At 46.6% G+C, this 71,669-nt stretch overlaps 1 protein-coding gene and 1 long non-coding RNA gene across 2 annotated transcripts; both read left to right on the plus strand.

Moving 5' to 3' along the window:
• Positions 1-3,924: 3,924 nt before the first annotated feature.
• Positions 3,925-11,064, plus strand: OSR1 (odd-skipped related transcription factor 1). The gene is given in 5 exon segments (XM_024552998.3): positions 3,925-4,189; positions 8,654-9,353; positions 10,134-10,245; positions 10,247-10,333; positions 10,335-11,064. Coding segments are annotated over 4 exon segments (981 nt in total). The 5' UTR covers positions 3,925-4,189; positions 8,654-8,685; the 3' UTR covers positions 10,449-11,064.
• Positions 11,065-14,497: 3,433 nt separating this feature from the next.
• On the plus strand, positions 14,498-57,718 carry LOC123478980 (uncharacterized). Its single transcript, XR_006654415.2, has 3 exons — positions 14,498-15,515; positions 18,245-18,345; positions 57,663-57,718. It is a non-coding gene; the product is annotated as an uncharacterized lncRNA (long non-coding RNA).
• The last annotated feature ends 13,951 nt before the right edge of the window (positions 57,719-71,669 follow it).

Consider the following 71,669-nt stretch of genomic DNA (forward strand, 5'->3'; position numbering starts at 1 on the left):
AAAAGTAAAAAACTCGCCACGCCTTTTACACACATTTTACATTTGCTCCTCACAGCATAAGCCTTTATCTTTTCATTTTACTGAGTGTATGCTCAGAGTTCACGCAATTCCACATGTGTATTCGTGCTTCATACCTATTCTTCTTACAAGCCGAGGGTAGATGCACTCGTGTGTGTATGGTTACATTTATTAAGGTGACAAATAGTTACAAGATGCCTATGTGCTCATAAAGAAACTTACGAAACGGGAACTGCTTGGAGAAAACAGTTCACTTTCCCTTTCAGTTTTGATACTGTAACTTGTCTCTCGCTGTCACAATAAACACCGGCTCCGGCGTTCGCCTGGGATTTACTCTAAGACCCTGGAGTTGCTTGGGCGTTATCTGAGCGTGTTATCTGCACAAGTGTGTGTGGATGGCATGTTACCTACCTCTCGTGCTTAAAACCCTCCCCCTAAAGCTGGATTTTTGACCTGATTGATCGTAATGGTTCCAGAGGAACTATTGAGCCATTACAATCCATCATCTAAATGATTACAGAGGGATACCTAAATCTCCCGGTCATTTGAAACCTCTGTACATGTATAAGGGGATGGGGGCGTCTAAAGAGGAGACCCCCCCTCTCCAACTTTCCGCATTGCAGTTACAGGAAAATTTGCGCTGAAAGAAAAAACTCGCAAGGGCTAGGTAAATTCCATTTTTAAAACATGAGATCATTTTCGTGTGGCTAGAAAGTGGGGAGAGGTGGAGTTCATTTTTAATCTGCAAGACCTCAAAGCAATATAAGCCACATTCTAGTTCATTTTCTGGAAGCTGCTCAGTTTTCACTCCGAAGACAGGCTGGGGCACTTTTCCTTCCCAGCCAACAGGAGTCAGTAGAGGGGCTGGGGTTGGGGTGGGGAGACCAGCAGAAGCTGTCAGCACCCCACGTGTGCCCAGAAAAAGGCAGCAGCTAGGGCTGGCTTCTGGGCTGGGCGCAGGGTGGTTGATGACCCGGAGGCTCGCGCCGGCCGGGCGATCACTCCCTGCCAGAACCCGGGCGCGGTGGGTGGGGAGGGAGAATCCAGAACTGGAGGCCTGGTCGCTACTGTGGGGACCCTTGGCGAAGGCTGCTTGGTGCCCGCCAGGTCTGAGACGCCCCCGGGCGCCGCAGGTTCCGCCCCATGGGCGGTAAGCGGGAGTGCCAGAAAGAGCCCCCGTGGGAGTTTGCGCCGGGTCTGGCCGCTGGCTGCAGCCGTGCGGGTGGCGGAGTGCGCAGAACGCCCAGGGCTGAGACGGACAGACTCGAGTCGCGCCACCTTCTTGGGGTTCCGGTGACGTAGGGCAGTTGGGTCCTGGTTGCTGAGGATGTTAACCATATTCAAAACCTGACGTTCTTGCGAGTCCTAAACGCATAAGATTTCACGGAAAATTACCCTCCTGGCCCCTAACGTGTCCTGGGTCCTGTCCTCTTAAATCTATCCACGCTGCAGTCCAGGCGCGCGTTGCGACCTCAATCCTGCTAACTAAGGCCCGATTAATGTCTCAAATAGGCGGGGTGGGTTTCCCGCTGTGGGGCAGAGAGGTTCTCAGGGTCCCGGACTTCCTCAGCACCCCAGGTACCAGAACCTGGATGGCCTCCAGTGGACACTGGGGCCACCGTTTGCGGGTCACCCCCTTGGGAACTTGGATTGGGATGGAGAACACCTCAGCAACTAGCAAATCTTGAATTTCGTTATCCCAGACTTGTGAGCACCTATAAGGAGGGAGGTGGAAGCCAGGTGTCAGAAACAGGCTCACCTGGTCCTGACTCCCCTGCTGGGAGGTAAAGCCAGAGCGGCTGGGCCATGAGGGGCCATCCCTGACCTTGCTTCCCCATCCTCCTGCACAAGAGCTAAGTTCCTTGATTTGGCCTGAATCAGTATCAACTTTCCAGACAACCTGGCAAAAGCCGTATTAAATGACCAGGTGGCGTGGTCTTTTCATTCGAATTCCTAAAGACTCTCTCTACAAGGGCTCTTTAAGGACCCCTACTTGGAGTTTTCTGACTGACTCTGGAGTGTGTTGGCCACTAGTCCTGACTCAGAAGAAAAAGACAAGTGGAAAGATGAAGGAAGTGCAGTTGCCCTGTGTGGAGTTTTAAGCAGAGGATGGAATTCGTCCCACCCCAGAAGGCACCACCCCAGCTGAATATCCTCTTCCTAGGGGACTTCTCACCTGTCTGGGCAGCTGGGTGCCCTACTGGGGAGACCTCCCTGTGATGATTTCACCACTGCTGATGGAGGTTCCCAGAGCTTTGTCTCCTGGGAGGGCCTGAGACCAGTACAAGCAATTTCCCTTGCCCAAGATGGAAGCCAGTACCGTCCAGGAATGCCCTGCTGAGTCCAGGCCCTCCCCTGCCTTTGGAACTTGCTGCTTTGCAGTCTCAGGGAAGGGAGTGATCTCAGCCCCCTTCTGCTCTCAAGGGCCCTTGCCTTGGCCAGAATGTCGCCCCTTACCGGCAGCTCCTGGGATTCCGGCTGCAAACTTCGTGGGTCCCTCACTCCAGCGTTCACGTGTGGCAGGAGGTGAATGCAATCTCTTGGCGCAAATACTTCGTCCTCCTCCTGCTCCAGCCACAGGTTCCTAGGGACTGGAGGACACATTCTGTTCTAAAGTCCTGCTGAGAAGACAAGGGTCTGCTCCCACTATGTCTCTGGGGGGCGTTGCCACGACCATTTTCCTAGGTCAGGGAGAGGCGCCCTACACATGTCAAAGACTTGCAGACCGACGCTCCACACAGCGGCAGCTCCTCTTCAGAGGCACAACACCGCCTGCTACAGGCCCGGGACGCCAGGACCCAGCCCCAAGGGCCGGGAAGCGCCACCCAGCACAGCCTTGTGACAGACTCCAGAAGAGCCGTGTGTGAATATGGACCCCTCCCCCCCTACCCCCTGGGAAACCGGCACCTTCTTCCAAACCCAAGGCTGGGTGTCCCAGGGAGGTAGCGGGGAGGGATGGGGGCCGGGGTCAGCTGAAGTTCAGCTCCCACAACTGAGCTGTCAGGAGAGTGGGTAGTACTGGTCCTTTCCCTAAAGCATAAGCAATGAGAACAGAATATCTGGCAGCCAGGACCCTGACCCCTCTGAGACCCAAACTCCACCTGAACCAGCTCCTTGGACTCTGAGGTCCTGTAGCTGGCAAACTTTGCCGCCCGTCTCCCGTGCCTGAGCCGCTTTCCCAACTCCCATCCATCCTTCCAAAACACATGCATGCGTGATTAGAGGGCTCGGCTGCTCGTTAGGGCTGAATCCCAAAGTCCTGGGTCCCAGGAAAATAACTTTCTTTACCTTCTTTCCGCCACCCTTCGCTTCTGGCGACCGAACGAACTCTATAGCCCAGGGTCTGAGTTACCGCTCTGGGACTGAGCATTCTTGGATGGCCAAGAGCTGCACCACACCCAGGACCCTCGGGCTCTGGGAAGGGATTCTAGGAGAAGAGGCGACTCTGGCAGGGGCCCAACTGTGCTGAGCCCAAGCTACTGCGGCTGGGTCCCGGTGCAACCCCCATCTCCACGCAGCACAGGCTGTGGGCACAGGCTGTCTCAGGCGCACAGGAGTAAGGACCTCAACATGCGAGGAGACCCATGCTCTCATCTGCTATGGGTTGTTTCTTCTAACTCGATAGGGGTGCCCTCTGGGGCCTAACAACACCGAAGCGGTTCTCATGGGATTTAAGAGCTGGGAATGCAGGTCCCGGGAGGCCCCGGCTAAGCGAGCGCAGTTGCCAAAGTCGGCTGCCCGGGTCAGCAAAACTTTTTTCTCAGTGCGCAGGCGCAGGGCAAGGTTGGGGGGCAGGGGAGGGAGGGGTGGAATCCCAAGGCAAAGGGAGGAGGGAGGGAGGAGGAGGGAGGGTGGTGGATTAAAATAAGTAGGCGGCTCGGTGCTAAGGGATGAGTGAGTCTGAGTTCGGTCTCTTCCCAGCACGTTCTCAGCCGCTCGGGTTCAGACCCAACCAGGGGGCCGCGAACGAGGCTCACCATCCCCGGCTGGCAAGACTCCGGGGTCGCTGAGCACTCCCTGCCTGTCGGGCGCTCGGAGTTCCAGCAGCCGGAGAGGGGCCGGGACTCTAGAGGTCCGGGGGTGCCTGTGGAATCCAGTGCCTCTGGCTTCCCGGGTCCCCCGCAGCGAGAGCCCCAGAGGCGCGCTCAGCCGCGGACCGCCGTGGAACAAGGTAACTGCAGCCCTGGGCGTCCCGGCTCTGCTCTGCGAGGGGAAAGCGGGCAGGACTCCCGGGCTCCTTATCACAGCGCAGCGGGTGTCTCCTCTCTCTCCATATCCCAGAAGGAAACCCCTTTCGCCAAACGGAGGCTGCAGGACCTTTGGGAAAGTGAGAGCTGCTACAGCCCAGGGTGGTTGGGGGTGCTGGCTCAGGGACTTCCCGCGCGGGGTCCCCTGGCCTCTGACCTGCGGGGAATGAGAGGGCGGGCTTCCACTACTGCCCCCAGCGGGGCCAGACTCGGCAGAATCCGGGGCGAGATGCCCACGGACTTGGGAAGCAGCCTGTGGGCCCCCTCTGAGAAAATGAAGCAAATTCAGCGGGCACAAACTTTCCTGAGACCCACGCCTAGCTCAGCCTGACCTTAGCTGACGAAGAAGGAAGAGAGTGGATGGATGGCCACGGCCGCAGCTGATCGCGCCAGGGACAGGTGCATGCATGCCCCTCCTGGGTCGCGCTTTCGTGCGAGTTTTTCTTTTGCGGAGTTGCGCTCAGGTACGACCCGGGAGCGCAGGGCCGCGTGCCTGACGCCGCCTCGCACTTGGGCTTTGACTTTGGTTGTTTTCTATGGTTTGATCGCTCTGAGTGATCCAGATCCGCAGTGTAACCTGCAACTGTCCGGGTGCGCGCAGGGGTATGAGCACTGCTTCCCAGTTCGGGACTGCACGCCCGTTCCGAAGCACTGCGGAGCAGCGGGTGCCTCCAGGTTGGGGCTTGGGAGCGAAAGATGTGTTTGCTCCTCTGACTATCCCCAAACCCAGCCTTCAGGAGAGGTGGGAGCCAGGAGGCGAGAGGAAAGGAGATTAGGGGTGGCATGCTAAGCTAATTTCTCCCCAGAAGTGTCTCTGAGAAGAATGAAAACCAACATCCAGCACCTTTTCAGCAGTTCCGGCAGTAGCGGGGTAGGCTCTCAGAATGTAAAGTAGCTACGAGGGTTTCTTTGTTACCACAATTTGGTAAATTCACTCGGGCTAAGAGCTGTGTGCGGGCTCTTGAGAAGAGAAACCACGTGCAAGGTTAGTTTCCCAGGTTCACAGCCTCGCAGAGAATCGAAGTGTTGGTAGGGATGGGGGGGGGTAGAGAGACCAGTGGGTACATGTTACATCCGAGGATCCTCATAGTGACTGTGATTTCATTAAGACTGGGGAGCAAATCGCTAAGGACGCCACGGGCGTTTAAATGCTGCTGGGTGGCCACCTAGCTGAAGGATTTGTTCGAGCTCGTTCGTTGGAAAAATTCAACAAAAGTAGCCGGGGCTGGTCAATCCTCCCGCCTGGGGTTCAGACGCCTGTCACTTGCATTGGGGATTCAATGTCAAGGATGATTTTCTGGGGCTACTGCTGGGCTCCTCCAGGCACAAGCTTGTGGAGCTCGCTCCGTCCTCATTAATGCAAGTAGTTAACTCGCACACGCTCAATTAGCCCCGAATAAACCACTTTAATAGACTCGGCACACTTCATTAATGCCCGGCGTAGGGCTGGCTGCAGACCGGGGACTGGCGCTCCACCGCGCGGGGACTCGGGCTTCCAAGCGCGAATTGCATTTGCTACGTGTAGTCAGAACCCTTAACCGCACCTCCGCGGTTCGGAGGCCCAAGCTGTTCGAGGAGTGGATGCCTGGCCTGGGGAGAGGGGTTTTCTCTCATATTTAAAGATCTGAAGGGTTCATACTGGGGTTCCGGGGTAAGGGCAACCAGAGCTCGTCCTCTCCGGCTGGTGAGCGAGTATGAGGTTGTGTTTTTCTCTTAGCTGACCTCCAGAAACCAGATGGTGCATTCGGCCCGTTCTTGGTGCTAGTGTAAAGAGCCACGTTTCTAACGAATCTCGTCCCCGGGAAAGTCGTTGGCAAGAGTCTGAGGAGCCCTGGCCTCGGAGTGCAGCAGAAAATAAGGAGCTGGCTGCGCGCTGAGGAAAATACATTGCGTGTCGGGGGACAGGAGATCAGGCAGATGGCCCGGAAGGCTTGGCTCCCACGAGCAGGGGGAGCTGCAAGCGCCCCTCCTCCCGCCGAGCCCCAGGTCTTTGCTCCTGGGATGGGAGAGGAATGGCCAGGTTAGTACGCCAGGTTGGTGGGTTCTCCCGCCTGGGCACGCAGCGGGCTGGGGCCCGCGTGCAGGGCTCGGCTGCGGGTAGGCCCAGCATGGAGAGGCGGGAGCGGAGGGTCGGGCCGCGCTCCGCCGGTGACCGGGAGCCAGCGATTAGGATCTGATTTCCAGCGCCAGGGGGGCCAGATGAGCGGACAGCAAATCAAAGAGCGCTCACCTCGTCTAAGCCTGGGCCGACCTTTGAAGTTGGGGAGTTTTTTCCACCTTCTCTTCCCTCCTTTCCCGCCCCCAAACGACCCCTGCTTTCTCTCTTGCCCAATTTATTTTGCTCCAGCGTGGCCCCAGCGTTCTAGGGTGGGCTCAGTTTGTCCCCGGCGCGACCCTAGCCGGGGGCACTGGAGAAGATTGGTGCGGAGGCCACGGCTCTGCCCGCCCCCGGGCACTCCTGCTCCGAGGGCGCGCTGGCCGCAGATGTCTGCCTCCCCTCGCTCCAAGGCTGAATTAATTGCCGCGGTCCGACTAGGTTTTCATTGGATTGCTAATTTAACCCACGCACGCAAATCGTTGCTGGTTCTTGGAGTTTTGCAGCCCCCGCCCCCAGCAGAGCCTCTTTTTGTTTTTTTTCGGCCCAACACACTTCGAGTGACCTTCCTGCCAGCCTCCAGAGGAACATGTTCCTGGGTTAAGATGGTCCTCAGTCCTCTCACCTACGAAGTGCGGCGCTTCCTTGTGATTAAAGGCTTTGCTGCAGTGGAAGGCAGCTGAGTGTGGGCCTGGACTGGGGGCCTGGACTGAGGGAAAGCTAGGCTGGGGAAGCTGCCTGGGTAGGTGTCAGCGTGAGCAGTGAACGAGGAAGCAGAGCCGTGTCCTGCACACCCCAGGGAAGGGGACTTACTGAAATCTGAGGGAGAGAAGAGGAAGAAGAAGGGGTAGAGGAAGTAGGCGGCAGAACACTGAGAGGGGCGAAGGGAGAGGGTGTCCTAAGCACCCTGCTCCCACAGTGACTTCTTGAGTAGCCCTCAGCTCAGAGTCTAAGGGAGATGGTGTTCAGCGTCTGAGTGGCCCGAAGCTCCCTGTGTTCCTTTGGCTTCTGTTCCTGTTTTTGCCTCCCCTGGACAGACCTAAGTGTCTGGGAAGAACAGAGATAAAGGCCTTTCTGCAGGGCACAGACCATGCAGGCTGGAGACCTTGCCCAAAAAGGCCGGGAGGGGCCAGCCTGCTGGTCGCTTCAGCACAGCTTCCCCCTAGCCTTGCTCAAGCTTCCTGACACTGCATTTGGAGGGGGGCTAGACCGCCGCAGAAGCTGAGGCAGGCCTCAGTGCTCTTTCTTGCCCACAGGCACACCCACCTGCCCAGGGCTCACCACAGACACACAAACAGCCTGAGGCCCCCAAAGACCCTCCCCCCCTCTTTTATAGGGTAGGGAGGGCACTGAAGCCCCCTTGTATGCAGCTGCAGATGTTTGACTGAGTGGGTTAATGAAGACGGTGTCAGTGTTCTTCCTAAAATGAAGGTGATCCCCAAAGGCATCTGTCCACGAGCAGCTTCAGAGACGGTGCTGTCAACAGGGCTCAGTAATAGTGAGGCAGAAAAGCAAATTTGCAGCCCAAGTTGAGAGTTTTAAGGAGAAAGATGACGTGGCTGCTAGAGGCCAAATGGAAGGTCAGCTGGTAGATCCTGATGGACAGGAGCTGGGACATGTATGGATTTGGGTGTTTGTGTATGTGCTGTCTGTCTGGAAGGCTCTTCGTGGGTGCCACGTGATCCCGTGTATATGGGTGTGTTCTGTTCCCTGCATTTTGTTTTGTGTAGCAGAAAACACTGGTCGTCCCGTCTCACTTGATCTTTGCACCTTGTTGTCAACGCTGCTTCAGAATGTGTGGGTCTGTCAGTGTGCATTTCTGTGTTTATCTGCAGGCGGATACATAAGCATGCTTCCGAGTTCCTGTTGCCTTTGCAGGAGAGCGTAGTTGTGCGTTGACTCAGGCTTGCACGGACGAGAGTTTCTGCGTCATGCCAGTTGCCCCGTGTTTCTGCCTTTCTCTGTGTCAGGCACCCCACAGTGCTTCATTTAAGTTGGTTGCATTGCCTTGGCTTTCGTTTCCTGCTGGTTTCTGTATCAAGTTGTGTGTCCCTGCCAAAGGTCATTTGGAGGAAGCCCTCAGATCAGAGAGGGTTCCCATCTTTTTTTTTTTTTTTTTTTTGAGGTCAGTGGGTTCCATGGGGTGGGGTCTTAGACTTCCAGCTCCTACCCAGGGGGACCGGAAGGGTGTGGCTAGGCTGGAATTCAGAAGAAAACCGATCTACCCTGAACTTTTCCTCTCTCTACTCCCTTCTTCTTTTCTTCTTCTTCTTCTTTTTTTTTTTTTTTGCAGATTCCTATTGAGAACCCACCGCAATTACCACAATGGGCAGCAAAACCTTGCCAGCGCCAGTGCCCATCCACCCCTCCCTACAGCTCACCAACTACTCCTTCCTTCAGGCAGTAAACGGCCTGCCCACGGTGCCCTCGGACCACCTGCCCAACCTGTATGGTTTCAGTGCTCTGCACGCGGTACACCTGCACCAGTGGACGCTGGGCTACCCCGCCATGCACTTGCCACGATCCTCTTTCTCCAAAGTGCCCGGAGCCGTGTCCAACCTGGTGGACGCGCGCTTCCAGCTGCCTGCATTCCCCTGGTTCCCCCATGTTATCCAGCCTAAGCCTGAGATCACCGCTGGAGGCGGCGGCCCCGCGGCACTCAAGACCAAGCCGCGCTTCGATTTTGCCAACCTGGCCTTGGCTGCCACGCAAGAAGATCCGTCCAAGCTTGGCCGGGGGGAGGGTCCTGGCTCCCCCACAGGTGGGCTGGGCGCCCTCCTGGATGTGACCAAGCTCTCCCCAGAGAAGAAGCCCACGAGAGGACGCCTGCCTTCCAAAACTAAGAAGGAGTTCGTCTGCAAGTTCTGTGGTCGCCACTTCACCAAGTCCTACAACCTACTTATCCATGAGCGGACGCACACGGATGAGCGGCCCTACACCTGTGACATCTGCCACAAAGCCTTCCGGAGGCAAGACCACCTACGGGATCACAGGTGTGGTACTGCAGGTGGCCCTAGAGAGAGTTGCCTTTGGGCCTCTGTCCTCCCCATCCTCCTCCCCAATGGGAAGTCTCTTGAGACCCCCTACCGGCTCCAAGCTCCCTAACTTCTGGGAGTTAACCTAAAATCGTGAAAACCATACGAAGCTCAGGGATCAATTCTTGGTGGATGGGTGGAGAGAACAGGGAATAGATAGGACCTAAGACTAAGTCATGTCTTCTTGAACTCCGGACAAGCACCCATGACTTCCTTACCTCTTCCTTCATCTGCGGCACTGTCCAATAGAAATTCCTGGGATAATGGACGGTAACAGGTGACACATATGACAATTCATCACTGGAAGTGTGAAACGAGTGTGATTGACAAACTAACTTTTAAGTTCTATTTCATTTTCATTTTAATGACCACATGTGGCCAGTGGCTACCATCCCGGACAGTGCATCTTCAGCAAATTGTCCACCCCAGGCACCCTCACTCACCACCACCCCCCCTTGTTGACCCAGGCCTTATAAGGAGGCCGTGCTGGCTGCTCCTCAGGGAGGCAGGCCCTTTGCATGGCCGAACCTGTTATGGATCAGAGATAGCCCAAGCCTGTCCTTCAGCTCCCTGCTCCATCCACAAACTCAGCATTTTGCCAGCTCCACACTGGGTACCCCACAGCCCCCTTTCTTTTGAGGGCAAGTGCCTCGCGGCAGTGGGAGGGGATCTTGGGCAACCGTTTATAACATTGCATCATTTTGCAAGGATTAATTCTCTGTCTGTTTTTGCTCCCAGATACATCCACTCCAAAGAAAAGCCTTTCAAGTGTCAAGAGTGCGGGAAAGGATTCTGCCAGTCCAGGACTCTCGCTGTCCACAAGACGCTACACTCACAGGTGAAGGAGCTCAAAACCTCCAAGATCAAATGCTAAACAGAGCCTCCGGGTCGACAGGACCCTGGGTCACACCGACCCCTCCTCCAGAGGGACCCGAAGCCGGAAGGCGACTCCAGCGGACCGCGGGAAGGGCTCCCGGACCTTCCCTGGTCCCAAACACAGTCCCCAGGGTCCCCGGCGCACGCGGAACTCCGGAGCCCCGCCCGGGGCCATGACTCGGCCATCCGGGCGGCTCCCCCAGGACGAGGCTAAACTCTTGGCCAAAAGGCTGTACTCACGTGGCGGAAGGGAAACTGCATTTTTAAAAAAAAAGAACGAAAGCTCTGCGGAGCCGCAGCGGCGCCTCTCCCAGAAGTATTACTTTTCCTATTGTTATTTTATACGTTTTCTTTATTATTTTTTTCTTTGACCATATAAGCTTGTAACTCTGACTGCAGAGAAAAAGGGGAGAGGCAAAGAAGTTTTGTGCGCTCGCAGCTTCCAGCCGCCCCACCCCCCCATTCCCACCCCCGGGAGCCTGCAAAAGTGTAATCCGTGTATCTGCTTCAGCCGGCCGCCCCCCGGACCGATCGCGGGGTTCCGGCAGCACCCGCTCCCAGTTCCTGCCCCGCAGCCGGTGGAGGGCTCCCGGACTCCGCCGGCAGGGGCGGGGACCTCGGCTCTAGGGCTGGAGGGGGCCTGGCCTCCGGCTCCCCCTGCTCTGTCGCCCGTCACCGTGAGCGAGCTGCTGGCTAGGAGCAGGGTGGTGTATTGAGATTGGCACTTTATGCTGACCATCGGTAACGGACATTTATCACTGGAGTTTTTAAAAATATGAAATAAACGGTTATTTTACAGGCATTGCAGGATGGATAATTTCCTCCCAAGCGCAGGAAACTGCGCGGCGCCTTTCTCTGAGATAAGCAGGTTTCTGTGCAGACTCCAGCCCCCACTGCCCGAATCTCCGCCTTGCTGGGGCGATAGGGGTGGGGTCGGTGGAGAAACGCCCTCTGTCCCAGTGTTGGTCTGCCTCGGACCCCATCCCGTATTCACTTTCTTATTTTTCTCCTCCACTTTGGTCTTAGGGTCTCGATTGCCCCACTCCTTGTCTCCAAAGGGCTTTGACTTTACAAAGAAGCCGAGCCTTCCGCCAGCGTATATTGGCGGTGACATTTCTCAACATCTCCAGGGGCCGGGGTCTCCTAGGGTCCACTAAGGGAACAACAGAATGTCACCCTCCTCCCTAACCACCCCCCATCACTAGCCTCTCGCTACTGCTTTAGGGAAGGATGCGCCCACAAACACAACCTCCGATAAGTACTGTCCTGTCCCCAGGGTCCCAATACTTGGCTACAAATATGTAATCACCGCTGTCTTCCCAAAGACCCAAACCTGCATCCCTCCCCCTTAGGATTCCCCAGACAGAATTCAGTTTTCAAGCCTTGTCCGGAATGGCGGGGGCGGGCGCCCTGGGAGGCCCGGGAAGTTTAGGAGAAATCTGAGTCCGCCCTCTACTCGTTGAACCTTCCCGGGGGTGTCTAGTTTTCCCACAATTAGAGGCCAGGCCGCAGGGGGCTCCTCTACCGGGGCGGGGCAGGGAGGGGCTCCCCCAGCTCTAGCGCCCTGACCGCTGAGCAGCGCCTGCTGCGGCGCCCACAGCCTTTCCCAGGCCGAGCGCAACCTCCCCGGCTACTGTGACCAGCGCTCGGGGACCGCAGGGACGGCGGGGCCGAGTTCTCCAGTAATACGAACCCCAAATCCCAGCCTCCGTCAGGACGAGCGGGCCGGGGCTGTCGGAGTTAAAACGCTCTAGCGTTTCACTGCGCCCTCCCCACCTCTGCAGGGATTGCCTCTTGGCTCTGTGCGGGACAGAACTCTGCGGTTCGGGAGCCCAACTTGTCCCTCTGGCCTCAGCCCAGCCAGAGCGGAGGATCCCTGCCCTCCGCTTTTGGAGCCGCGCTGCCCCCTGCTGGACAGGCCTGGATGGGCGGTCCGGGACTCCGGTGCCCTGCCCACAACCTAGAGTGACTCGCCGCTGCAGCTCCTTTCGGTCACTCCTACAGATCAAAATCTTCTTGACTGGTCCCAGGACCCATTGCGAATGAGGGGTAGGGCGCTGCGGGGTCTGGACCGGCTGTAGGAGCTCAGCTAGTCGGGCAAGTTCCCAATCCCTCTTCCACCCGGTCCACAAGGACTCGTCCCAGAAGAGAATGGAGCCCAGGTCCCAGAAAACCGTGACCTCGGGGTGCATGGAGGGGGTTAGTCAGTGAGTTTGGGTTTCCAGGGCTTGGGCGCAGCCAGCGAAGGCAGTGGTATGGTCTGCTCTTGGCCAGGGCTTGTGTGTGATAAGGCTGATGGCAGGAGCCACCTCAGCGCCTTTACTAACTCCTCGAGATTTGGGGGGAATGGTTGTTGCAAAACGTCCAGAGTGCGTGGACACACACACACACACACACACACACACACACACACGGCCGCTGTGGAGAGCTTGGGCACCTCTGAGGACCTGAGAGAGAGCCCCTTTGCTCTTTCTGGCCTTCCATCTTTCCCAGGGATTGACTGCCGCTGCTGCCCACTCCTCCCCCACATTCCTCCACCTCCCATTCCCCTCGGGACACAGCGCCTCTGTGGTTAGCCCAGCCTCAAGGACGTCGTCCTAAAGGCTGCTAAATGCGGTGAGGGGAGGGCTCCTTCTGGCCCACCCTACTTCTGGTACTGCATATCCCGACCCCTCCAACCCTAGGCCCTGAAAGGGGCTTTCAACATGAAGTCTGCATCCTTGGAAGAATGGACTCCCAGCGCCGAGTTGTCAGGGGACAGTAGGGAGTGGGGCCGGGTGCTACTCAGAGACCTCCAGCCCGTTCACAACGCCTCTCCCTTGGCTCGCTTTGCGGACGACTGCTATCATAGCGGGGTACCCAGAAAGCCACTTCTCAGCGTAGCTCTCCGCAGTCCATATTCACGACAGTGGTTGCATAGACTGGGGAGGAACAGCAACTGCAAGTGGAAGGGGCAGACGAGGCCGCGGGCCACCAGACCCCACACAGGCTACGATTACCCCCGACGCGGTGGGGCGTTTTCCGCTTGTACCTACTATGGATCGCACGAAAAGGGCAGTGAGATGATCAGAAATTTGGGGTGGGTTTTCTTGCCTGTCCATTATGTAAGGGCTAATTCCCTCCCCACCCCCACCCCGCGCCACATCCCTAGAAAGTCCCACTACACCTCCACTCCCCTGCCTCCTCTGTCTCCGGGGAGGCTTTCGGGAGCGAAGGAGGTCTGGACAGATGGAGTTCAGCTGGGGTCCTTCCCAAAGCTGCTAGGCCTGCAGTTCTTGTGTGAGGCTGAGGTTGGAGGAGCTACCGGCTGGACTTCTCTGCTGGACGGGTAGAAGGCTCGAGAGATCCTGGGTGCAGCCTGGAGCTTTCCTGGGGCTCGCTCTGGGAAAAGCTTAGGAGCTACCCGGGGAAAGAGCAACCCGCAGGGGCTTCGCCCCAGTTGGAAGAAGTTCAGGTTTCACATCCTCCTTCTGGAATGTTGCTAGGGGAACGAAGGGACGTTTTCCTGCGAACCACTTTGCTGCGGGACTCAGGGCTCCAATAGGGCCCTGGGGAGGAGGAGGGAGAAACGCAGTGGGATAGTCTAGGGCTCCTTGACGACGTCTCAGCTCCAAGGAGTGGAACCTCACGTGGATAGCACAGCCTCTCCTCTTTCCCCGGCCGAACCTTGCTGTCCCTGGAGTTGGCTGAAAGGCGTCCTATCCTACCCCCAGGAGCTCTACGGCCCTGTGACGTCAGGGCATCCTCCCGCTGCCACAGCCACGTTGAGCAAACCTCTGGAAAACGAATCAGAGATTTGCGATGTATCTCATTGACGTAGTTCTATGACGTCACAGACGGGCCCCATCTGGGGAGGTGACACCAGGACTCCCACATTTTCCGCCCCCCCTTCCCCGCGAGAACCCTGTCCAAAGAGGAGCCAAGACTCTGTGTGCTATCCCCACCGAGAGGATCCGCAGACCCCGCGCGTTGGCAGCAGCCCTGAGTGGGAGAGGGTGAGTGGTAGCGTCGCCCTCCGGACGCGGGTGGCTTAGAACGACCTCCCTAAGCACAGCCTTTTAGTGCACCAGCTGCAGGGGGGTGGAGATTACCCTCCCAGCCCACCCAGCCCCGCCCTGCCCACCGCCTCCCCGCCCACTGCGCAGGCTCCGGGCGCAGGCGCACAGGCAGTCGCCGCCTGGAGGAGCCGGCGCTGGAGGGTGCTGCTCCGCGGCAGTCCGGGGAAATCGGTGCCGACTTTTGCGTCTCGCTTTCGGGGATTGAAAACTCGGGGTGACACTGGCCCGGCGGATGCATCCAGCCATTGGCATATTTGAGCGCTAGAGATGCCGGCCGGGAAGAGGCCAGCTCCGAGTTAAGGAGGGCTGGACAGCCTCCGGCGTCTCAAGTCCAGCGCGGCCAGCGTCCGACCGTGGCCCCTGGAGTTCGAACCCGCAGGGGCGCGCTGCCCGGCCCTGCCTTAGCTGAGCAACCCAGTGCGGCCCCAGCCTTTCGGGGCACTGTCTCCGAGGCAGAGGTCTGGGCCCCCAGCCGGGCGGAGCTCTTAGAGACGCGGACTGGGCCACCTACGCCTCCTGTTCCGCCTGGTATTCTGGGCCGCGGATAGAGCAAAACTGGCTGGACTCAGTTTGCATGTGTTTCAGATGAAAAGTTCACTACGGACAAGAGATGTTAGGTAGGGGTCTGACTTCAAGTCAGCGGTAGAGGAAGAATTAGAAGCCGAGTTTCCTGCGAGGCGAAGGGCCAGAAGACCCAGTTTTAGCATTTCCTGCCACTTAACAAGCTTTGGGCAAGTCCCTGCACTTCTGCGAGCCTCAGTTTTCTTTCTGTAGTGGGGATAATACTCTTCCCACCTACCTCATTAGTTGATGCAGAGGTCAAAGGCATACATATTTTCTCAATCATATTCACTACTTGAACCAAAAAACTGGGCTCTAATGTGTTACAGAACAACTCTGGCATTTATGAAGTGCCATGTAAAAGTATTATTAGAAATGTTTGCTCAGCATCTTGAAGTCGCCTGCCTCCCAGGCTGCCTTATTCCTAGGAGACTCTTCCCCTCATCTTCACTTTACATAACTCAGAGATCTTGAAATGGGAATGAAGAAGGATATCACCAGGACTGGTGGTCTTCTTGAAACCTCCAGGAAAACTTGAAAGAAGCCTTTTTTAACTCCATTTGGACCAGTGGATTAATCCGTTCACGGTTATGGTTGGTTAAGAGAGGAAGTCAGGTAACTAAATGTAAGTGTCCTACTCACCACTCCTTTGTGGCGTATGTTTAGGGAGAAAAAAACCCCAACCTGATGCAGATATGGGGTAGGGGCGGGGCCTATGTATGGGGCAACTAGGACAGCATAGGTAGTAGGGGGCTTTCACTCTGCAAACACTAGCCTGCCTCTGTGAAAGACCACCAGTATAGTGTCCTTTGGGTTGTGCTTTGCCTTCTGCTAGGTCATTGCGTGACCTCCTAGCCTAAAGAAAAGTTGGTCACGCAATGTGGTACATGGATACATCCTCAGGAATTGCACCTCTTGCTCTGGCAGCCACCTGAGCCCTGGATACCTGGGGACATTCTTGGCCAGTTTTTCCTTCCCCAAACTAGTTCCGGTTCCAGCGAAGAGAATCTAGAAGTACTAACCCAGAAGAATGGGATGGATGGATGGGTGAACGGGTTGAGAGTTTTGTTTCTCTTTTCCAAACACTGAGCTGGCTCTTAGCAGCTCAGCCATCTCTGGGGAGGTATAAAGAATAATTAATTTCTTTTCAGTGTTTGGTTAGATTGAACTCTTTTGCTAGCGAGATAAGATAAGGAGTTTTATCATGACAAGGGCAAGGATGGATTGCTTTTTGTCACTTTCAGGAGTGGGTACCATTTGGAGCTTGCAGGTAGATTGTGGCACGAGATGAGGAACTTTAATGATGAAGAAAGCTAGAGGAGCTGGGGCAGGAGAGGCTAGATCCTTTACCTCTGAAAGAACCAGAGAGTCAATAGGAGCTTTCCGAGAACTCAGGCCTTGGCTTAAATACTGAGATTTACTTGTGAGACTGGTTTACTTCTTATTAACCTGGGTCAAGAGTTGGGCATCTTGGGGCAGCCAGATTTCAGAATACCGTCAGTATCTCCCAGCACACACAGCGCCTCCTGCAGGTCTGCAGTAGGCCAAGACCCAGAGCAGATGTGCTGCCCTAGCTCTCAGGAAGGGTCTGTGTGGCCTTGTCATTGGAGAGATCAGCCAACGCTGAAATAATGAGCAGAGACTCTATGGTGGATGGGGTACCATAAGATCCATCTTTTAATTATAGGGTTTATATCTTCTACATTCTTTAAAATTTTTAAATGTCTTTGTCTATTCCTAACTTTGGTACTTTAGTGTGTTAAAAACTCCCACCATGTATATAAAATATACTATATATTTATTCCAAAATATATATTCTATGTATATATATATAAAAGCCAAAATTAGTTTGGCTTACCGCCACCATCACCACATTTCTAACCATTCCTGTGCTAACCATTCAGCTGCTTACAGAAGTGGCATTACTGTAATCAAGTCCTTGAACTTCAGGTAGCTGCTGGGAAAACCAGGTTATCCAGGAGCCCAGCCTCCTCGTGTTCAGGCTTGTGCCTCCTTGACAATACACAATACTCATGGGAGACTCCTCCGTGTGTGGGTGGCGACAATGGCAGTGACTGGTGCTTTACCACCATAGGACAAGTGTGAGGCGTTGCTAGATCTTCTCTGGCCAGGAAGCCAGGCAAGCTTTTCCCCTGGCAAATAAGTTTTATTTTAATTATTGTAAGTATGTGTTTAATAGGCCCAGGAGGATTGGGAGTGCTGGGGGAGGACATTGGGTTGTGACATGTTCCCTCAGCTCTCCCCCGATTGTTTTAATTTAAGTATTTCCAGACTTTCATAAAAATTAAAAGAATTTTGTAGTAAACATCAAATTACCCACCACCTAGATTCTATAATTAATATTTTAGTATTCTTGCTTTATCACATACGTGTCCATCTCCTTCCATCTCTCCCAACTTTTAAAAAGTGAAAATTGATAAACGTACAGAAGAATGGAAAGAATAGTACAAGGAATACCCTCCTATCTCCCTCTCAGAGTCAACAGTTGACAGTGTTTCGTTGTGTTTGTTTCTCTGTTGGTGTCTTTCTCCCCGAAGCATTGAGTTAGTTTCCGACCTCACTATATTTCATCCCTACATACTTCAGCATGTATCTTTAGGATGCATTGTTTTATACAACCACAAGATTATTATCACACTGTAGAAAATTAATCATAATTTTATGTCATTTAATATCCTCAAATGTCCCATCTATATTCAGATTTCTACAAACTCTCCAACATTTTGATTTTTAAAAAATAAGAAGGTAATCAGAGATTTTCACATTGTATTTGTTCTTTAGCATCTTTTAATCCAGAACAATTTCTGTATTTTTTGCAAAACTTCTCATTTTGAAATAATTACAGATTTATAGGAAATTACAAAGAGAGTACTGAGTTTCCATGTACCCTTTGCCCAGCTTTTCATAGCATTTACATTTTGCATAATGATAATCCAATATCATAATTAGAAAATTGGTACTGATATAATATGTATGTATAGCTTTGTGCTATTTTATAAATAAAAACTGCAATAGCAATAGGCAGGTTTGTATAACCACCACCATAATCAAGATTCAGAACTATATTATCACTGCAAAGATCTACTGTTGTCAGCATTTTATCAGTTTGAGTGAAGTGTGGAAACCTTACCTCCTGTTATGGACTAAAATATTTATGTCCCCCCCCAAATCTCTATGTTGAAGTTCTAACTTCTAAGGTGATGGTATTAGGAGGTGGGGTCTTTGGGAGCTAATTAGGTTATGAGGGTTGGACCCCTAGTGAATGGCATTGGCGCCCTTATAAGAAGAGTCAGGAGAGAGCTTGCTTCCTCTCTTTCTCTCTCTACCATGTAGGGCAATAGCAGGAAGATAGCCATCTACAAACCAGAGAGACAACCCTCACCAGACAATGGATCTACTGGCAACTTGATCTTGGACTTCCAGCCTCCAGAAATGTGAGAGATACCTGTCTGTTGTTTATGCCAATGAGTCTATGGTATTCTATTATAGTAGCCTGAACTGGCCAAGACAGCTTCTTTTAATCCCTTGCATCTTGCTTGTTTGTCTGTGACATAATAGTCTTAAACATTTCCTTTACGTACATTGAAGACCCAAGTCAGACAACTCCATACTTTTTGCCTTGGTCAGAAAGCATAAATCAGACAACTCAAGAGGAGAGGGAAGTCTACTGCATTAGCCATACTTTTGCTTTTTCCATTGTACTTTCCTTCTTCATGTTCCAGGTTTCCTTTTTTATTATTTCCTTTCTATTTTGAGAACTTTTTAAAGCCATTATTTTAGGGCAGGTTTGGTGGTGAAAAATTCTCTTAATTTTTCTTCATCTGAGAATATTTTTATTTTTCCCTCATTCTGGAAGGATAATTTCACCAGGTACAGAGTTCTGGGTTGATGGTTCTTTCTTTTCAGCACTTGAAAAATGTTGTGCTACCTCCACTGGCTTCCATGGTTTTTGATGAAAAATCTGCTGTCATTTGAATTGTTTTCCTTTATATGTAAGGTGTCATTTCTATTGCTACTTTCAAGATGTTTTCTTTGTCTTTAATTCTTTAATTTTTGGAAATTAAAAAAATTTATTTATTTTTAGACAGAGGGGAAGGGAGGGAGGAAGAGAGGGAGAGAAACATCAATGTGTGGTTGCCTCTCCCAAGCCCCCCACTGGGGACCTGGCCCACAACCCAGGCATGTGCCCCGACCAGGAATTGAACTGGTGACCCTTTAGTTCACAGGCCAGCACTCAGTCTACTGAGCCACACCAGCCAGGGCAATTTTCAGAAATTTGATTTGATGATTCTTGGTATGGATTTCTTTGGTTTTATTCTTTTGGGGATTTGCTCAGATTTTTAAATCTATAGATTTGTGCCTTTTTCAATACTGGAAAAATTTTAAGCCATTATTTCTTTTCCATATTTGGAAAAAGTTTACCCATGATTTCTCCTAAAATATTTTTAACTCCACTCTTTCTCTTCTCTATTGCTTTGACTCCAGTGACATAAGTATTACAACTGTCGTTATCGTCCCACAGGTATTTGAGGTTCTGTTTATTTATTTTTTAGTTTATTTTTCTCTCTGTTGTTTAGTTTGGGTAATTGTTCTAGCCTCCAGTTTAGTTATTGTTTCCTATATCCTCTCCATTCTGCTTTTAAGGTTTTTAAAAATTTTAGTAATTGTATTTTTTTTAATTCTAAAAATCTCCACATGGCTTTTCTTCCTATTGTCCATTTCTTTGCTAAGATTTTCTACTTTCTGTTGTTTCAAGGTTTCCTAATTGCTCACTGAAGCATTTTTATGATGGCGGCTTTAAAATGCTTGTGGATAATTGCAACATCTGTGTCATCGTGACGTTGATGTCTGCTGACTATCTTTTCTCTTTCAAGTTGAGGTTTTCCCAGTTCTTGGTCTGACATTTGATTTCCTATTGTATCCCTGAAATTTTTGGTGTTATGTTGTGAGACTCTGGATCTTATTTAAATCTGTTTTAGTAAGTCTCCTCGGACTTGCTGTGCTGGTTAGGGAAGAAGGAAGTGCTGCTTTGCTACTACCACGTGGGGGTGAATGTCTTGGCTCCCCACTTGGCCTCCCTGGACATCCTTGGAGGAACGGGGTGCTGCATTACTACTCAGTGGAGGTAAGATTTCAGACTCCCCCTGCATCCCCTGCCCAGGCCTCCACTGACACCTCCCAGGCTGGGAGGGGGAGGGTCTTTTTGTTGTTATGGCTCTGCATGGCTTCTACTGGTGCGTCTACTGCTGGGTGATGGCATCCGTTTGGTTCCCCACTTAGTCATCTCGGATGGGCAGGAGGAGCAACGTTTTAAAGCCAGACAAAGACAGCAGTCCAGGCTTCCCATACAGGCTTTGCAGATTGGTAATCCGTGGCTTTTTGAATCTCTCTTTTGTCGTGTGAGTGGACCAGTGTTGGTCTTACAGAAGTATAAACTGAGTGACAAATTTCTCCACAAATTCCTACCTCCTGAGATCATTTCTCATTTTGTTTATCTAAGGTGGGTCTGGGTTGCCACTTGAACACATTATGGTATCTTTAATTTTGTAAGGGAAAATTACCACTTTATGTTTTGACATAAAATATTTTGGAGTATCTTTTTTTAAATTATAAAGTTATACAACTTTATATACTCTCCAAAGTTGGCATGTAGGGTCGCTGTGGACAAAAAAGAGCCATCGGTATTTTCAGATTAGTTACAACCCCTTGAGTTTTGACCGAGTAACATTGAGTCTTATTATTTTGTTTATGAAAAGAAAAAAATCCAATATATCTGGTGGTTGGGAGCATGGTTTTCTTTTTCACCCTACTCCCTTGTCTGGTTTTCAGATCATGATTTTAATATAAATTTGTCCCTAGAATTTTAAGCCTCATTAAATTTTTGGCAATGGAATTTCAGGAATCTATCCAAAATTTCCTGAAGTAGTAGGTTAGTTTCTTTCACTGTCAAAGTATTTCCTAAATGGATAGGATTTTTTCCTCTTCTAAAATCATGCCTTGTAGATTTCTCAGCATTATCTTAGTCAAAGAGATACAATTATTGAAGTAAAAGCTTCTCTTCAGTTGATATTAGTTACTGGTAATGATCTGACTTATCCAGAGTACAGGTGTGGACATCATACAAATTGAGAGAAACAGTTCTTGCTTTTGCCAGATATATGTTGTTACAATACAACACGTTTTTCAGTTACTCTGGGCTGACTGAAGCAGGTCACCGGGGTAAGAGGAGCTATGAAGCAGGAGACATTTGTCTCAGCACAAGCTGCTTTGCTGACCTTTGCTGGGTCACCTTAGTCAAGTCCCATAGCATCTCAGGGCATCAACTTCCTTACCTGCACTTATCTCTTCATACAGTTTTTTAAGTAAAAGTTTAAACTCGTACCACACATATAGATACTGTTGCTAAATACTACCCACCTCTTTTTATTTCATCTTTTAAAAGTATCTGCAACGGCTCCCAGCTTTGCAGCTGCTTTTGGTCTCAAAAATGACTTTGAAAAAAAGAGAATGGAAGGGTGTTTGGGATAGCTATAAAAAAAATTTCAGACTTCATTTTCAGGGTTGGCTGTCTGTCTTTGCTATGCGTAAGAACCGAGTGAATGTTTCCCTCCGGGATGCTCTGATTCTGTAGCTGTCAGGCGGCTGGTGATGTCACCTTGCGGATGCAGGCAGAAGCCTCGCATATGGTTTACAGGACTGTGTGGCAGCCATACACGGGTCGAAAGAGCCGTGATTAGAAAATCAATCTCACATTTAGGAAATATGCTGAAGCGTGTGAATATTCTGACTCGTCCCAGAAGCACAATAAAAGTAAACCAACTGCCCTCAAAATGAGAACAATTACAAAAACACAAATTTTGAGGTCATGAACACAAAGGTTTGAATCGTAAATATTTATTTCTAGAGAAACAATTAAGGCAAACTCACTTCACATTTCAGAGGAAGAGGGTTTTGGGGTTAGACAGAGCCCACCAGCCACACTGTTGGGCTAGCATGGGGACTTCTGCAGAAGGCCACCTGCCAGGGACAAGAAACCCTTCCGCCACCCCAGGGTGGGCAGGATCTCTCCCTCTGGCTTTGGACCGGTTCTTAGATGTGGCAAGGGACTCACAAAGACTCTCTGCAGATTTCATCTTCTACCCATACTCTGCAGAATGTGAAATTAGGGAGTGAGCCAGGGCTGGGTATTACGTGGACTGTAGCTGTGGATACGATGTTCAGGTCCTTTCCCACCTGGCTGCAAAGCACCATTTTGACTGGCAGAAGAAGTGTAAAGCAATGATCAGTTTCCTTTGTGTGTCTAATCCAGTTTCCTTCCCTGCCATATCAATGGCTCTGAGTAGCACAATAGGTCTGGCCAGGAGGCCATGGAAGGATCAGTGGGGATCTGTTAGTGCAGCCTCTGAGGAAGCCAGGTGAGATGCTTTCTGCCCTTTCCAGCTTGCTGGTGTCATTGCTGTCCACAATGGGGCAATTGTCCTCAGCAGCTTGGCTGGCACCAGGCCCTCTGAGGTGCCCAGAAAACCCCTGTATAACTGTGAAGTTGGGAATTTGGGTGCAAAGCTGGCCGTGAGCCTCGTGGGGCCCTTGGGGCACGCTTCCGTCTGGCCTGGCAGGCATGTCTGAAGGTGCAGAACAGAAACTGCCTTACTTAAAAGTACTGCTGTTGGCAGGGTGATTTCCGAGACACCTACGAGAGTCCCCCTCCCTTTGTAAACAAATCCCTACCTGCTCCCCAGGGGCCCGGACTCCCTCACTTTCTCATGAGAACCCTTCATTCCTTAGTGGGAGCTGAGGTTTAGAATGCAGACCTAGTGGGAAGAGATATTCTATAGCTACCCTTTAGTGAGTTCTTACCACATACAAAACACTGTACAGAGAGATTGACATCACAGATGCTGTTCTTTTTTATTTGAGGAAATAGAGGCTCAGAAGTGTACTTTTGCACAAGGTGAAAAATATGCCGTAGAACCAGCCTTCAAATCCAGATTCTTCAGGCTCCAAAACCTGTGACTCACAGGGCCCTGGACTGCCTCCCTGTAACCTCTAAGGGAGAGGCATGGAGGGGAGGCCCTGCCCAGGAGCAGGAGGAGTGCTGGGCTTTAACCCTTCCTGGGGAGCGAGGGAGCAGCAAAGTTCAGTGGGCCGAGGAAGCATTGTGCCGTGCCTCCCAAGGGGTGCTGAGCACAGACCCAGGAATGATGGAGGCTGGGGTCCTAGCCTCCACCAGACATCTCCTCCTGCTGCATGGGGCCACATGCCAAGGTGTGCCCTTCAGGATGGAGGCCCTCTGGGAGCAGGAAGCAGGGAGCAGGGCTGTGTGGCTGGCCCAGCCTGCACCGGGGCGCTCATGCCTCTCTTCCATCAGGAGAGCGTGCAGCTGTGTGGCAGGGCAGTGTGGGCCCTAAGAAGTTCCTCCACATTCCTGTCCATCGCACCAGCTAGAATATAAGCTTGTGAGCCTGAGTGGCGTTGCAGCACCTCAGCTGGGCACGTTGGCAGGGCTGAGGGTAGCGTGGAGCGTGTGGGTCTCTGGGAACTGTTGCAATGTGACATGGCTGAGACTTGGCACTGCCCTTCAGAGGGTCACCGAGCAGTGGAGGCGCCCATGACACCCAGCTGGAGAAGGTGGTCCGAGCAGGGTCACCCAGCCTAGACTCCCTCATCTCCACAGTCTGTCCTGGAGAGTTCTCCCACTGTGCTGCTACGGAAACCTTGGCCATTGCGCTTCTAACACAGTGGTGCACTGGCTGTTTGCTTGCAGACTGCAGGCTGCTTGGGGATAGGGGCCAGTTCTGAGGGTCTCAGCATCCCCAGCATCTTTTGTGGCACCTAGACCTGAGGAGATGTTCCCAGCTAAGCTGGACCCCAGAGAACAGCCTGGGCGCGGTTGCAGGAATGAGGAAAACTTCCTGGGACGTGGAGAAAAGAAGGTACTGGTTAGCTGTCTTTCTGCAACAAGCCTCCTGATCATTTTCATGGAAAACGAGAAACGTGTGGGAACTGGAGGAGCAGGAGCTGTATGCAGTCGCCTGGGCCCTGGCTCCAGCGAGTCAGCAGGGCCACTGGACCAGGCTTTTTCAAAAAAGGGAATAGCAGCCTTGCTTCGGGGCAAATCCTATACTGCTTCCTCTGCACCCCCCAATAATTATAATCTGCTAGCATGAAGGCTGTACCTTTTATTTTCATTTTACCTTGTATATAAAATGAAACATTTAAAATGGACCCCCTGAAAATTTAGAAGGCAAATAAAGCGATCCTGCTAATTTAATGAAGACGAAGCTATAAATGCGGCTTTTATGAAGTGTCAACCACTCGCCGAGGAACTTGGTGGGGCAAGGGGAGGGCGGGGAAGGGCCACACTGTGACTCAGCCCCAGAACTTTCCCTAGTTTTCTGTAGCACGCAGGGTCTCTGAAGGGGCGGGGTGGGGGAGCTCGGCTATTAAGGAATGGTCCAGAAACCTAATCCCTTTGAGTTCTCCCTTCACCTTGCCTTGTTTCCTTTCTCTGTGATGAGACTCAGGGAATGACAGGCTGTCAGAAACACTCTTCCCTGGGGGTTGGTGACCGTCTCCCTCTGGTACCTCTGTGCCAAGGGGTCCCTACTGAAGACAAGCCTCTGTCCGGTGCCCTCTGTGGTATGCGGCCTATCTGCAGAGCGAGTCAGAATGCACGGAGGGAGGGGCTGGCTGTCCTCCGGGGTCCTTTCCGTAATCCCCTTGTCACAGCCACCTCGGAGGGCTGCTCGCCCTGACAGCGGGGATGTGATGGGCAGCCTGTCAAATAGATTGTGAGTGCATTAGCAGGATTAGCAGCGAAGGCTAATATTGCAGCCTTTCCAAAGTTCATTCACAGCAGCTGAGACGGGGCTGCTCGGCTGCCAAATGGGGCAGGCGCACGCAGGCTTCAGAATTAATGTCACGTCTGGGACTAGCCCTGAAGTGGTCAGAGGCACAACAGTCCCATTGTGTTTGACTTGTGTTTACGTATCTTTACTCCACAACAGAGCTTAATTTATAATATTCGTATAAAGATGCTGTCTAAGTGTTCTTTCCCATCTTATTGATAAACTAGCTGAAATGCTTTAGCAGCTCCTCAAAACCAGATGCTCTGTTCTTGGCATTTGTTGAAGTATTGCTGATTTTATGTCTGCTTGTTAAAGTAATATACCCTCATTTTGGAAATATTGGATCAGAAAAGTATAAGGGAGAAATTTTAAATAATCCTTTTACCAGATATTACCTCGAATGGCATTTTGATGTATTTTCATGCAATCTTTCTTCTGTGCATACAAAACAAAATTGTGATTCTATTGTACATTTTGTTTTGTTTTCTCTTTAAGAACATAAACATTTTGTGCTTTAAAAAAATAAAGTGCAAACATTTCCCAATCTTGTACTTTTCTTGAAAACATCTATGAGATTCTTTAGGTAGATAGATTTGTGTTAATTTTCTATTGATGTTAAACGTATTACCACAAACTCAGCAACTTAAAGACGACTTATTTATTAGCTCCCAGTTCTGGAGGTCAGGAGTCTTGCACAGCACGATGGGATCTCTGCTGAGGCCTCACAAGGCCAAAATCAGCATGTCAGCAGGCCTAGGTGCTGCTCCGGGCACTCTGGGAAGGGTCACTGCCAAGCTCATTCATGTTGGCTGAATTCAGTTTTCAGAACCCAGGCTGAGCTCCTCATCCTTGCTGCTTGTTCCCTTAGACTACTCCTAGCGTCTGGAGGCTGCCTGTCTTCCTTGATGCGTGGCCCCTCCCTCTGCAAGCCAGCTCTGAGGCACGGAACCCTTCTTGTGTTTGGCATCTCTGGCTGCGTCTTCTGTGATCAACTGGGGAAAAGCTTTCCTCTTCTGAAGAGCTCATGTGACCAGGTCAGGCCCACCTGAATAACATCCCTTGGTTGTGCGCCTTGAACCAAAGCAGATGACACAGGTGCAGTTATTTCAGCAAAGACTGGAAAATCTGGCTGGGCTGTGGGGCCGGGGCACGATGCCAGGTTTGACCGCTCACTCCTGCAGATAGGAGAACAGGGACACAGATATCCTGGTGTTGAGGCCATGCCTGAAATTTCCTGGTGTGAAATCCTTTGTGTGAGCGTTGGCTAGTGGCCCCCAGGCTCAGTGAGCTGGGTGCTGCAGACACAGGGCAGAGAGAGCTGAGGCTACTCTGACAAGAGGTCATGGAGGCAGTGTTCAGGTATCACGTTGGGAAAGGGCTTCCCCTCGCAATTTTTCCGTGCTGTGTGAGGGTAATGAGGATAATTGCTTTTGCTGTTGACTTACATTTGCACAGTTCTTTTCAGTGAGGAGAGTGATTTCCCAGCTTATGGTCCCCCTTAATTTTTGCATGAACTCTCTGAAATTGAAACTCCTATTTCCTTTTAAGTATGGTGAAGTTAAGTATTATTATTAAGTAATAGAGTAACTGCCAACATACTAAACAGTAGATACCATTACGTATTGTCACTTTACAGATGAGGAAATTGAAGTTAAGAAAGGTTAAATGATTTGTCTCATGGCGCTTTGTAAGCTGTGGAACTGGGACCAGGACTCAGTTCTGTGTCCTTCCTGGGTTTGTACATCGTCCCCAACACTATGTTATCAAATTGACCACTAACTTGGACTTGCCTAGTCAAGGTCAGCATGAGCATGGCTGATATCTGCCCTTTATTCCTGAGGGACACATTTGCCTAGGAAAGTATTTTTGTTTGGCAGATGTTCTCTTCCAGCACTTTGAATATATTACCATGCTTTCGCCCGACCCACTAGGTTTCTGCTGAGAAATCCCCTGGTAACCCTATGGGGATTCCCTCGTATGTGAGGAATTCTTTCTTCTCTTGTTTTAAAATCATATCTTTGTCTTTGATTTTATTTATTATCTTTTCTATAAACAAATTTTTTTATTGTTATTCTATTCCAGGTGTCCCAATTTCCACCCCCTTTGTCCTCCTCCGCCCACTCCCACAGTCCATCCCCACACCATTGTCCATGCCCATGGGTCATTCGTACCTGCTCTTTGACTAGTGCCTTCCCCTTATTTCCACCGTCATGTCCCTGATTTTAGACAGTTTCATTATAACGTGTCTTGAAGAAGACCTTTTTGTGTTGAAATTATATGGAGACCTGCTTCATGAACATAGATGTCCAAGCTTTCCCCAGTTTGGGGAAGTTTTTAGCCCTTATTTCTTTAAATAAGCTTTTTGTGCTTTTCTGCCTCTCTTCTGGGACTCCAAAAATGCACGACTGTTTCTTTTATCCTACAGTTCATGTAGGCTTTCTACAGTCTTTTTTAATGTTTTTTCTTTGTTTTCCTCTTTCTGAATAATTTGAAAAGATCTGTCTTCTACCTCAAAGATTATTTCTTCTACGCAATTCATTTGCTCTCGATGCTCTTCATTGCACTTTAATTTTATTCTTTGTATTCTTTAGCTCCAGAATTTCAGTTTGCACTTTTAATTATTTCTAGCTCTTTGTTAAGCTTCTCATGTTATTGAGAAGTTTAATTGATGTTGTTGAGTCATCTTTCTGTGTTATCTTGTAGTTCACTGAGCTTCCTTAAAATGACTATTTTGTATTTTTTAATTTTGTATTTTTTATTGGGCAAATCTCGGATCTCCATTTCTTTGAGGTCGGTTACTGGAAAATTATTGTGTTCCTTTGGTTGTATCATGCTTCCTTGATTGTTTCATTCTTCTTTTTAAGTTTATTGTCGCTGTCTTCGTGTTTGAGGAAGCAGCCACCTCCTCCAGCCTATACTGACTGACTTTGGGAGAGAACTGCCTTCCTTCCTTGCTAGGACTTCTGAGGCTTTCTCAGACCTTTTCTATCGATGCTTCTGCCCCACACTTCTTGTTCCCTTTTGAACATGAATTCTTAAGATTGTACACCTGCTCACAATCCTGCAAAGGCGGACTTGGTGCTGACAGCCTCCCGTTTGCTTTCCCTAGGACTGTGCTGAATGCACACGTTTGTGTGCTTCCCTCCAGTCCTGTAGAGTTGGTTGGGCTAGCTTTGTGCATGCACTCACTAATTGTCTGCAGAGGCTTGTACTTGCTGCCATCAGGGGCGTCCTCAGGGAGCTGACCAGAGGGTGGGGTGTGTGTGCTTGAGGTTCCAGAACACTGGGTATGCCTTCAGAATAGTTGGTAGGATTCCTCTGTGGGTTTCCCAGTGACTCAGGGGTGGGCTTCCCGATGGAGTCCGCAGCACAGTTTGTAGGATCCATGTCCCTTTGGTGCTCTCCGAGAGCCCTGGCTGCTGTTTTCCCAGCTGCTTCCCGCTCCCCGGTCATGCAGCACACTCCAGTACTCTGAGTGGGGTGAGAAACAGCTGGGTCTCTCTGATGGTGTCCCCTGCAGCTGGAGAAGCTGAGCATTCGCTCACATAATCTCACTCTCCCTTGTGGAGAGATCACAGGCCAATGCTTCTCTTGGCACTGAGCTGTGCCATCTTGGGGAAGGGGTGACATAGGTAAAGCAAAACTGTTCCTGTAACCCTCTTTAGGGCAGCTAATCTCAGGTTTTATTTTGTTCCAGTGGTGTGCTGGGACTGCTCCACTGGACTCTTGGACTTCCACAGAGGCACGTCACTCAAGTGAGTGTCTAAATTGGTATTCTTTGGGGGGAAAGTGCTAGAAAATCTCTATTCTGCCATGTTGATGACATCACTCTTCTCAATGATTATTTCTTGAGCACTTATATGCCAGGCACTGTTCTAGGGCCTGGAGTTATAGCCACATAAGGTGAAGTCCTCATGGGCTTTGTCTTCTAGAATTGTGTCAGTTTCCTTCTTTGTGAAGTGGGAGTAAGAAAAGTGCATGCCTAATTAGGCTCTGAAGAGTAAATAAAATCACTCACATAATAAGCTTGGCTGAGTGCCAGTTACATCATAATGTTTCATGAGTATCAGCTATTTATATAGAGACCATACGCAGCAGGAAGTGAGTCTAGGTCTTGTCTTCTTTCGAACTGCAGTTCTCTGACACGGGGAGGGCACGCTGAATCATTCAGTCCAGGGGCAGGTGGAAGTCTGGAGCCTTGGAAGCCCGCCTTTTCCAGGTCTGGGACTGAAACACAGAGCTGGGTATGTGGTGTCGTGAGGGTAGTGGCAGGGCCTCCCAAAGAGCAAGGTCTGGAGGACACACACCGACTCCACCCACTCCTCCGACTTAGGCCTCTCTGCTCTGGCCATCCAGAGCCGAGGCTGGAGGTGAGGATTCCGCCCTGCAATGCAGAGAATCAGAGAGGACTCTGATTCAGAGAGGACAAAGCAATGTAGCATGAGGTACAGTGTGTGGAGGGCATTGCCGTTGTCCGTTTTGGTTTGCCTAAATGGCTCACTGTATGAGATGCCTGTCTTAAGTTCCTACACTTCGGTGTGCGGTATTCACTCCAATAGAAAACATGCAACCAGCCCAAAGCCAACATAGTTTAAGCATTGTAACATTTTATATGAGTCACATTTTAGAAAGCTGCTTTTTGTTGAAGAATGGGGTAACCACTACTGGGCATTTTACTTTGCCTTGGGGATACAGCTCTGAGAGTTGGAGTTTACGCTATAATTTGGCTACTCTGCTCAGACTCAGCATCTGTACTCCTTTAAGTGGCATTTAACATTATGAGGAAATCTTTACTATCATAGAGGAACATTACTAGGTGCTACTGTGCTATGTGTTCCAATTGGCTTACCCTCTCTGATGGCCTATAGAAGAAAGGGAAACATATAGCGAGCGGAGCAGGGTGCTTGCATGATCAGTCTTGCATCCCACAGGGTCACAAGCCTGAAGCCTGCATGTTAGTCCCTCAGACCAGGGCTCAGACCTTTCTGGAGCTCCCTGAGATGGAAAAACTGATTTCCCTCTCTCACGGCCATTGTGATGCTTATGTGAGATATTATATACACCTGGCACTCAGTAGGTATTTAACAAAAACAGTTTACCCTCCTTTTTCACCTCCTGTGTATGATGAGTTCACCTTTCTCCAGTCTTTTTAAAGAGCAGTTGTAAATCAAACCTCATTACTTTCTTATTCTGGAGGGTGTGGCATGTAGAAGAAGGTGATCCATGGGAGTTTGTGGGTGAGTTGTCTGTGGTGCTTAGTGTAAAGGAGTTTCTTGTGCAAGTCCCTCGTGGGCAGCACGGAGGGCAGGTTTGGCTATGTGGCGCTGTCTCCCACCTCTGGAGCAGCACACACAGAGAGGTCAGACTCAGCTGGCTATGCTCTCCTCAGGTAAGGCTCAGGTGAGAGTTACTCTCATGTAGCTCAATGCTCCACCTTTATCTATCTATCTATCTATCTATCTGTCTGTCTGTCTATCTATTTATTATTTTCCTTCTGGCATCTAAAAATTAAAGTTGACATACAGTATTATACTGTGTACAACACAGTGATTCCGTATGTGTATAGCTTGCAAAGGGATCACCACAATGAGTCTAGTAACCATCTGTCATCATACAAAGTTATTATTATATTATTGACTATATTTCCTATACTGAACTTAATATTTTACAACTAGAACTTTGTAGCTCTTAACCCGCTTCACCCTTTTTGCCTATCCCCCCGTCTTTTTCTCCTCTGGTAATCCTCAGTTTGTTCTCTGTATCTGTGAGTCTCTTTCTGTCTTGCTTATCTGTTTTATTTCTTAGATTCCACATGTAAGTGAAATCCTATGATATTTGTCTTTCTCTCTCTGACTTATTTCATTTAGCTTAATATCTCTAGGTCCATCCATGTTTTTGCACATGCAATATTTCATTCTTTCTTATGGCTGAGTAATATTCCATTGCATGTATATGTATCTGTATAAAGAATATATATCTCTCTATAGCTATATATCCATTCATCTACTGATGGATACCTAGGTTGATAGGTTGATTCCATATCTTGGCTATTGTAAAAATGCTGCAATGAACATATGGATGCATATATCTTTTTGAACTAGTGTTTTTATTATCTTTAGATAAATACCCACAAGTAGAATTGCTGGATTGTATGGTATTTTTATTTTTAATTTTTTGAAGAGCTCCATAGTGGCTGCACCAATTTACAGACCAAACTAACAGTGTACAAGGGTTCTCCTTTCTTCATATCCTTGCCTACAGTTGTTATTGTCTTTTTGATAATAGCCATTCTGAGGTGTGGGGCGATATGTCATTGTGGTTTTGAGTTGCATTTTCCCAATGACTAGAGATGTTGAACTTATTTTTATATATCTGTTGGCCATCTGTATGTCTTCTTTGGAGAAATGTCTCTTTAGGTCCTTGGCCCATTTTTTAAATTGATTTGCTTGATTTTTTTGATGTTGAATTGTATGAGTTCTTTATGTATTTTGAGTGTTAGCCCCTTATCAGATATATCATTTTCAAATATCATTTCCCATTCAGTAAGGTGCCTTTTCTTTTTGTTGATAGGGTTTTTTTTTTGCTGTGCAAAAGCTTTATAGTTTGATTAAATCCCATTTGTTTATTTTTGCTTTTGTTGCTTTTACTCAAGGAGATATATCCAAAAAGTTATTACTAAGACCAGTGTCAAAGAAAAATTAATACCTATCCTTTTCAAACTATTCCAAAAAAATCGATGAAATAGGAGCACTTCCAAACTCACTCTACCAGGCCAGTACTACCTACCCTGATACCAAAACCAGATAAAGATACTACAAAACAAGAAAATTATAGGTCGATATCCATGTTCTGCTTTTGAATCCACCTTTCTAACACCTGGCCACATTCTATGTGCCTGGACCAGCACCAGAATTTAGAAATTCAGGGAAGAAGTAGACACATCCCCTTCCTTTAGTAAGTCAGTTGAGTATCAGGGAAAGAACTATATGGACACAGATACACATGCACACATTTATCTGCATATACATATGTGCTTATGTTGGTGTGTGTTTTGGGAGGTAGTGTGCTAGAGTAAGGGGAAACACTCAGTGTGAGAGATCCACAATTGTGAGTGTGGTAACCATGATTTATATGTCAAAATTAGAATCCGGGGACTGATAAGAATACAGGTCTATAGAAAGTGAAAAGAAAGATGCTTAAAATGGGGGTAGTCCCAGAATCAAGGCTACCTTCTTAAGAAGCAGTTCTTGTCTTCAGTAAGTTTACAGTCTAGTCAGAGACGTAACCATGTGCATATCCCTGGATAAAAGAGAATGCACTCTAGGGGCCGTGTTATAGAGGCAAGAGGAGGGCCCAGAGAGAGATACGGCCACTCACAGGTATGCAGGAAGAAGAAGGACTGGGAGTGTTTAGAGCCAGTGAAGAGCAAAGGGAGGGATCAGGGAGAAGGGGAAATGCTGGGTCTGGAAGGATGCTGTAGGAAGGCCTGGCTGCAATCTTGTCTAAGCAGGGAGATCAAAGGGCCTTCACTAGATTTAAGACAATGAGGCTCACATCCTTGGGGAGCCAGGTGCTTATGTGGCCAAGGACTTTGCAGTTTGGCTGGCTCTCAGCAACATGGTTGAGAACAGACATGCGGGACTGATTAGAAAACTGCTATACTTGGGGAAATAATGTAGACATCAGAGACATGAAAATGAAAACATGCAAGTATTTGTAAGTGGACTGTGCCTATCACTGTACTTTAACTGCCCAGGAGACCTTGTGAGCAACCTGTAGCTATGGCTGGGGACAACATGCCTTTGGAGGCCCCGTTATCTTCCTTGCACAGTGATGGCTTTCTTTGGATGCACTTGATGATTGTCATGTTTTCTTTTCTGAGGTAGGGCCTTCTTCTCATTGGTTGTTATTGGGGAACGAACTCGTGGCCCACTAAATTTGGGCTTCATCAGACTCTTGGGAAGAAAACTCGTGTGTGTATATGAGAGTGCAGATGGCACTGCAAAGGGATCAAGGACCCACTTTGGAGGCTTATTCGTTGTTGACATTTGGCAAGCTACATAGTCATTCTGAACGTTAGATTCTTCATTCATAACTGGGAAAAATAATACCTCTCTTGCAGAGTTCTTGAGAGGACTAAACGTAGTATAGTAACACATAAAATAGAAGAGTACAATGCTTGGCACGTGTTCGGTATTCCCTGTATCTCACCTGCTACTGCTGTTTTTCTTTTTTCACATGCTGATGTAATATGGGTGTGTTCTGGGTATGGTTAAAGCATACTTAAAATCTGGGGTGGGGGGGCTGTTGCACACAAGTGTGCACATTGCTGTCCGTAGTGCTGAATTATCATTGCACAGGTCATGGCTGTCACTTCTAACCCCAGGCCACCATTGGCGGCTGCTCAGTCTCTCCCTGGACTTCTGAGCCAAGAATGCAGGAGTGCTGAATGAAGAGAAGCAAACTAACAGAGCCTTTTGGATACATCACTAAGACATTTCTATGTCAAGAAAAAGACCTCTTGGTATCACATATTTATATTAGCAAAGAATAAATCCAAACATGGCTAAAATTGCTGATAACAGTAAGACACGTGTGCTATGTGATGAACGGCTGTGCAAATGTACATATGAGTAATGTGTTTGGGTAGGTAGCAGGACCCTAGAGGATTAGGGACTGTGAGTTAAAATTACCAGTTGGGTTAAAACAATGTTTTAATAGATATTTAAAATTTTGGTTCAATAAAATAGATGCAATTTTTACGATGTCACAGAAGAAATAAAACTATTAATTTAAATGTACATGGTGTATTTTAAGTAAATTGAAAATTTAAGCACACTTCTGAATATAGTAAGTTTTTTGATAGTTGGAAGTTATTTAAAGCCACATGTCTGTCAATATAGAAAAAATAAATAAAAGTTCACAGGACTCAGTTCTGAAGCATCCATCATTTAGAAGGTGGGAAGATAAGGAGAATCTTGGGAAGGAGACTAAATAGGAAAAGGTGAAGAATTTGGAAGTGAACCAAGTGAATTATATCAAAGGAAAATGTATTTCAATAAGGAGAGTGGAGTGAGGGCTAAAAATTGACTTCTAAAGTCACAGGAGGTCTTGATAAGAGCTTTTTTTGGTAGAATAGTGGAGTCAAAAGCCTGGCTAAATTGCATTCAAAAAAGAATAAGAAGAGAGGAAATGAGACAGAGTAATGACAGCTCTTTTAAGATAACTTGAAATATGTCAAGGAATATTACGATTTTTCAAAGGGCCAGGCATGAATAAACCACGGATACCTTTGTTATTGCTCTGTGGTTCTAACATTTCCAAACACTGCATTGGTGTAAAGAGAGATAGGTATCAAGGTGTGAGTGGGTCTCAAAACTGGCTAGGAAGGAGTCAGCAAAAGGCTGAACCATCTATAGCTCCTCCAGAAGTAACTCAAGGCGTGTCATACAGAGTCTCTTAAAACAAATAAGGTAACAGCAATAAGAGTAATAGCAAGCACAACCACAGCAACAGCCAATAACAGGACATTAGAGTTCTTACTCTATGCTCACAACCCAATGAGGTTGACATCGCTGTTATTTTTGTTTTACAGACTTAGAAGTATATAGACAGAGGTGAAGTCCTTTGGAATATATTTTAAGACCCTGACTTTTATAATTTTTTCCATGAAGGCATTATTTCAAGACCCTGCTGAAGAGCAAGGATGTGAAATGATTTTTTCAGAATCGATGTAGGGAATAAATAAAGGCAGTTTTCCCCAAGGGCTACTGTGTGGCTTGTGGCCTCACTCTTCCTTCCTACTTTATTTCCCACTCATTTCTCTTGGGAATACAGGTGACATTTTTAATGGATTCTGCTGGGTTATTAATAGACACAGCATGCCGTCTTCAGGGGCCTTGTGTGGTTGTGGAAGAGTTCCGCCTTTGTTGTGGTCCGTTGCCTGCTTGACTCCCCTGTCCCATGCCTCTGGCTCTCCTTGCCCCTCGTGGAGTGAAGGACTTGCTTCATTCAGAGGGAAGCAAAGTGCAACGTGAGGTCACTGGTTCCTGCTAACTCTTAAGACCTTAACTTTCAGAAACATTTCAGAAATGTTTCCTAAACATTTACAAGAAACAAGAGGTATTTTGATAGGCTTATAAACTTTATTTAGTTTTAACAAATACCGAAGTTACTGGTTTACTATACCAATAGGAATTACATGTTGTGCTATAAAGTCAAAGGCCAAAATAGTTCAGATAGCTACGGTTCTAATTAAGACTTCAGTGCACGGTAGAGTGTGGGGAAGGTAGCCCTGCACAGTCCAGGGTCTATTCTTTTCAAAACAGTTTAGCTATTCCAGTTCCATTCATTTAAAAGAGCCTTTTATGGAAAACTTGGAGAATATTGGATTCATTAACAACAATTGTAAGTTTCCATGAGTAGCAGCTGGATCCATTGAAAGGGCCGGATGAACAAATATGAATTGACCATGACCTCCAGAAATTAGGGGTTTGTTTGAAGCCTGTTAGTGTAACAGCATTTTGTACAGTAGCTTTAATCTTTTTCTTTCTGGATGGAATTAAGTGCTCGTTTTTTTGTTTTTTCTTTCTTACTATCCTTTTCTCCTTGTTTTGCATGCATATACACACAATTGCATATCTATTCCCATGGTATAATTTTCTCATTACTCATATTTCAATGCATGTTCTTGGGTACTTTTTATCCTGTAATAATAATAATAATATTATTATTATTATTATTATTAATGGAAATGCATCTATAGGTATTGAGTGCTTTTTCCCCAGCTTTATTAAAGTATAATAGAGAAATAAATGTATATATTTAAGGCATACAAAGTGATGATTTGCTATACGTATCAATTACCACATTCAAGCTAATTAACACATACATCACCTCACTTAGTTACCATTTGTGTGGATGGGTGGTAAGAATATGTAAGATTCATTGTCTCTTGGCAAATTTCAAGTGTGCAATAACTGTAGCCGCCCCGTTGTATGTTAGATCTGCAGAATGCATTCGTCTTCTAACTGGAAGTTTGTACCTTCGCTCAGCATCACATTTCCTCCACTTCCCAGCTCCGGGCAACCACCTTGCTACTCTCTGGTTCTGTGAGTTTGACTTTTTTTAGATTCCACATATAAGTGAGATCATACAGTGTTTGCCTTTTGTGTCTGGCGTATTTCACTAAGTATAATGTCCTCCAGTTTCATCCATGTTGTTGCAGACAAGGTTCCCCACTTTTTTGTGGCTGGCTAATATTCCACTGTGTATGTAAACCGCACCCTCTTTATCTGTTCATCCATTGATGGATGCTTAGGTTGTTTCCATATCTTGGCTATCGTGGATAATGCTGTTGTGTGATTTTCTAAAAAGTATGTTTATTGATTTTAGAGAGAGAGAGAAAAACCTTGATGTGAGAGAGAACATTGGTGATTGATTACCTCTCGTATGCACCCCAACCGGGGTTGGGGATTGAACCTGCAACCTAGGTATGTGCTCTGACTGGGCATCAAACCCCCATCCTTTTGGTGTATGGGACAACACACTCTGACCAACTGAGCCATACCAGCCAGGGCAATGCCATTTGGTGATCCTTAATGCTCCTCCAAGTGCCTGCCTTGGACTTCTCATCCTCCACAAAACATAGTAGGGTCAGGATCACAAGATAATTGCAATATGTAAGGAGGGTTTTCTGTACTTAACCTCTGAAAAGCTTTTGGAGATCAAAACAACGAAAAACACCAGGGAAATAAAAATGCTCTGTGTCATTCTGGTTTCCTATTATATAATCCTTAAGGGGTTTTTCAGGAGTTGTTAGATGCTTGTTATGAAAATTATAAAATCAATTATTTTAGCACCATTATTTTCTCCTCTTCCTTTCTCCTCTTTCTTCTTCTCTTTTTTTCCTCTTCTTATTCCTTATTATTATCATTAATTTAGTTATTTTGGATACACTAAGTTCCCCCTTCTGGATCCATTCAGCCGACCCCTGAGTGTAAATGATCTTGCGTGAAAGCCTCCCCAGAACTGTAAACGTCTGCTGTTTCAACCCGATCGTGTCAGAAGTCTTCTTTGGCCCTTGATACTGATCAAAAGGCCCTTGATACTGAACAATTATCTGATGCCTCTTCAAGCGTGGCTTACCATTCATTTATTTGCGGAGTGTGTCTCTTCTCTCCGGAACTCCCACTGAGGGAAAAGGAGCTCTGGGGGTAGAATTTGAGAACCTGCACGTGAATCTCTTTTCTGCCACTTACTAGGTGAATGACTTGGACAAGTCACTTAAACTTTCTGGGCATTTGTTTCCTTAGCTATAAAATGTGGATAATAATACTTGGCTTATATATTTGTGCTGATCATAAATGGGATAAATTTGATAGAAGAAAAGCTCATTGTAAAAAATTGTAAATTGTAAATTTCAATTTAATATTAATATATAAATTGTAATGGTAATACTTTCATTTGAAAAATTCCTCCTGTTGTGGGCTAGAGTTTTTCACATGACACAGCCTATTTTAAGTGACATGGTAGAGTTAGGCCATAACTTAGGTAAACATCTCCTATACTGGGCAATTACATAGTTTTAGACTGTTCGGGCCTATAAAGAACACTTAGGTTGGCATGCTCATGCATAAATAATGTATCTTCATTTCTGAGTGACTCTTTGGAGTTTGGCTCCGGAAGACCAGTCCCTTTCTATCAGGACTGCCGTGACTCTGGGCTCCGGTCTGTTAGTGTTGCTGCTCTGCTCTCTGGAGAGTTCCTTTCCCTTGCATTCTCTCTGGGTTCCCGAAGGGCCTCCAGAAAGGCCTGGGCCTGAGTGGGATTGAAAGAGGATGGCTTTTGTGGTTGTTCATTGGGTGGTGAACTGGATGGATAATGCTCCTTTGCGATGGGGGATCTTTTTAGGAAAAGAATAGGTTCTGCCCAGGAATGGGATGGGCAAAACAGAGACAAGGAGAAGGGAGGGCATGTATTATACACGTTTCTGTCCAGAATCCCTGTGGAGGTCCCCAGGCCTCTTCCCAACTGGGCCTTGTAAGATTACATTTGAATTCACAACCCAGTCTCTTCCAGAGAGAGCAGTTCTGTCTGTACTGCATCCCCCACCCCCACCACTCCGGGTTGTATCCAAAGTGGAGAGTGAGGCAGCACCCCTCCAGGCTGTTAGCAGCTCCGGCTTCAAGCGAGTGGCCTGTGAAGCGTTAGGGAAGACCTGCAACCCTCCTCCCTGGGTGGATATCACCTTCTTCCTTCGGATTTTATAAAGAACCTGATCCTCTTTGCTTCAACACAGCCAAATAAACGGGAGTCTCCGAGGAGGTTGATGGCTCAGCCATAGAAGTCCCCCAGCGACGTCTGGTTTTGATGTATTGCTGATGGATACGATCATGCTTACAGAACGAGATCACTTTTGCCAGTTCGAGAGAAAGGTCATGTTTTTAATTTAACTTAATTTCCTACACCAAAGAGAATTTCAATAGGATATTCGACTTTTGCACCTTTAATGAGACCAGATGCTCTGGGGCCCACAGCAATGAAGAGAAAACAGATTTCCTAGTTTACACTTCCACGTTGTGCCTTTTCTAAATTGACCATGTGCAGTTCCTTTAAAGATGCCTTTCCTCATTGGTGTTTCTTTCTCCTCATTCTTTCCCCTTTTCCTCTCTTTCTCCATTTCTCTCTGTTTTCCTTTTTCTCCCTCTCTCCTTTCCTTTCTTCCTCCTGCTCCTTCCCCGCCTCGTTATGGTTACCTCTGAGCACAGAACATGGGCTAAGCAATGTGCTTGCAGCTTTACACACATATATTTAATTTCCATTTTACAGATGAGGGGACCAAGGCTCAGCAAGGCTAAGTAGGGAGTGTGGTGTAGATTGCGGAGTGGCATGATAGGCTGCATAACACAGTTGTTACAAGGCTGGGTACTGAAACTAGGTCATCTGGGTTCAAGGCCGGATTTGGCCATGTATTTGTGGATACCCTAGGAAAATACTTAACATTTTGACCACCCCCTGGTATATGTTGATGGTCTTAAAATTTTAAGTTAATTTTATTTTTAATGATGATGATTGTCCACATGAAATGGCATATGTATAGTTTGTAGACTAATGAAATGAATGCCTGGATACCTTTGGATTAGGAATTGAACATTGCCTGCACTTGGGGGGTCTTCTATGTGTTTCTGTCCTGTGACAACCCCTGTCCTCCCTAAATCCCCAAAACTAACCATAACCTTGGTTTTTGGATTTATGTTATTTTTGTTTTTGTATAAATATACTACACACACATACACAAATCCCATCCCTAAATAATACATTGACTAGTGTTGCTTGTTTTTGTGTTTTATTAAACTGAGAAACACTATAATGTGTTTTTATTTGACTTAAAAAAAACCTTTTAACTATATTTGTGAAATTTAGCCATGTAGTTTCAATTCATTTATTTTTCAGTGCTACATGAAATGCAATGACACGATTTTCTCTCAATTTATATAGTCTCTTCTCCATGGACATTTCCACTGTTACAGCCTTTAGATATGAGAAACAATTTTGTAATGCACACGATTAGACTTGTCTCCCAGGGCGTATCTGCTGAAGTTTCTCTAGGGTGCCTGTCTAAGTTTGGGATGGTCCTAGTTGTGTGTATGCAGATCTATGCCCAACCACTCTCTAAATTTGTTGTGACCCATTTACTCTCTGATTGGTAGAATTGACAGTTTCCGTCTCTCTACTTCTTTATCAACAATATAGTGAGTGCAAAATATATCTTACTATTTTGACTAGCAACTTTCATTTCTAATGAAATTAAGCAACTTTACGTAGTTTATAGTTATTTGCATTTTCTCTTAGGTAGAGTACCTCCTTATGTTTGTTTGGTTTTTGCTCATTTCTGCCCTTATAGTCTCATATTTTTATTAAATGGGGGACTGTTCTGGAAGCTCTTCGATGGCCCTATGCTCTGTGATCCAAAGACTGATATTTTGATGCAGCTAACTCCTGCTTTCCTGTGCTGCATTCCTCTTTCTGAGACGTGCTTGCCTGTCTTAGGTGTTGATGCCAGCTCATCGCCCCGGCTCCTAGATCAAGGGCAGTGTGGAAAAAGTCTCCCATAGAATAGCCCAAGAGAATTTTCTGACTTTCACTGATTATTTTAAAATTCCCATTGACAACTAAATATAAGATCTCCTTTTTCTTGTTTATATTCTGTTAAATATTTACAAGTTGAGCACATATTTATGACTGGCCAGAATCCAGATTTTTCTGTCAAAGGAAAGTCTCTTTTCTTTTTCTGGTGTTGCTCACTGGTAGAATCAAGAAAAACATTTAAAGCCTAGGAGATTAATTCTTCCTGTTTCTACTAAGTTAGTTACATGATCATAGTTTATTTTTAGGATAATTTATTACATGCCTCTCTATTGCTCTGTTTCTAACTCATGTTTTCCCTCAGATCAATGATTTCAAAAGCAACAACAAATTAAAACAAACCAAAATTCCCCCAAACCAATAAACCAACTAACCAACAAAAACCCAAGTCCAAACCAGCACAAAAACCCCCACAAAAACCCCAACTAGCATTATCACATCTAATATTACTCTTTGATTAAGATCAGAAACTGTACAGGAGGAGCTAAAATTTCTTGCACAGTTGCCAATGTCTGCTCCTAGCTCACCTTCTCTTTTTATCAGAATAGACATCCCTGAACCAAAGCAGAAAAATGGAATGTAGGCAAGGTGGTGCAGTTGGAGATTCCTCACTCATATCCACTGATAGCAACAATAATTTGGCAGCTACCAACAGACCGAAGTGCCTCTGTGGAAGTACTTGGGTCCAGCTAGGAGGCTGTGAGACCCCAGTGGAGCCCAAGACCTAGGAGAGCCATTTAGAAAGGGCAGTGGCACACCTACATGGCAGGCTCACCTGCCGTGGCCCTGGTTACAGGCTTGGAAACAGCCCATTCCCCTGTAGACTTGATGACAGCCTCCATTGTCCTCAATCCTGCCATTGCCGTCCGCCAGCCCACGATCTGTCTCCAGCTCCTGTCAGCCATGGTCTGGGATCAGCCTTGCCTACCCAGGGACCCAGAAGGACATACACTCCTCTGTATCCCTTGAGGCAGGCCTGCTGACCTTGGGCCTGACTGTGGACCCTGAAGGAACTCTGTAACTTGGTTCAAGCCAAGCCCAACTAGGGTCTGGGGCCAGTCTACCAACCCAGGGATTTGCCCAGTGATCCAACTGCAGACTCTGAAGTGGATTTCTGTCCCAGCAGCAGCCCTACTGACCAAGGTCCTGAAGGCAGTCTTGCCTTCCTAGGGACTAGGCAGGACCCACACCCTGGTACCAGGCCTGCCCACTGTGGACCCAGCAGCAGCCATATATATAACTTGGCTTTAACCCTGCCCAACTGCAATACCAGAGACAATCCATCACCTGGAGATATGGCAGGAGAGAATCTTTACCTGACAAAGCCAGTCTATAAAGACTGGAAGACGTGTTTGCTTCTTCAAACGCACAGACGAGGCCACCAATGCACAGCTACACGGGTCATGAAATATCAGGTAAACGTGGTGCCCTCAAAGGAAATGAATGAGGCTCCAGTAACTAACCCCAAAGAAAAGGGGTTGCGACCTGCAAATTTCCTGACGAAGAATTCAAAATAATCATCTTAAAGAAGCAAGGCAACAATGTAAAGAAATAGAAACCATAAAAAAAGAATCAAACAGAAATTCTGAAGCTGAAGAATATAGTGACTGAACTGAAAAAAACTCAGTTTCAACAGCAGATTTAGTCATGTAGAAGAAAAGACAAATTATTTTAAGTTAGCATGGTGAGTGTAGTTAGTAATACCCTGTTGTATAGTTGGGATTTGCTAAGAGACTAGATCTTAAGTGTTCTCACCACAAACAAAACCCTGTTAAGTGGTAGCGCACATTTCACAATGTATACATACATCAAATATCATACTGCATGCCTTAAATATGTACAATTTTAATTTGTCAATTATACCTGAATAAAGCTGGGAAAAATCAAACAGGAAAAGCGTGATGTGATGGGAAGTCAGAAGGTTCAAGGTTTGGCCACTTCTTAAGCATCCAGCGGTGCTCTCATGTTATCAGAGGCTCAGCTCAGTGTGAAATTGCCGAGTGGCTGTGCTGGGAACTTTACAGAGTCATAGGTCGTGAGTATTGTCTGGGTGGGGTGGTGGTGGTGGTTGTAGAAGTCTCTTGAAAGCACATCACCTTCCTTGAATTTCCATCCTGCCCGAAAGCAGTCAGTGTTGTGGAGTGTCCTTCCTCTCCCTGCTGCAGGTCTTGGAACAGAGCTCAGGATCAGATCAGAACATGAGACCCAGGCTTCAGAAGACTGGGTTACTGAATGGTCTCTCCAAGCAGGCATGTGTATATGCCTAAGTAGCAGCACATGGCTTTCATGGGAGGTTATAAGAGATGGTTGAAATGACTGTGGAATTGGTAGCCTCTATTTTATCTCCATAAGGTTGACCAGGATGGAGCTGGGATGGGCAGGGAGTATGTGGGAGCTGGTTGAAGACAGTGAATTAGAATGTCTGAACTTCATGGTTTAAAATCCCTGGGAATTTTGTTGAATTTTGACAAAGCTGGAAACAGAAGGGTTTGGAGGCACGATGCACTTCTTGACCGGAGTAGCTGGCTTACCTGTCTAATATGCATTTGATTCCACATAAAATATCATTTTAATAAAGATGTATTATAGTATAGGTTCTCAGAGAAACACAGCCAACAGGATATATACATACACACACATACACAAACACATATATACATATACACACATATGTGTGTATAAGCGTATGTGTATATGTATATATATATGTTTATATAGAAAGACAGACTCATTACAAAGAATTGGCTCAAGTGATTAAGGAGGCTGAGAAGTCCCCAGATCTGCAGCCAGCAAGCGGGAGTCGCGGGAGGGGCGAAGGTATTAGTTGTAATCTGAGTCTGAGTGTGAGTTTGAGTGTGAGTCTGAAGGCAGCAGAAGACACTGATGTCCCAGCTCAAAGGCAGGCAGAGAGGGAATTCTGTTACTCTGCCTTTTTGTTCTATTCAGGCCTTTAGTGGATTGAAGGAGACCCACCCACTTTGGGGGGGAGGGCGGTGCGATCTGCTTTACTCAGGCTACAGATTCAAATGTTAATTGCATCCAGAAACGCCCTCACAGATCCACCTTATTTAGTTTAACCAAATATCTGGGTACCAGTGGCCCAATCAAGTTAACATGTAAAATGAGGCATCACACCGCTAGGCCTGTTGTGCTGATCACAAGGTAGATAAATGTTGCATCACTATGTTGTACACCTGACACTAACGTAATATTGCATGTCAACTAAAATCAAAAAAATTAACCATCACAAAAGGGTTTCAACATTTAAAAGCCCAAGAAAGTGAAAATCCTTGGTTCATAGCGTAGCAAGGTGGTAGTGATGGTTGTGGGCATTTGTGTAAATTGAGACAGAGGCCTTGTCAGCCAGAGTTCACAATCGTGCACAGCTGCGGCTTATCCCCTAATTGTCCAGTGGACTTTGCATGACATTATATATTAACAGTGTCTAAGTGTGTCAGGATCCTCATGCACAGTCTCTGATTTTCCAAGACTTTATCAATTCCTCCCTCTGCTAGCAGTCACTACTGCTTTCATAATCCTAATCCACCGCCACTGACGAATGTCATGACCCTGTGTGACACACACCGGGATGCCTGTCCTTCATGCCTGCCTCTCCTGGTCTCCTGGAAAAATCCAGTTGGGTTGATTGGGGTGATTTGTTTGCCTAGGATTGTTTTTTTTTTTTTTTCTGTCTATATTCTAGCTCATTGCTTCTGAAGGTTTGGTATCACCTGAAGAGTTCCTTCATATACAGATCCCTGGGCCCTATTCCCAGATAGTAGGTCTGGGGTGGAGGTCAGAGAATTATATTTCTTAACAAGATGCTAGAGGATGCTATTGTTGCTTGCTTGGGGACCTTAATTAGGGTAGTGCTGTTCTAGATGGTTCTGTTTTCAGTAAGTATAATTCACGATAGCTTTTTCATTATTGTCTGCGATTTCAAAATAAATACCATTTTATATTATTTGAATTATTGTCAGCAGTTGGTTATTTCTCACTAGGTTATTGGCTCTTTGAGGACCAACTCTTACTCAGACTTTGATCCATTGTAAAGTCAGTTCACATCATGCTCAGCATGTACGTTTTGATTGAATAAAGAAGGAAGAAAAAGTGATCATTGATGGAAATCTGCAGCACTCAGGGCTCCAGGCTCAGCCCTCACACTCTTATGCTGCATTTCATCCAAACGCTGGAAATTGTGATCTCTCTCACTTCCTGCAGCAACTCCCTGGCAGCCTGGAGACCACCCTGCCTCAGGCTGAGAAGTGAGAAATTCTGAAAGCAATCGAACACTGTAAATTTTCACAGCAGTTCCACTGAAAGCTGTTGGGCACAGATGTTTCTGTAATTGTGATACGCTGGGAACATTCTCTGGGCTCCAAGCACACAGGGCCTCAGCCTCGTTCTTTTCCACCTGGGTGCCTCCGTGGGCAAGTCTCGTTGCATCGAGGCTGTAATGGGAACCAGGTGGCAGCATGTGCCTGTTTTAAAAGAGCTGAGCAAGCTTCATGTCCCGGGCCCAGTTACTCCTTCCCTCCTGACCCAGCTTTTTCCTGGGGAGCTGGCTTTGGTGATGGCAGGCCCCTCTGCTCCTTCTCGGCCCCTGGTCCAAGATGTGAGTGCGGTATCATGTTTGCTGTTGGACGGAGCCATGGAGGCCTTCCAGCTGCCCTGTGATAGGCCGTAAGGAGAAAAGAATCCGGAAAAGGCTTGGGTGGTGTGAAAGAACACGATGATTCCAAATGACCTCTGTGTGATCAGGGTCACTACTGTCATTAAAAAACCCACAGAAGGATTTTGAAACTTGTGACCTGTTCCTCCCCAACTGGACTTGCCTTTAGCATACACCATTCCTGCCCTTACCTAGAGACAGCTCTCATTTACCCCAGGGCTCTTCCGCTCGTGGAAACACGAGGAAGGCTAGGAATAGCACAGGGGAAACATCTGCCACTGCCTGAAATGTACACAGCAAAACTGACAAGAGTTCAGTGGACAGGGGACATTTCTCACAAACGTTTCCAGTTGGGACAACTTGAACCTGTGCCTACTGTAGCCAAAAGAGTCAAGAGTTTAGGGGATGAAGGATGTAGAGCTGTAGACCTGGGAAGGGGGACAGTGTGGCGTCAGACACATCGTGGGAGGACCACATGCTACAGTCGGGGACCCGTCCTGGTAACTCAGGCTGAGCGACGGTCCTTGTGCTTACAGTGGCCAGTGCTACTGCACAGCAAATGTTCTCCCTCTTATTTTCACAACGCAAGCTGTGGAAAGACCTGTTTTTATAAACCCTGGAATAACCTTTATGTCTTAATGTTGTCACCAGTGGGTAACGTTATCTATACAACTATCAAAAAAGTTTACCCTAAACAACATTCACAAGTCTTCTAAGAGCCAAGTGGAGTATACCTTTTCAGCTTTAGTTTATATTTATCTTATTCATCTTTTTAAAAAGTATCACCTGAGGATATATTTATTGATTTGAGAGAGAGAGAGATATCGATTGGTTGCCTCCTGTACCCGCCCTGATCGGGAACTGAACATTCTGGTGTCCGGACGATGCTCCAATCAACTGAGCCACCCAGCCAGGGCTCTTGTTCATCTTTTTGAATCTATAATCTTTATATACAGAAAGAAGAAAAAAGATTCCAAGAGGAATACTTGCTGCAACTCAGGGAGATACTTGGTAAGATAAAATTAAAAGAAACTTCCATAAAAACAAAACAAAACAAAACCCTAGAAAAACTGTTGGAATAAGAACGTTCAACAAATTTGTTGGATCCCAGATCAGTTTAAGTATATTTAATATTATTTTTATCAGCAATAACAAACCATCAACTAAAAATTAAATAAGGTATCCTTCATAATAATAAAACTATGAAGTACTTAGGAATTAGCTTAATCAAGAGCACACAAGATTTCTGTAGAAAATGTTAAATGTTGTTAGAGTACAACCTACTTTAGGGCATCATGAGCAGGCAGGATTCTTCAGAAAAGGCAATAATGCTGGGAAAATTAAAGGCAGCAGGAAAAGAGGAGGACCGAGTAGGCACGAGTCTGCAGGCGCTGCAGGGGGTAGTGGGAGACAGACGTCGTGGACATGACTCCCTCACAGAGTCACCAGGAGTCAGAGCCGACGCAGCAGCATGGGACACACAGAGAAGGTGCTTTGTTGAAATGGAGAGATGTTCCTTGTCCTTGTATAGGGCGAGTCAATATTATCAAGCTGTATTCTTCCCAGATTAATTTCTCAATTCAACACAATTTCATTTAAAATTCCAGTGGGCTTTTTGAAGGACTTGATAAACATTTTGTAAAAATTATATAGAAGAAGTAAGATCTGTGTATAGGTAAATGAATATTAAAAAAATAGAGAAAAGGAATATTTTCTTGCCAGATATTAAGATATAGTAAAAAGAATAATATTTATGTTCAATAAATATTATTGAATATTTGTGTCAAAATATTATTGAATATTTGTCTCAAATATTATTTGAGACAAATAATATTTGTCTCAAAGAGACAAATAGTCTAATTGAACAGAATAGAGAGCTCAGAGACAGATGTGTATCTATGTATATACCTGTATCTAAAAATCTGTGTTATCTATGTACTATGTGCTTATCTATTATCTGTATGTACGTCTATCTTGTGTGCGTTATGTATGTATTTGTATCTACATCTTTAATATTCAAGAAAACTGGCACAACACATCAGTGAAGAGGTTTGAGGGAAATGAGTAGTTGAATAGTTGGATCTGGGAAAACTGCCTCACAATACGAAGAAAAGTAAACTTGAGAACACACAAAAGTGAAAGTCAGATGGATTAAAGACTTAGCTGTTGACGAATACACAGGAGAATCCTGTAAAGGCCTAGGAGGAAGGAAGAAATTCTTAAAACATTAGAACACGAGACATAAGGAAGAATCATTGATGAATTTGATCATGTCATTTTAAGAACATTATGAATGAAGTTAGTAACAATTTAACTATTGAGATTATATTATTGCAATACCTAATATGGACAAGGTATTAATATCTAGGATATAAGAACTTTTACAAATCAATATGGAAAAGAGAGGAACCCCACAGGAAAAATGCGCCAAGGATATGAATAACCAACTCAACAGAGAAAAATACCTAAAGATCTTCAGTGCACCAAGATCTATTTGTGACAGAGAACTGTGTGGCCACAACAAAAGCCACAGCAGTTGAAAACAGGGGTTTTAGCCATGGACAAATTAGATTCTCTATTCTCACTTTACTTGGAGTTTGAAAGTTGGCATAGCCCCTTTGCTTTGAATAAACACTGGATTCATTGAAAATTCTAGGCAGAGGAAGTCTCAAGAAAGAGAAACATCCTGCTAATCTGGATATGATAGAGACTTAAGTGGTTAATTTGAATGTTAAAAAGAAAAGTGGCAGAGTTTTGGGGAAGGGGGTAATATGGGTTACACACCCCCACTCCAGGGCCTGTGTAAACAGTGTAGAGTGCCCCTTGTGTGCCAGGCATTGTGCTAGAACCTGAGAGGGATTCCAGGTGACTAAGACATACTTTCCTCCTAGAGATCACAATGAGATGATTTTTTTATACAACAGGGAGTCAAGCTCTCTGACGCTCATTGTAACCTCATTTGTAAAGTGAGGAGAAGGACTGTCCTGCATTGATTATTGACCTGGAGTGCAACGGTTAGCATGACCATAGATTCCACTGTGGATATCCTGTAGGTGAATCAATACACTTCGGAAATAGTACAACCGTCATTCCCAAGTCATTCATTTAATTGTGTCTGTTGCGGAACTCTGCCTGATGAGATGACTGGGGAGGTGGTGTGGCCTTGCACTGCTTAGGCCCTGCTATGGCACTGGGTCAGGACAGTCGCGGGAAGGACGCCTGTCCTAGGACTGTTATTTCCTACTGGGAAGGAAAGGCCTCACCTTGCGGGGACCTCAGTGCTTCTCTCTCCCTCTGTTCTGTTTGTTCACTCCTTGCCTGTCATACCCGTGTTTACAAACCACCCCACCCTTCCCATTAGAAATGACAGAAACGATGGCGTCCAAATGAATCACTTTGTAAGTACAGCAGTCATCTCTCTCCATAATTTCATTAAAATGTGAGCACCGACAATGTGAACAGTAACAGTTCTACTGAAATTACAGGTAAATTACTCACTACTTTGAAACCGGGCCTGCCTATATGTGTATCGTGCTTGATCATGTAAATAAATGTTGCACGTAAAAAACACAGCAGTGATCACGGGGCCCAAATGAATCACTTTCTAAGCAGCTAAGTCACAATAATCAATTACAGCTCCCTGTCACTAGGACAATGACCTCTGTAAATTGGTGATCTTTTATGTGTGCTTGTTAAGAGAGCCATTAGGAGAGGGTGTGGACTCTTTCTCTCCTTTGATATATTGTTCCTGCAAGAAGCCACATGCCTATGAGGCCCTTCACTTGCAGGGCTTGAAAGCTTTGAGTCACAGATTGGCAGTGTGTAAGTAAAGAGGACCCCTGGGGTTCAGCAAATTCGGTCCCACAGAAGGTATCAGGCTGAGTTGAAGGGTGTTTCCTTCCTGCATCTTGTGGGGAAGGCTCAGTGTTTGGGGCTTTGCCTTCTTCCTCTCCTTAAGAATCTCCTTTTCCATCTCAGCTCATCTCTAATCAGGGATTAGGTAGACTGGCAGAGCTGTAGGGTGGACTGGGTGCGCTAGCTGCAGTGGTGGTAACTAGCCTAGGGCAGTGGAAAACTTGGGGTTCTGTTTAAGGAAGAGATCACAGTGGGGTGGAATATAGGAAGAAAGTTCTGTAAGTATTGCATATGTGAATGGGGGCAGGCAGCGATTTTGATTTGGGAAGAAATCAGAGAACACGGGACTTTGATCTTGAACAGGAAGAGGTGCCCACAATTCCATCATTGAAGGGGTGACTTCGTGGCATATGTGTGTTTGGGACGCAAGGTTGGGGTTGACACCTCCAAGCAGCATTGCCCTGTGTGCCCCTTTCTGCTTGGTCGGCTGCCCTCTGTCCTCAGCAGATTTGGGAGGAGGGTGAATAGGAGATGCCTGCAGAAATCTGCACACAGAACTGTCTAGGAAGAGTGAGCACTGGGGAAACAAAAGTCCTGGTCCTCTTTGGACTTGCAGTGTTTACTGGTAGCATCTCCTTGTCTTTGTGACTCTCAGCCTCTTGCTTCTTCGGTATTTCTTGTGGGCTCTGTCTGTCCCCTCTATTAATCCCCATGGAGGCAGGGAAATCAAGTGAGCCCCGCCGTTCCTTCCCTCCGCTCTCCACCTGATGAGGTGCTGCTCCTGAGACTGCCCGCTCCTTGCTGTTCAGGTCAGGGTCAGGCTCCCCAGAGATAACCGCCAGGCTCCTATGGGCCTTCCCACAGGTCATTGCTGCTCCATCCTGTTCCTAGTTACCGAATGACCAGGCCTGTATACACTGCACCTCATTTAACAATCCAGTGAAAGAAATTTCTATCTTGATTTTAAAGATAAGTACACTTAGGCTCAGAAATTTTAAATAATTTGCCCAAGGTCACATAGCTAACCAATGATACATCTGGGGTATTGTCTGGAATCTGTCAGACTTTTGATTTTTTGCTTCCTTCTATTATCCTTCTAAGGTATTTTATGATATGAATTTGGTAGTTTCTTTCTTCTGAACTTGAATGCTGGGGTTGTTCACCAGTTCCCCACCAGAGGCCTCTTTGGCACTTATGTCCACTTCACACAGAAAGAAACTTTTAAGGCAGGCCAGCTGGTCCATGCTTCCAGCCCATGCCAGCCTATGAAATCAGGTAGCAAATGTTAGGAGATGTTCTCGGCTGGTGGTTTTTAAACCAAAGGAATCTCTCCTTTCATGATTATGCAAATCTGATTTATTCTTCAACATGTTTGCTCACTTTTTAAAGGAAGATTTCAGAGTAAAGCTTTTTTGTACCATTACTGTCTGACTTAAGATTAATTTTATCGACACACAATTAGTTTAAAAGAATTATTATTATTTGCAACAATTTGTCTCTGTAACCAGGATTTTTTTTTCTTTTGAAATCGTAGACCCAAGGCAAAATACTGAATAAATTGGATGGTGAGGATGATACAAAATGGCAATTGTCATCCTCCATTTCAAATTTTCATCTTAATAAAATTAACTTTATTGCTCTTATCAATTGTTTTTATAATTGATAAAGTATTAACTTAGTAATAACTGATTTTAAAAAATCTGTGTATTGGTTAGGGTTGCCTAGCTCTTATTTATAAAGAGAGTTCATCTACTGAAAATATTGAAAAACACTGTATAGATAATCACTGTGACAGCCTTTGTTTCTGCCTCTCTTTCACTACCCCCACCATCGTAGACCCCCTACCTGCTTGCTTGTTCCCCAGCCTTCACAGATGGACTTTGACCCCTGGGTCTGGGGATTTCTTTAAGCCTCTTGCTATTTTGAATCTTGCATGAGGTTTTCAGCTTTGCAAGTCCCAGCATCTGCCATTTTCTGAGGTCAAGATTTAACATCTCCAGTTCAGCCTTGCAGAAATAACTTGTTCTAAGACCAAGCCTGCAGTTGGAACCCCAGGCTGGATCTGATCTTTGGAGGTGTGTACTAGTCAACTCTCCATTGATTACTATCAGAGTGGGCATCTGGAAGTCCCAGAGGTGAGCACCTGAAGTTTGTATTGTTCTTGCTCACATGTGGCAAATCTGAACGTGTGCTGAGAAACAGGCTTCTTTGCAATGGCACCCACCACCCACCCACTGCCCAGCCATGTTTGCGGCCATTTGAAACACAAGCGTTTGCGCCCTTCAAATAAGGCAGTACTGGAGGAAACACACAATTCCTGACTCTATGCCACGCATTGTGTTAGGTGGTTCCCTGTGCATTTTCTCTTGTTTGCTTCTGGCTTGAACTAAATGGAATAAACAAAACAAAGAACCCATTAGAGAGCACTTGTGAGATTGGGTTGGAGAATTTGCTTTTATAGGGGAAGAAGTAAAGGGAAGTATTTGCCACTAGGGCAGGGATTTATTTATTCTGCTGGTGGTTCTCAGATTACACCTAAGGGCTCTGATGCTTTTGGAGAGCCCTGCAGGATTCTGTGTACATGGGTGGGATCACTGGCACTTTGAACAGAGCCAGGGGGATGATTTCTGTAAATGTTCATTTGCCAAAGAACAAACAACAGGAGAAGGGAGCATGATCTCTGTTTTCAAGGAGCTCATGAGCTGGCTTGGAAGAAAAGGCATGATACGTACAAAATCATTAAAGATACTAGACAGTGTGTCTAGTCACGCATGGCACAGACCGCCAGGGCCCAGGAGAATGTGTGATTCCTACCAGCAGGGTCTGGGAAGCCACTTGGGACACTGGGGCTGGTCTTGGGCCATGTTTAATGGGGTACTTGTTCATGTCCTCTCCTTCTTACACATTTTCTATGTCTTGTATTCCGTCCTTGTCTCCACAGAACTTTCTGCTCCTGTTACTTACAGGAGAAGAGATTTACCCATTTACTTAAGTAATGGGTGGCAGGCAAGCATAGGGGATAGTATGAGGGTTTATTATATGGAATTGAGGAGGAAATAAGGGCAATGGGGTGCTTACAGTATTTACCATTCTGTGACTCAATTTCTTCTTTTAATGGGATTAGTAATAGTTCCCACTCAGGGTTTTTGAAAAAAATAAGACAATTGGTATATTGCTTAGCTTAGTGAGTAGCACACAGTAGATCTTCAATACATGTGATTTCTATTTTTACTAATACTTTTTGGTTTCTCATAACTTTTACTTGCTGCACATTCCTGTGACCTGAACTCTAAATTCCCCTCAATGTCTCTGTCTTGACTTCAGGGCTTTCAAACACCTTTCAATTTCAAGTTTCTTCTTGTTTCCAAAAATGTTCTTAACAGTGAGTCTGGTTGTCTTAACTCATGTTTTTGGTTGGGCCATGTTATATGTAACTGGCCTTTTTATCAGCAGGCTTCTATTGGGTCTGTCTCTTTTCTGATCCAATCATTAGGGACTAATTGGCAGGAAAAATCCCATACTTTCAGGGGAGTGTGGGCATGGCATATTGATGGTGTGTCTTGGTGTTGTGCTGTTTACCTCTCATAGCCTAACTTAGTACAGATATTGCCCAGTGCAGGTCTATACACAGTCACAATTTCTCAGTGCTGAGAGGGCTCCTAGGTGAAAAATATATGGTCCTCTTAAGACCTCTCCATCAGGGAGTGGTTTGGGGATGAAGAGAACAAAGTGCCCAGAGACTGACATGTATGTTAGCTTCTGAGAGCAGAGTGAGGGGACAGGCTGTAGAGGCCAGTGGTGGGTCCCATAGTCTGGTGGATCTGGAACAAAGGCTCATGGACAGAGGGACCCAGGGGGAGGACCTGTAGGCAAATAGCCGCAAATGTGCCAGATTTTGTGCTAAATGCTTTCATGACAACAGGCCTATGAGGTAAGTACTTACCACTACCGAAATTACACACAGGAAGGAATGGTGCTCAGAAAGGTTGATGTGCGACAGGTCACACCAGGCTGGTAAGGAGGAAAGGAGTGATTCGACCCAGGGATGAAGGTTCCCACAACAAAACAGGGGCATGAAGGGAAGAAATAGTTTGAGCTCATTTCATCTGGAAAGGCTCTTCTGTCTGTTTGGCTGGAGCCCAACATGCCTACTGAGGAGTGTCGGGGGAAAGACTGGAAAGGTGTGTTGGGAAAAGACTGTGGAGGGTCTTGGATGCTGAGTAGATTGGGGGTGAGACCAGAGTATCAGTTACAGGCCTTGGCACTGGGCCTTGCATGTTGTGAAAGTTCAGCAGATGCTTTTTGAAGTGAAAAGGGATTTAGCTGCCAAGCAGAATGGTTTTGGGGACATTTTCTTGGCTGCCATCTTGGATACCCAAGCCTTGTTCTTGGCCCACCTCTCCCTCTCTCGTTAGCTCCTGCTCACATGGACCAGAGTGATCTTCCTAAAGTCTAGGCCTCTTCGTGTTGCTCTGCTGCGAGTCCTCCAACGGCTCTCTAGGTCTCTCAAAGCAAGTTCAACTCCTTACTGCAGCATTAAATAAACTTCCAATCTGCACTCATCCCATTTCCTGTCTTCCCCCTTGACGTTACTGAAGCTGCCGCATTGAGCTGCTCTCCCTTCCCTGAAGAGGCCATCTGTGTGTAAGACTCCGGGTGACTGACAGGCTCTCAGCCTGTTCTGCCTGGAATTTATGAGCTAGCATTGTTGCTCAAGCCCCTTTTAGAAATTAATTTGTTAGCCTCCACAACAACCCTGTCCAGCAGGCTCTTACTTCCATTTTATAGATGAGTAAACCAAGGTTCAGAGAGGTTGAACGCTTGTTCGGAGTCACAGAATAGGATCGAGGCAGGGTTGCAGCCCAGACAGCTTGACCCCAAGGCCTGTACTCACCACCACCATTTCACGTGGTCTCCCTTCGTTCTTCCACTGGGTGGGGATTTTCCTATTTCACACGGTCCTATCAGATGCCTCTTTCATGGAATTTTCTTTGACAATGTTCTCACCCACAAGCCCCTCTGTCAGATAAATCACTCCGTAGGGCTTTGTTTAATTCTGTAACGGAAGTTATCACTTCTTATTAAAGCTGGTTTCCAGAGCTCTGTTATGGACTGCATGTTTGGGTCCCTCTTCAAATTCCTATGGCAAACTGGAGCCCCAGTCTTCAATGTGACTGTATTTAGAGATAAGGTCTTTATGGAGGTAATTAATTTTAAGTGAGGTCATAAGTTTGGGGCCCTGTTCCAACAGGATTAGTGTTCCAATAGGATTAGTGTCCCTATAGGAAGAGACACCAGAGAGCTCGCTCTCTTTCTCTCTGCCCTGCGAGGACCCAGTAAGAAGGCAGCAGCCATCTGCAAGCCATGAAGAGTACTGTGGTGACATTGTTAAACTGACGTTTGTTAGGTAGAGCACAGGTGTAGATGATGAGCCCAAGTTCAACAATGGGCTACAATTGTAATAGAGAAGTTTATTATTTAGAGGTCCTAGAGGAAGTACCCAGCATGCCTTGAGGGCTATACGGAGAGGTCAAGGCAGAGTGCAGACAGAGAGGGGGAAGACATGGGGCTCATGCCTTTATTAAGGTCTGTGATAGAGCACTTTGGGGTTCCCAGGCTAGGGCCAGATCGGTCAGTTCAAACCAGAGGAGCAAAGGAGCGGGGTTTGGGGAAGCCCCATGGAGGGTTATCTAAGGGGTGCACGAGGGAAACAGGCAGAGGAAGGTGGGGGGACAGTTGATCACAGGGCTGTTGTGAAACTCCTGCCAGGAACTTCCATTTGCCTGTGACTCTGTGCTGCTACCTAAGGTGCTTGCACGAGGGGGCTGGTGTCCATTCAAGGTCCCCACAGGCTGTTTGGCCAAACAAGATGGGTGCCGGGTGAGCAGTGCCAAGGAGCAGCCTAGCTCAGCGCTCCACAGAAGCCCTGAATGGAAAGTGACTCTGTGGGATCTGGATCTGAGACTTCCAGGCTCCAGAACTGTGAGAAAATACATTTCTGTTGTCTAAGCCACCCAGTCTATGGTATTTTGTTATGGCAGCTCGAGTAGACGAATAAAAGCTCTTTCTTTCCTGATGGGGTCTCCCTTTCTGGAATGTGAGCTCCTACTTGGCAGAGATCCTGTCAATGGCCCTGTGTTCCCAACACCCAGCTTGGCGCTTACATACTGATGGATAGCGAGGCTCTCGGGAAGTCTGTGGAATGGAATTGGGCCTCACTGCGCCCTCACTTCCTTGCAGCCCAGGATCCCACAGCTCCACCTGAACTCAGAGCACTATCCTCCTCTCCTGCCAAGTTCACCTGTGCCCTGGGCCCCTGTGAGATCCTGGAGGCGGGCTGTCTCTTCTGCATGGAGCTTCCACTGACTGCTGATTTACTAGCTTCTCGTGGAGGCTTGGCGGCCTGCTGTCTCCTCTGGCCCTCGTAAAGTGCACCCCCACCCCTCGCCCTGTGCCAGCAGCCGCCCTGCCGTCGGCCGGGGCAGGATTTATGACAAGGATTCATCAGATTAGGAAGGATGACACGGTCCTTTCTCCACTGTGTACAGAATGCAGTCGGGCAACATTGCAGGCCCCTCTGCCTGCTGAGCAGACCCACGTGGTAATGCCTGGCATTTTCTGACCTGGCGTCATTTGGAAACATTTTGATTTGACAAGAAATAACTTTAGAAATGTTCTGGAGCCAAGTAGAAATTTAACTCCTTCGGGCGCCCCTTGTGCTTCCTCCTGCCAGGCTTTGGGACCTTCCAGGGGTCTGCTCACAGCAGTTTTGCTCTTTATCAGGATGCAAAGGCAGCCTTGGGCTTGAGCCCAACCTTCACTTCCTCTTCTAAGAACGGAATATTTTCTCCAAACCCTGAAAACCACTCATCCACTCTCTACTTGCTGTGTGAGGGAGCTCCCAGCTGCCCTCCTGTCTCCCCCTTTTATTATTAGACTGCATCGCTTCACAGAAAGCTCTTCAAAGCGTAAAAAAAGTTTTAACCCCCTCTTGCTTTTGCATCTACTGGCTGTACATTTGCCATCTTGGGCAAAAACTAAAACAATGAAAATCTGCTCCGTCTTTCACACAGCATTTTTCATGTGTTTGAACATAGCAACGGGTCTCATCCATGAAACATTTATCCACACACAGGCTGCTCTTTGGGGCACAGTGGGTGCAGGAGATGAGCACAGGGTGACTGCATGTGACTTTGCCTTGTGCGCTGCCCAAGTCCAGGCAGCTCTGTTCGCACAGACCATGACCTGTGCAGTCATACGGCACTGTCCTGCATGAACACAGTGCTGTGCTTGCCCTTGAGGTCCTCGCAGACTACTCGGGGATCTTCTGAGTCTTCTTTGCCCAGCTAAAACTTTTTGGTTTTCTTTCAATGGTTCCATCTTAGTCATGGCTTTGAGTTCCCTTGTCATCTTGTTCTTCCCCCCCACACGTGCTCTCATGTGTCAGGGACCCTCTGCAAGTGTGGGCCCTCCAACTACTGCCTGACTACATCTGAGTGATTTAGGGCTAGCATATCTGATCGGGGCTTTGAACTTCTGTCAATGTAGCCCTCACGCAGTGCCATTTGCTAAGGTCTTGCCTTAGTGACTGATTTCTGGAGGCCAGTAAGACTTGGAGATGATTTGACATGGATGGTTAAAGGAAAGAGATCGCCACATTTGGCTACATCTGACATGGGTCCAGCTACATTGAGCATACCACGTGCCCTTCTGGATTATAAATATTCATTTATGTATTTGTACCCCTTATTAGCTTCTTTATAGGAGGGGCTGAATTTTATTTTTATGCACCTTCACAGAGAGCAGAGGGTCCAGCCCAGGTAGCTGCTTGATGAATAGGAAACAAATGACAACTACTGCATTCATGCCTCATTCTAGGGGTTTGGGGTGGCGGGTTGTAATGGAGACAGCTCCTCACTTGCTCTTACAAAGACTTCAACTCTGGTTTCTTATGACATAATCAGCAAATTTTGAGAAGCTGAGTTTTGGGGAGGCAGTGCTCCCGAGTGGTACTCACGATCTCGTGGGCTTGGCCGTACCCCAGTGGTCCTATCAGCAGCACAAGTGCCTTTTATGATCTCAACAACGGCACACAATCAGAGATGAACTTGGAGCTGTTTCTGGCAAGTGTAGGTTTCCAGTCATCTTTTGAGGCACTAAGAGGAAAAAGTTTCGCAGGACTTGGCTTTTCATTGAGTCCTGACATTCCCTGGGGGCACAGTCACCATTTTTGGAGGGTGTAAAGGCCTGTGGGGGGCAAGATAAAAGTGTTATTGGACTCTCTTGCGGGTCACAAAGCCCTCACTAGGCTACCTGCTCACTAGGATATGTATGTGGGCGCCTATGTGAGAATATCAGACACTTCAGAAAAACCAGAGTTAAATAATGAGACAGAAAAAAATAAGGAGAGTGACTTTTGCCAGTGAAGGGATGAATGAGGGAGAGTGAATAAACCTTCCAGTGAAGGGTGTTGGTTTCGCCTGTCTGCCCTCTTTAGGGGAGACTGACCAGGTCACTAGCTCAGCAAGTGTGTTTGTGGTTTCTCATTGTCCACTCCAAGCTGTAACAGTTGTCCCGCCTTCACTGCAGCTAATTCATTCTTCCAGGCCTTGAATTCTGCTCTCCTGACCCCGGGTTCTGTAGCTTCCCACAGAGACACATGTGGCTGCATTTTTTCACGCATTCACTAGCTTCTTTGCTATGATTTTATACAACTCTGGTCAGCTATTCCTCGCCATTGGGTTGAAAGAATGCCCTAGCCTCAACTTTAGTTTAAGACAGCAAAACAAAGCACCCTCAATTTCTGGTATACCGCCACACCTCTCCTCCTCACCTCTCTGTTTCATTCCAGAATGCCTATACCTCATTTCTGTGGCATTTTGTAAAATTAACTTGAGGTTAAACTCATAACAATATTTGGAAACCACCTTAATTTTATAATTAAAGATTTAAGTGACTCATCCAACCTTCTCTTTTCTCTCTCCACAAATAATGTGGCCATAAAACAAATCTGTGCTATTAAGTGTTATTTATTTAATTGTGATTTGCTGTAGAGCTGTTTAAGAGCGGGTCATTAGGTTAAAATCATTGCGCTTGTCCTCTGAGCAGAGGATGTCTTGTGCTGACTTACGTTTGGGTGTGCTTTCCCCGACGCTGAGCTTATCCAGCCATGTTTACATTACACACATTCTCTAGTGGCTGACATTTTTTTTAATTTTTTTTGTTCCAGAAAGAAAAAGACAACATAGACGAATGACCCTATTTGATGTGATATGTCAGGTCAAGCTGGACCAATGGTTGGTACTTTCCACTTGCATTAACTACATTTTCTTCCCTTCTTTTCCAATCTGTCTCACCCCAAATCATTGTTGAAGAGGAAACCAGTTATTTCAGTTGGTCTGAATCCTTTGTAGCTCATACCGTGAGTCTCTGAAGACAGAGTCTCGAAGGGCTAATGAACCGATGGGTTCCTTGTGCATAGACCCAAGACCACCACCTGAGCCCCTGGTTGTCTTCAAATGGAAGGAGTTTGGAGACCAAGGCAGAACCTGTTTTTTCTCTTTTTTTTTGGTCATGTCAGAATGAGGCAGTTAACATACAATGTAAAAGAATGTTCAGGAGAGGGCAAAGCTCTCCACAAAACCCCAGTGGGTCCTTAAATAGTTTTTCCAAAGTCTCTCATCTTCTTCCCATTCACTGCCCTCTTGGCTTTGCATTTTCTAGGCAGATGTGAGAAATGTCACCACATTTCCCAAGAGGAACTGAACAAGACAGATGGGCTCTACCCCAGCAGGACACCTGGATGGAAGCCTTATCTAGAGCCAAAATGGGACTGCATGTGCCTGCCTGTTTATTTGTTCTCCTCCTGTTTGGAGACTTTCCCTGATTAATTACTTTCTAGTAATCGGGGCTGCTAACTAATGTCTCATCTGATTAACCTGTAGTTTGGCCCTCGGTCCCAGAGGGTGGGCTGGCCATCCCACCTGGGGAATGAAGGAGGTCGTTGGCCAGGGGCCCCTGGGATGCCAGTTTTGGGCTCGTTTATTTGCTTTAAGTCTTGTTTGCTATTCCTGCTGCAGTGACTGGCGACAGCTCCCCCCAAGTCCCATCCAATCTAATTGGCCTGCTGAAACAGCAGTGAACACAAGATTTAAGAAATGTTTTCTTTGAAAACTTCTGGTCCGACAGACACTTTAAGATCGTATTTCACCCTGTTTCAATTGCACGCCATTCCCTGGGACTTGCAGGAGAAATAGCGTAAGTGAGTCTTACGGGAGAACTGGTGCTTTGTGGTTTGGAGGGGGGCGATGAGCTGGGGGTTGGAGGGGAGGCTGTGCTGAGGCAGCCCGGCATCTTCAGAATCTAGAGACCCTGCCAACGTTAACACATCCAAGGAGGTATTCAGTATCAAAGTCTCTCATATTTGGCTCCATAAACACGATACCGGTTGCAAAAACAAAGCTAAGGAGCTCATGCTGATTACTTCAATAAAAGCTGTTTAATTATGAACGTTTGGGAAATGAAGTTACCAACAGGACCAGGAGAGCTTTGGTGTCCAGTGTCCCTGCTCCCAGCATCCCACTGTTAAACCAGATTGTCCACTCAGCTGAAAAGGCTGACACCGAGCAGGGCGCACCCTCATCCCTGCGGGATGCTACTCAATTGCCAGTAATGCTCCCTCTTACTGCAGTGGCAAATTTTGGGAACTGAGCAGTGATGGAACTATCCAATGTTATTAGTACCATTTGCAGGTCATTCAAGGGTTACTTGGGGTGGTGGTCAGAGCTCCCAGAAGACCTGCCTTTATTTCCAGGTACCTAGCTGACTTTTTTTTCCTCCCAGAAGTCAGGGTTATAGGACTAGGCAACGTGAAAGTTAATTCTAAACAGAGAGCCAGTGGATCTGGTTGTGACAACACATTTCGGAATCCTCAAATGAGTTTCTCTAAAAACATTGTAGGAAACATGATCCTATTCATGCTTCTGTATGATTCTCCACTCTCTTTGTGTGGTTATAAGCAGTTATTGTATGTCGAATGGAATAGGTTGAACAATCTGTATGAAAGCTTAATGAACAAACATCAGAGTTGAGTCTGTGTATGTGAGAAAAGAAGTAGAAGGACATCCACATGGTCAAGGAGTGAGCTCTTCCCCATAAGTGATTTTCTTCCCAAATACTGATGATTATTTCTGAGCGAACCAAAACTTTTTGTCTTTTAATTATTTTTAGTAGAAAGCTTTAAAACTCGCTCTATTTTATCAGCAGATATGAATACAAATTAACCGCCTGACATTTCAAATAACTATTGAATAATTTACCTGGCCATTTGTGTGTGTGTGTGTGTGTTTGGATTTTGCGCCCTAAGGGTGTGCTATACTCTTGTAATGACAGTGTATTCTTGATTTTTATTTCCCTGTAAACAATGCAGTAATGATTCTTTTCTTTCAGTGAATAAGACAAAGTCAAGGAGAAATTCCTAGTGTTGGAGCAAAGTTCTTGTTTTAAGTCCATGTTGCCTGAAAGGCAGCCTGGAACCTCACATGAGGCTGGTGAGATCCAGTGGTGAGGGTAAGGGACCTGGAGCTTATGGGAGAGGAGGAGGGGGAGAGAAAGGGGCTACTCAGAAGTTTTGTTGGGGGTCCTGGAGTTAAACTCCAGGCCCCAGGCCATTCACCTGGAGAATGTGTGCCAAAAACTTTTCTTTTTCCCAACATATATGCAAAAATTCAAGTTAAAGGGCAACTTTTTATGCACGATATACAAAGTTAAAATAACACCTTAAACTCCTCTGTGTATGGATTTGTTTTCTCTCCAAATGGTCGGAGTTACTGAAAGAAATGTAGAAAGAAGGTTATTGGGGGTTCACAAGAGCCTCTGGGAAGAGCCTACTTAATCAGACCAGCCACTGGGACTTTGAGAAAAACCAGTGTATTGTTGTCACCTGTCATTGGTGAGAAGGGACCCTGACTGGTTCCCAGGAGCTGCCTGTGTCATTGTTAATGACAAGCACCAGAATTTGTGGGGCAAGAAAAGTGGGACAGGCTGGGAATCAAGATGTCCAGCTCCTGGTCCAACTTCTGCTGTTTGCGTGACCTGCGATACTTCATTGAACTTCTCTGAGTCTGCTTCCTCATTTGTTTAGTGAGGGCAATGATACCGATGCCTTAGAAACACTGGTGGGGATCAAACCAATGAGTAATGGATGTGAAAGAATTTTGCAAAAATGACAAAATGCTAAACAAATTCAAGGGCTAATTAATTCTACTAATAATTTAGTCACATTTAAATCTTTTCAGATACCACACGAGGTACAATGTGCTAGAGCAGAGATGGGCTTCAAGGTCATGCCTTTCAGTGCTCTGGTTTTATAGATGAAGACTGAAGGAGAGAGGCAGAGAAGAGAAAGGACTTGTCCGAGAATATGGCATGGCACGTTAGGGCCAGGACTGAAGGTGGAACATCTGACTCCCCGTAGGTGTTTTGTTTTCAGTGTTATATAGAGAAGGCACCTCATCAATTACAATTGAGTGCAAATGAAACTACTGCAGGTGGGGTGGAGCAATGAAAGTTGAGGGGAATCAGGGGATGGTGTCAAAAGAAGGCAACTGTGAGGCCATCCGGACTTTGTTGGCTTTGTCTGCAATCTGCTGCCTTCCCAGATGATACAAGCTCCTTCTCCTTAGGGAAGCACGAAGTTCATGTTTCCTGTCTCCATCTGCGAAATGAACACATGACTGTGAGGTTTGGGCACTCTCGGCACACAGGGCTTTGAGTTGCCTGGTCACTATGGACAGATGCATGCCTTATCCCCCCATTTGGAGGAAGAGAGCATAACTGAGTTCTGGTCAGCCTCAGAGGAAGGACTGGGCTCACGTGAAGGTCCTGGTCCAGGAGGGCTCCATGTACATTGTGTGCCTTTCTCCATCATGGGAGGGGCTCTGAAGAGCAAAGCTGGGGCAGTCTTCTCTTTATCCCAGGTCTGGTTCTCCATGTGGGTTTGCGCAGTAGCCCAGGTGCAGCCCAGGAGCCCCAGGTGCAGGCATCCCAGAGACTATACCATAGACGGAACTAGCAGTTGCTGGTTTTTGAGCTCTAATGGGGTAGCTGCTAGACATTTCGAATTGTTGATGCTTTGAATTCCATTTTATATTGAATCTCTCCCCCTCCCCCAACTCAATAATACCTCAGGCTGGAAGCCTGCAGTTGGAGGTGGGGGTTATGGTGGTCTTCTCTGTTGCCCATGTTGTGCTACTCTTCCTCCTCAATACCTGCCACTGGTCTGGATCTTTTGGGGGTGAAGAGGTTTGTGAGGGAGAGGGAGGGAGTGAGAAAGGGGCTGCTTGATGGGGCCTGTCATGATCAGATATTGCCCTCTGGGTTGGTTGGGAGCTTCATACTTATACTGGGGGTCAAGGGCTGTTTCCTTAGCACAGATGACGTCCCTTCAAATGGGCCGCTTACTACTCCAGATATCAATGCCCATGTTGTCTTGGGATAATCCTGCGTCCCAGCTCCCAGGAGGACCTCTTGGACAGAATTTTTCATAACATAATATATGCTGCTATCTCTCTACATGGTCCATGTGGAAACCAAGGGAAACTCCAAACCCAAGCCATTTCCAGGGCAGCCACCTCTCCTTCCTCTGCTTTTGGGGCAGCCAGGACATCACTGCCTCTGCCTTCTGGGTTTCTTTAAGCTGGGGACCAATCCCAGGCTCTGTGCCTTCAGACCTCAGATCAAGCTCTCTAGGCTGTAATCCTGAAGCCTCCCACAGGTAAAAGGGATGCATACATCCTCTCTCCTTCTCTCTTGGAGCATGTGAAGGGGTGGTGTACTGCTCAGCATTTTTGCCAAAGAAATCTTTTCTTCCAGATCTCTTCAACCTCAGAGTTTTTAGAGTGGATGTTGGACTAAGGATTGCAAATCTGATTTCTGAAATATTTTCTTTGCAAGTCCTACATTGGTAGGGAGCTCATTTTATAATGTGCCATTAGGAAGAATCCCATTTTAACTGCTGTTATCTTTCCATTTGAGGTGCAGACAAATCACCTCAGAGCGTGTCTTGTCTGCTGCTCAAGATAGATGAGTGGACTTAAAAAGGGGGTCATGGAAGAAAAGAAGCTTTGCAAGCTCTAACATTCTATAGAAATGTTGGGCATTATTCTCAACATCATGTAAATCGAAAAATCTGAATGTATACATATAAATCATGTTTCTATCCTTTAAAACAAATCTGCTGTATCTTTAGTGGATATCGATTGGCATTTTTGGTTATTGAGGCAATTCATTAGCAATCAGTGGTTTCCAAGATCAGCCACATTAAAACCACATAGGTCTTTCTCTTTGTAAGAGAAACTTTACTTTTTTTTAATGCCGGATTATCTTTATGTCAGTGGAGTGGTGTCTTCAGTTACTCCGAGGCACAGACCAAGAATATCTCCCAGTAGCCTTTGGTACAAACTCTTGGTAGCCAACAGAGAGGAAATATGCTTTTGCTGTTTGCAAAGGAACCCAAGACCTTTAAATGGTCAATGAGAATTCATAAAAGCACTGATCCATATGTATAAAAGTGATCCTTGGATATAGTGTTCAATAAGCCAGTGTTGCCAATCAGTTTGGGGAATAAGTATCAGAAACTAGGGCTTTGGTTTCAAGACTGTGTTGTATCTATTGGTGAATGGATTTCTCTGGAAGTTGTCCTACCTTGTGCTATGTTTTCTCTAGGGAAAACCAGGAGAGTTTAAACAGGTTTATTTTATGTCTTAATATGCTAAACAACAACTACTAAATAAAAAACAGGTAGAGCAATAGCAGAGAATTGAATATATGTTGCCAATCCCCAACTTTTGAAGTTTATTTGAAGTTGTAAGTTGTAACCAAAGGATACTACATAGTCCTGCCTCCTTCCACTCTTTCCTCTCCCGGATGTGTAATCTCTCAGGATGAGTGCATGAGAACCTTGGGTCTTCCCTGACCTTTCTTAATTGTAATTTTCAGACATAAAACCATACCTTTTATTTCTTTTTTCCTTACATGTAATAGTCTAGATAAGCTGATGGTGTGTGGGGTGTGCGTGTGTGGATATTAAAGGAGGGAGGGAGAGAGTGGGTGTGGGGTTAGTTCTAGTCAAAAGTTGGTACACAGGGTTTGTCACGTGGCCCCCAATGTGGTTAAGTCTGATGTTCTTTCAACAGATATTTATTGTCTGCTATGTTCGGGGAACTCTGATAGTTTCTGGGGCTACACAGTTAATTAAATCCTGACCTGTCAAGGTGCTGATATTGGAGTTGGGTCTCCTTCACTGTTTTGTATGGAGAACAGAGCTTGAACATTATTCACTGTGATACACATTTGTCCTTTCTTTGGTACCCAAACAATAAGACAATCCTTGTTTAAATATTTTTTAGAACTTTCATTTGAAATTACTTTTCCTATAAAACATTCCTGTGTAGAGAGATGTTGGTTATATGAGGAGTGGGAACTTTTCTTATGCAGATTTTCTTCATAAGTCTGGAGCCACCCATGAAGTGGCAAGGGTGGGGGATTGAGTGAGTGGCAGGAAGATACACACGACATCTTTGGAAGTTGCCAAAATCTGTGTGATCAAGATGTTCACTGTCACAGCTTTCAGGGTTTGGATCTGTAGAAGTACTGGGGTTATGGCTAGGCCCAGGAGGCACTGATTTTTATTTTACTATAATATTGCAGACTGTGCCATTGGCAACGTAACTTATCATACCATTCTTTTTTTAAAAAAAATTTTTATTGTTCAATTACAGTTGTATGCCTTTTCTCCCCATCCCTCCACCCCACCCCAGCTGAACCCACCTCCCTCTCCCACCTCCACCCTCCCCCTTGATTTTGTCCATGTGTCCTTTATAGTAGTTCCTGTAATCCCCTCTCCCCCCTGTCCCCTCCCCACTCTCCCCTGACCATTGTTAGATTGTTCTTAACTTCAATGTCTCTGGTTATATTTTGTTTGCTTTTTTCTTCTGTTGATTATGTTCCAGTTAAAGGTGAGATCATATGGTATTTGTCCCTTACCATCTGGCTTATTTCACTTAGCATAATGCTCTCCAGTTCCATCCATGCTGTTGCAAAGGGTATAAGCTCCTTCTTTCTCTCTGCTGCATAGAATTCCATTGTGTAAATATACCATAGTTTTTGGATCCACTCATTTGCTGATGGACACTTAGGTTGCTTCCAGTACTTGGCTATTGTAAATTGTGCTGCTATGAACATTGGGGTGCATAGGTTCTTTTGGATTGGAAAACAGTATGGAATTTCCTCATACCATTCTTTTGGCAAGATGAAATGAGTGAAGTCTGGCACCACTTCATTCTGCAGTAGGGTTGTCTATCTGTCTGGGGAAGATTAACTCAGTTGTTGGGAGTCTAGGGCCAATGGACCTAGTTGCATTTCTGATTTCCAATTAGACATCAGTCACTTTCACAGAAAAGAAATGGGGGGGCGGTTCTTCTCTGCCTGTGGACGCTACATAATGCCAGCTACCATAACTAAATTGTATGGTGCTCTGGAGACATAGGGAGGGTGTGAGGACTTGGTTTCTCCAATCACCTCTCCCAAAGGAATAATTCAACAGACTTTATACAATGACTTTATTAGTCTTGTTGCCAAAGTTTCTGTGAAGTAAACCTTGGAAGCATTGCAGAGGAATCCCTACCAAAACAGAAGCCAGGCCCATGGGCAACTTCCATCCATGAAGGAGAGCAAGGCTGGCCCCAAAGCCTAGATCTACCTTGATGTTTTTCCAAAGATAAGGAGCCCCAGTGCTTATACTGCCAGAATTAATTCATTCTTCTGCAGAATATGGTGCTTGTTGTGTTTAATTCTCTCATCCCAGTATCCTGTGTGAATTAGGCCTCTTTATGTGGAGAACGGAAAGGAAGTCTGCCCAAGAGGTAGGCCTCTGGTGCCTGCTTTTCTAAATGTTACTCAGAGTTGTGGACATGCCCTCAGGTGTCATTTTTCTTAAGACCTCCCAGTTTTTCCCAATTGTCTTGGGTTGAGAAAATGACATGACTCAGCCACACCAGCTTCTTGCCAAGGTATTCCATAAAATGCATAATAAAGCAGCATTTTAAAGGTGAAACATGTTTGTTGGGTCTCTCGCATTGATGGAGCAGTCACTGAAGGTCCGATTGTTTCAGGAAGATAGGAGATGGGCTGTGGTCTGATGGCCGCACTGAACGAGGTGGGTGGAGATCACTAATAAATGCAGATAGTTGAGATTTACAAAAGGACACAAGTGGGTTTTGGTACTGGAGAAGGCAATGGAGACAGATGAGAAGGTGTGGCACGTGTTCCTTGTCAATACAGTTCTATAGTCAGTGGCCGGGTGCCCTGGAGCAGGAGGCTGGACAGTAGTTCACACCAATGGACTACGCCTTGACCTCACATGGGCCCGGCTTCCTGGAGGCTGCAGTGAATGATGGACCGTGCTCAGCTGTGCCTTACTACGATGGCTTGATAGACACACAGAGAAGTGTGTGTCCCCATAATGCATAGGTGTTGAGGTGTGGGCGGGCCCTCAAATGGATCAGTCTGAAAAGAGAACAACAACAGAAGTGGCAAAAGATAAGGAGGGTCTATGGAGACAGCAGAGGTTGGGGAAGATTTCCATGGGAAACTGGGTCTGGGGTGGTAAAGATAGGAAATGAGAGAGGAGGGTCCTGCTTCCTTGTGTGGACAGGTGATGATGGGTGGTGGAAGGGGCTGGGATTCTCACCTGAAATCCCCGCAGGAACCTGGGTTCGCCAGGAGCAGTGTGCACCTGAAGCCTGTGTTCCCCGCAGCAGCGGAAGAATGGCCTTGAAAGCAAACACAGGCTACTTCGGCTGGCTGCGCTGCCTCTCTGGGCTCGGGGACTACTCGGGCCTCTGAGACAGGGGCCACGCTGGTTGGCTCACCCCGAACTGCCACTTCTTGATCTCTTCAGGGTTTTCTCTGACCGTGTAAATGACAAAATGGAATTTCTTGGAGGGGGAGAGGGGAGTATATTTATAGAATGAAGGACATTTTGTAAAAAAACTGAGACAACTACTGCAAGATTTTGAAATTTGACAGCAGCAGACATTTTCCATCCCCATCAGGAAACTTTGCCCAGTTCCTTGGCCCTGTGAATACCACAGATAAGCGTCAGTTCCTGGCCGGTGGGGAAAGGGGCTCGGGCGGAGGTCTGCGGAGGCTCAAAGTGACACCTGTGCAGGGGCTGCCGTCGACTCCGGCTTTTCCCTCTCTGACCCTACTTAGCTGGACGCTGAACCCCTGTTTGTAGGGTTTGGCTTTGGAAAACCCCATTTGACATTCCAGCTTCGACCATTTACTAGATGTGTGACCTTCTGTAAGCGAGCTCACCTCTCCGAGCCTCAGTTTCCTCACTTGTAGAGTCAGGATCGATACCATCTAAAAACTTTTTGTGAGGCTCACGGTTTGTTGTGTCGCAGTGTATCATGGTCCAAGTGCAGAGAGAGATGCCAGGCCCACAACGTGGGGTGGTAGCCTAATAAGGTAGAGCACAGGTGGCAAACACAAGGCCCGCGGGCCCACCTTGTTTTATCGGGGCCGGCACCTTGTTTCTACCCGGCGGCCGCGCCGAGCTCTCGCTTAACCATTAAGGAGTAGTTACATTTATACAGCCCTACAATTACATTCGGCCCTTAGGGGGCAACTGCAAGGCTGATGTGGCCCCCGGTCAGAATAAGTTTGACACCCCTGAGGTAGGTGATTGATGCAATGATTCTAATACAACGTGACAGCTGTGACTCTTAAAGGTGAGCTTGTGGGTGGGCAGGTGTGCAGGGTTCAGGGAAAGCTGTGAGAAAGGTGCAGTGGGGGCAGCGATACAGATCAGGACAAACCTAGTGAGGGGCCATGCATCAGGGAAGCACGGACGGGTGACCTAAAGAGACGATTCTCTGGACAAAGGCATGGGAGGTTGGAGACAGCCCACAGGCTCCAGAGGTCACATGACTGGGTGTGACTGAAGCATGTGGCATGTGCCTATGAGGCAGGGGCTGGGTGAGACGGAGGGTGTGCTGACAAGATTCACCTCATGCAGAGAGTTATGTCACTCTGGATGTGACAAGTTTCTTCTCTGCAACATCTCTCCTGAAATGACACTGTTCTCCGGCCTGCAGTCACACTCGAGCCCATTTCTCTGCTTTCTTGTCTTCAGAGCAGTTCTCACCACCTGAGGTGACTTGTCTACTTTAAAATGGAACTTTTTTTTATTGTTGTTCAAGTACAGTTGTCTCCATTCCCCCCCGCCCCAGCCATCCCCACTTCCCACCCTTGATCCTATCCCCCTTTGGTTTTGTCCACGTGTCCTTTATAGATGTTCCTGAAAACACTTTCCCCTTTTCTCCTCATTATCCCCTCTTACCTCCCCTCTGGTTACTGTCAGTTTGTTCTTAATTTCAATGTCTCTGGTTATATTTTGCTTGTTTGTTTGTTTTGTTGATTAGGTTCCACTTATAGGTGAGATCATATTTTATTTGTCTTTCACTGCCTGGCTTATTTCACTTAGCATAATGCTCTCTTGATCCATCCATGCTGTTGTGAAGGGTAGGAGCTCCTTCTTTCTTTCTGCTGTGTAGTATTCCATTGTGTAAATATACCACAGTTTTTTGATCCACTTATTTATTGATGGGCAAAATACCAATGACATATTTCACAGATACAGATCAAACACTTCAAAAATTTATATGGAACCATAAATGACCCCAAATAGCTGCAGCAATTTTGAGAAAGAGGAACAAAGTAGGAGGGATCACAATACCTGATATCAAACTGTATTACAAGGCCACTGTAATCAGAACAGCCTGGTACTGGCATAAGAACAGACACATAGACCAATGGAACAGAATAGAGAGCCCAGAAATAAATCTATGTGTCCATGGTCCATTAATATGTGAAAAAGGGGGCAGAAGCATAACATGGAATAAAAATAGCCTCTTCAACAAATGGTGTTAGGAGATTGGGACAGCTACATGCAAAAAATGAAACTCGACCACCAACTTACACTGTACATAAAAATAAACTCAGGGTGGATAAAAGACTTAAATATAAGTCGTGACACCGTAAAAGCCCTAGAGGAGAACATAGGGAGGAAAATCTCAGATAGCCCATGCAGCAGTATTTTCACTGATATGTTGTTCCCTAGAGCAAGGGACATAAAGGAAAGAATAAACAAATGGGACTTCATCAAAATAAAAAGCTTGTGCCCAGCTAAAGAAAACATCAGCAAAATGGAAAGGGAACCAGCCATATGGGAAAATATATTTGCACATGATACCTCGGACAAGGGTTTGATCTCCAAAATATATAAAGAACTCACATGATTCCACTCCAGGAAGACAAAGAACCCAATTAAAAAATGGGCAAAGGACCTGAACAGACACTTCTCCAACAAGGACATAAAGAGGGTATGAAACAGAGACATATGAAAGGATGCTCAGTATCCCTAACCATCAGAGAGATGCAAATTAAAACCACAATGAGGTACCATCTCACACTGGTCAGAGTGGCCAACATAAACAAATCAACAAACAAATGTTGGAGAGGATGCAGAGAAAAGGGAACCCTAGTACATTGTTGGTGGGAATGCAGACTGGTGCAGCCTCTGTGGGGGGGCTCCACCTGCAGGCCCACCCCCCACCCCCACCCCAGGCCACCACAGATGAGAATAAGTCTACCAAGACATGATCTGCTTGGGGAGGAAAGGTGGCGGATCTCTTAAAGGAGAAGGGCCAAGAGCCTTTTCCTCAATGGGCTTTTATTTGGTTCAGTAAAGCCCATCAGTCATTGTCAGGCGGTAAGGATCAAACAATAGATAACGTACAAAGAACTATGAGGGCTTATTCTGAGTCAGGGTCACTTAGCTAAAGGGCTATAAAATTTAGGGAAACAAACTCATTTCATGCTTGGACCCTTATCAGAAAACTGAGGGCATTCTTAGCAAAGCAGTTTTCACAGGGTTTTATGCATTCTTTCTTAGGCCTGACTGCCCCAGGGAACCACCCATTTCTGCCCAGAGCTGCACCACCCTCCGTCATTGTTTCAGGCTTAAGTCAGGCATGGGAAGTAAGGCAGCCAAGAGATTAGGAGACTTCTTGCAGACAGAATGAGGACTCAGGCTATGTCAAAGCCTAGGAGCGAGGGTCCATCACCCCCTTTTTCTATGGCCCCCCAAGTCCTTCCCTGAGGGCCTCTTCATGACCATGCCTATCTTAGGTCATCCCTCCCTTGAGGAATCTTACCTGTCATTGGCTAACCAGTCATCTGCCCGTGGCCAAGCAGATGGAAGTAAAAGGGGGCAGAGGCGGTACCTGTGCCAGGGAATAAGCTTTGTCTCCTTAGTGGCTTAGGGTCCCAAGGTCTCTGACTCAGCCTTAGCCATGGGGGGTTTACAGCTTCTGAAACCAGGCAGGGCAGTTCCCAATAAGCCACTGTGGAAAACAGCATGGAATTTCCTTAGAAAAGTAAAAATGGTTTGACCCAGCAATTCCACTGCTGGGATTATACCCTAAGAATCCTGAAACACCAATCCAAAAGAACCTATGCACCCCAATGTTCATAGCAGCATGATTTACAATAGCCAAGTGCTGGAAGCAATCTAAAATGGAACTTTTAATGTAAATTAAATGTCTTCTTAATTACAGTATTCTCAGTGTTTATACATGTTGTTGGCATAAAGTAGACACAACAATACTTGTTCAATAGATGCATGAACAGCGAGGGATGATGCTTATACGAAGACTCATATAGAAGAATTATCAGCAGCCTGCATCATAGACCTTGTCTAAAGGAGAGGCCATAAGAGACATGACCACTTTCCTGAGTCTACTGTGGATGGAAAAGGAAGGTTTGCCTTCTTTGCTGTGAAGTCCTCTGAGGTTGGGAAACAGGAACATTTCCCCATGTGTTGGGGAATGATGGAATGAGTGTCTGTGCCTCTCAGGTTTCTGCAGAGAGGCAGTGAAGAAAACTCAAGACTAGAAAGAAGGGTATATCACCTCCATGTTTCTGCCACAGATCTAGAAATCTAAATAAATGAATGTATTTATTCCAGCAGCTTGCATCAAGTGCCTTTTATTGTTATGCTCGATATTTGCTGCTGTTGGATTTTACTTTGGGTTTTTAAACAATGAGGTATTTCCCTACAGAGCCACCCTGAATGAATAGTGTTGAGTCTTCTGGAATTGCTTTTAAAAAGGTCTGTTCCCAGCTTTGAGAACTTTTTTTTAACGTCTTTGTGCACCCCAGGTTGGCCAGGCCTGTGCTGTTTTGGTGAGTGACAGAGTCTTGCCACACCCAGCTGGGTCTGGAGTGCTGCTTTGTTTGTACTTGGTTGGGCCAGTCTTTGGCAATCTGTAGAGACCTGCAGAAACAGAACCTCGGTTCTCAAAGTGGGGATCCATGAACAATTTTTGTGATACAACACTAGGAGAATGGAGAGGTAGGGAAAGGCTTGTTTCCCTGGCTGGAATGTTTCTAAGCCCACCACCTGTGGCCTGGGTGGACCTGCTTGACCAGTTCCAAGGGACTGACTGAGAATTTTAAAGATTCCATTTCCAGTATTGTGCAAGTGTGCTTTGGGCCTCTGTCATTTTGTTAAATAATTTTGAGGTAATTCCTTGGTGTTTTACAGAAACTGTTTAACATCTCTTAATTGTTCCACATGTGTTTCTCTAGCAATTAGTTAGAATTTCTCCACATTGGGAAAAGAGTGGCAAGTAGACTAATTGAAAAAAAAAAAAGCTAGAAGAAATATAAAGAGTATTTAGATCACCTTCTCTTTTCACAGACAGAGGAAACTGAGGATCTGGAGGGCTGGGAATTTATCCAGGTTCCACCATGAGATCACAGGCAGAGCCAGGGATGTCATGGGGGTCCATATGGCCAAGAAGCAGGCTGGCCATTGCCAAAAGTGTTGCTGGGAGTGTTGTCTTGGTGCTTACGCTCTTCCTCATGGGGTGTTTCCATTGGCAGGGGAGATGCTCCTGAGTACAAACAGCCAAACAGGTGCCCGTGCTCTCCTCACGTGCCCATGGGCTCTCCTGTGCCCGATTCTTTTCTGTGAATATCAGAGTAGAACAGAAAGCCCCTGTTGTATAGTTTAGAAACTGGCATTGGAAAATGGATTTTTTAAACCCCTAAACCATCAATTCCCTGGAGAACCCGGGACATGAGGGCCTGAGATTCATGTCTAGTG

The sequence above is a fragment of the Desmodus rotundus genome, chromosome 5, assembly GCF_022682495.2.
Source record: "Desmodus rotundus isolate HL8 chromosome 5, HLdesRot8A.1, whole genome shotgun sequence".
Taxonomy (NCBI): Eukaryota; Metazoa; Chordata; class Mammalia; order Chiroptera; family Phyllostomidae; genus Desmodus; species Desmodus rotundus.